Here is a 72,089-nt window from a genome sequence, read left to right on the forward strand (position 1 = left end):
TGATTAACATGAATAGTAACGAGCTGTACAACTCGCTTCTAAATCTTGCATATACTAAACCATCATCTGACACTTTTGTCTCCATGTGTACAACTGTTATATATGGTTATCCAAGGATGATAGGATATAAAGAGGGATCCTGAACAAAGAAGTGTTGTTTATCCTAGACATCCCCAATAGTCTTTACATTAGGACAAGCTGCATACAAGTCCTTAGGGGCATTGTTAGCAACCTACATTCTCCATCCATGCTCTACATCCACCAACCACATGTCATTCTCATATAAACTCTTGACCATAACATTGAAATTCGTGATATACATTCTTCAGAATCCATGTCTCTTCATGTCTTCTTGTGCTCTATAAATATATTTTTTTGTAGCCCTACTCATACTTTCAACCCTTTGGAAACATATTGTGCTACCTACTAAAATTCCAATACAACCTATAGAAAAAGTGTCTAAACCTACTATGTGAAGCGAGAGCCTTTTCCATTTTGCACCACCATGGTCTTACTTTAAAATGGTAGCTATGGAAAACCCATTGTTTCATGAGAATCCCTAAACTCTTTCACATTAGGAGGCAAGGGACATTCTCTTAGACTATCATAATTTATTGGATGATTAACACAAATATTAAGGAACTATACATCCTACTTGCCATTATGACTTCTAATTCTTACATATGTTGAACCATCATCTAATAACACTTTTGTCTCCATGTGTATAGTTGTAATGTATGGCTATCCACGGATGATAGAACATGAAGAGGAATCCTAAACAAAGAAGTGTTGTTCATCCTAGACATCCCCAATAGTAATATTTACATTAGGACAAGCTACATACAAGTCCTCAGTAGCATTGTTAGCAATCTGCATTCTCCATCCATACTCTACATCCATCGACCATCTATCATTCTCATGTAAACTCATGACCATAACATTGATTTTAGATCCATTATAAATTAGAGCAATGCAAGGTGCCTCAAGATCCCCAACCTTCACTATCATCTCAGTGGTTTCTCTAGCCCAATGATTTTGTGTATAGTGGCTTCTAGGTAGCCTCTTCTTCACTATAATGGATCTTACGTATACCCCTTAATGTTTGGTTGCAAATCACTACATTTTCAGCCTCAAACAATGCTTTTTTACCTTTAACCATTACATTTTCAGCATGCTCATCATCATCATGCATTGCTTGAATACCATGTAAACAAGACTCTTCTTCTCCCTAAAGCATAGCATGTGTTGGATCCCCAACAAAGTGTTGCTTTATCTTTATGATATCCATGATCTTTCCATGAAATTCTCTCTTGGAAATGCCAAGAATGTCTCGCAATGTAAATTACACTTTATTATTCAATATTCGTTCTTTCAGAACCTTCAAGTCAATGGCATTCTCAATATCAGATTACAATTTATAGCATCATTTTTTTCCCTTTTGTTTTGCATGTTCTTGCTTCTTTTCTTTCGCTACATGATCCATAGAATGCTCAAGTGAAGACCTAACAAGAGGTGAAGGCTAATCGGACTCAAACATGACACTATCCTTTGTTGGCCTCTTTGGCATAGATGGATTTCCATCATCTCAATATCAGATTGCAATTTATAGCCTCGTCTTTTTCCCTTTTGTTTAGCATGTTCTTGCTTCTTTTCTTTTGCTACATGATCCATAGAATGCTCAGGTGAAGGCCTAACAAGTGGTGAAGGCTAATCAGACTCAAACATGCCACTATTCTTTGTTGCCCTCTTTCTTTTTTGTTCCACAATAACCTTTGTGTTTTGAGACTTGGCAAGATATTCATAAACATAGAAAGAATCCACAAGTGCCAACCTACTTTTTTGCAAATATAATTAGCTACCTCATTCAATTCCTCTCTAGGAATCTTTTCTCTCTCTGTAGTATGCATAGCATGTGTCCAAAGTTCCATTCTCTTGCCAAGCATAGACGTACAACCAAGATCTTTTTCAAACCAAAGGTTGCAGGTTCAATCGCAACATATGCATTTTTCACAACCATGCCATTCCACCTTTCCAAAATTTGGATTGAGTTTTTTCATGTAGATGAATTTTTCTATCGTTAAATAAGATCATATTTTTATCCATAGCATCTTTATGTATCTTGCAATCTCTATGCATTCATGCTCCACCGTGCTATCACTCCAAATATATATACATACAAAGTCTTCTCAAATTTGAGCCCTTCCTCTTGTAGACTACCCTTTTTCTTCCAATTTTACAAGCTTTAAATGTAAGTCACACATGCCTTTTATCAATTCATCCATCACATCATCCTTCACTAGAGCTACCATAGAAACTAGCTACTTCCTTATTTGTTCAATTATGTTGCTTGAAGATGAAGGCATAACCCCAAGTTCCATCATGGCTCTTATTCTTTGTTGCTTAACAAGTATAGACATAGCATCTTTTACATCCTACCAATCCTTGATCGATGCTTTCATCATCTAAGAGCACTTCAAGGCTCAACTACAACGAACAATTTGCCAACTAAAGAAACAACTCAATCTTTTTCAATTAGAGATTGTTGCTATGTATTATCTAATTGATCATATATGTGTTCAAACTTGCAAAATAACTTTATGGTAGCCCTTTTTTGGGTTTTGCAATCCATTCCATGAAATTTCTAATGGCCAATCTTGCATCTTCAATGAAGTACTCTTCCTTCACTACATTCTTAAAATCATCCCATGCATGCCTTTTTGTATAGATTTTATATATACATGGTCTCAATTCATGAATTGCAAGCTGTATAAAATATTGGCTCATCTTGTTTGTAAATATCACAGAGAAATTTCATTTCTCTACGTACATCTTCAATTAATTCAATACATTCCTTCCATGAAACAACTTTACATGACTTTCAATAGCATGTTATGCTTTTATCACGATTGGTTCATGCTTAGCATAAGGCCATTGCTACTGCTACTGCAAATACATTGTAAAAGTCTAAAGCAATCATCAATTGCACATGCATTATCCCTCATATTGTAGAACTCTTCATTTGGCCTTTCCGGTCAAATTCACAAAATATGTTGTTGGGAATAAAGGGCCACTGTACCTTTTATATGTGCTTAGGTATGAACGCACCCTTAGCACTTGTACTTTACATATATCTATCTAAAAAACCTAAAAGAGGTACACAAGTAATTGAACCCACACATCACGCATCACACACACACTCTCTCTCTCTCTCTCTCTCTCTCTCTCTCTCTCTCTCTCTCTCTCTCTCTCTCTCTCTCTCTCTCTCTTTGTAGCCATTATTTGCATTGACAATTACATCTCCACTACACATACACCACTTCAAACTCGTATCAGAGTTGAAGGCCATCATGAGTTCCCTTCGAGGAGCCAATCCGAGTTGTGCCAATGGTAGGTCATCTCAGTTATATGGTTAGAAGCAATCACGCAGGCAGCAGCATGCAAGTCACAAGTCACAGGCTACAATTGGTTACAATAGGTCGCATGCCATGACAATCATTACAGGTTCACATGTCACACAGATGCTCATCAGCCCAAGCAATAGGTTTCGACGCAGTGGCAATTCCAATCAACACAGGTGTCATAGTGGCAGTCAAGTGAGGTCAAAGCTTGTCATGTGCAACTGTCGACAATCAACGTTTTTTAAATGTAAAATTTTATTATTTTTTTCAAAGGATTATCATTGGTAAATTTTGGCACATTGTCACATTCATGTAAGCATAGTTTGACAAATTTTGAGAGATTGGACTTACATTTACTCATGAAAATTGGGGCTTTGGGGTATGTCTAACATTCTACTTCAGTGAGTAAAATTTGTGGAATTTATACACATTCGTGTAATGTCCCCATTATTTAGGTTATTTTAATGTACGTATATGTGGTGTTACATGTCCACACATGAAAAAACTACATAATCTCAATAGGATTTACAATAAGTAGGACCGGTTTACTAGAATAGTCTAAAATCTCTAGTATCATGTTTAGATGACTTAATTCCCACTTTAGATGGATCCAAACATATACTATGACTTATTTTGAAGAAAATAAGTCGTCCAAGAAAAAATATGGAGAAATATGACGTGATTTACGAAAAGTGTCAAATTTGCCTCTCTTTTTTTTGGATTTTCACAATCCTGTTCTCAAGGGCTCATCAACCGATGTGTTCCAATTGTTTTGAGTACCTGGATGACTATATTTGGAGTTCATATGACGAAGTTATGATCCAAACAAGTTGCAGACATGCACAGGGCAAAAAAACAAAACAAAAATAGTGAAAAAAGCATAAGCTTTAAAGCTAAATGCCTTAAACTTTTATGAAAAAGCAAAGAAAAACACACGTGAGAGTAAGTGGAGAAAAACTATAAAAGGGAGGACAAGGAGGGGAGAAGGGCCTTTAAAAAAATCACAAGTGTGTGTAAGGCTTGAGGTTGATATTTTATCCCTCACCTTCTTCGATCTTGCCATTGAATTCTGGAGAGAAGGTTTGAGGACGTGCTTTAAGCCCCTCGCTTACATTGAAGTTCCAACATCGCGAGTCATTATGGAGATTGGATTGAGTTGAGCCTAAAGCTTCTCACATATTTTTGAAGATCGACAATAAATTTCCGTCCCTGTACGAGTGACTTCATGAACCCCCACAAAAATTCTGTGCAACATTTGGCTTCATACCAAGAGAGAGACAAGAGCAATCTTGACTAGGATGAGACATTGATCAAGAAGGAGGAGACTCTATTCCGCAAGACAAGGAGACATCATTCCATTCAACCCAAGGAGGGGATACACTGAAGGTCTCTCATCCTCTTCTACTCTAATCCGAGAAGAGAAGACACTGAAGAACCTTATCCTATTCTATAAATCCAGTTAGAAGTCATACATCTACTCTCGTCCCTATTCCATCTACTAGAGAGAGAAAGAGATCATACCTATTCTCTCGCTCTTGCTCTATACTAGAGAAAGAGCTACCCTTGCTTGCCAAGGTGAGAGAGAGAGATTATTGCTCTCCATGAAGCAAGAAGAACCATCCGCGAGGCCTACATCATTGAATCTTGCAAAAACCATCATCATCATCGTGAGTCTTACACCTTTGCTAGCCGATATTACTGTCATGTTCTTCTTCTTCTAGAATCATATTTATGTCATGGCCCCGAAGAAAAAGAGTTCAAAAGCGAAAATCGCAAATGACCCTACTAACGTGGAAGCAACACAGTTGGATTTACGAGCATGGGAGTCACTAACGAAGTCACGGCGTAGATAACAACCCTTTACTAATCGCGATACCACACGTTTTTCTTTTAAAAAAAACTATTCAAATTCAATAGGAATAAGATAAAAACATCTTATAGGCTAGAAACTGTTAGGGAAACTATGAAAACCTAAATCATGAGAAATTTTAATGAACCCCATAGAAAAGAAGACCAGTGAATTCAAGACGAATTTACTAAGAACAAAACCCTGAAGAAACTAGCCAAGGAAATAGTTTTAATCTAGAAGCTTTAATAAAAGATTTTAAAGACCGAAAATATCTCTAAGTTGAAGAAATAGACTTAAGGCCAAGAAACTTGGTTACAAGAATTGGGAAGTTAGAGACCCCAAAATCTAGATACCCTTAGTTAAATTCCAAGAGGAAGAGTTCATTATGTGAAACTCAAGTGTCGATTGCTACTAGATTAATCATTACTTGAAAGTTGTATGATTGATTGAAGTCATATCTGCTTGAAGACATCAATCTTGTTTATGATTTTCTAGATTAGATCCTAATTGAATTAAGTAATAGAATAGATAAAAATTGAGGAGCCCTATACCTCCCCCAAGGATAGGTGTTGAATCCCCATACCAAAAGGGGATGTTTTTACCACCGCAAAAGCATGGACCATCTCCGATGGCGAGAGGTCTCCTAACAAGGATTGTATCAAGTAGAAGGTGGTTAGAGTGCCAAGGGACTCTAGCTAGTAAATCCTTTTCACACCTAGGAACTACTTGGTCCCCTGTATTGCCCGAGCTCTACTTGGGACACCTATAAACGCTAGCTATAGGTGGATTTGATCTTGGTGACGTATAGATGCGCTGAATGAGGTAGCACGTGAAATTGTAATTTTTTTCCTGTATGGGTGGGAGAACACACATTATGGAACATAATCAATGAATTTATTTTATTTTGATTGTATGTCCGTGAGTAAATTACGTAAACGAACAACTGTGCATAAAGGGATTTTAATTAATGAAGTTGTTTTTATATGTTTCACGTAATGTGGTAGGTAATTAGATAACTGAGAACTTCCATACAGGGAAGCGAGTGGATGGATTTCTAACAAATCCAATCCTATGGTAGGGTGGTCTCGGTTAGCTGAGAGGTTTTCCCAAAAACAAACGCTAGAAAGAAACTCTAGGAAAGGCCAATTTTGCTGACTTACCTAGGGTTTGGTCTCAGAACCCGACTGTAAATTATCTCAAGGGAAAGGTCCCGGCTATGCCAGAGCACTGTAAGGGATTTTATAAATCCTTAGTTTGCTACTGGAAAAATGCATTGTAATCCATGAGCCGAGGGTAATGGCAGTCGCTCCTTCCAGACAAAAAGCCTCTCAAAGGACACCTCCAAATGTGAGCTAGTTGTTGACAGGTGATTGTTAGATCAATTAGGAACCTTCAGGTCGGTCCTCCGTGGGTAACTGTAGGACACTTCCCCTGCAGGATAGACCTAGGGTTAACTAGCCAGACAAAATTCGATCATTCTGGTTAGAGTACGGATGGCGACAGCTGGAAGGTAAACTCTGGGTGACTACTAAAATGTTACTCCTCACATAATTAAGGCAGGTACTGTTGAGATATCGAGCTCCACTCGTGATACGCCGGGGTGACCATTGTGTATTTATGTCACCGACTTGTCAGTTGCAGATGCGGTTGGTACACCGCCCCTGAATAATAGCTACATGATAGCTATCCTTATCTACTCTAGTTCGTGGCTCAGTTAGTATGCCACCTTAGTTAGTTGAGTTTGGTTTGAGACCCATATCTAGGGTTCTTCTATTTCTTTGTATGAGAGTTCTTTTGGCTTACACAACTAAGAAGAGGAAAACTGTTTTCAGCCTCCACCCTTGTGTGTATTCCCCCATTGTGCAAGCAAGAAAGCTACAAGTGAGACTCCTTCCTTCTCTCCCACAATCTTGACATGGTATCAGAGCCTTGTTCGTGGTAAGGAGCTCAAGAAAGCAAGCCAAGCTCGCGGTGTTCTGGTAAGAGGAGCAGTGTTGCTTTCATTTTCTGTTTTGGGAGCAGATCTCTGCAGGTAGCACAGCCGGAAAGTGCAGGAGTGCATTGTCTCAGGTTGAGACGCCCTTCGCGGTGAAGCAAGAGGGCAGTATATGCTGCGGAAAAGGGGCTTTAGCCCTAGGCGACCCTGTTTTTTTGATTTGAGGCCATTTCGGGGCCTGTTTTGAAGGCGGAAGTTTTCTGCACGCACTCAGGAAAAGGCCCTGTTTTATGCTGTGCGACCACTGTTCTACAGGTCGGTGAAAAGTTACCACAGAGATTGCATCGTATGCTTGTGTGCAGAGACATTGGGAGTTACAGAATCATCCCTGTTGCCTGTTGATGCAAAATCGTCACTAGGAAGTGACTGTGTGGTCAAATACCACTTTCGCCAGTTTTGCAGATTTGCCCTTATGAGGGTGAAGCTGTGTTTTTTGCAGTGACAGAATTTTTTGCAGTATTCTGTAATGGCATCTAATTCTCTCTCACAGATTGTCACTGAAAAGCTTGACAAGAACAACTTCCAAGCATGGAAGTTTAGAATGACGAATTTCCTTATGGGAAAAGGATATTGGGAATTTGTTGCAGGAAATGAAGAAGAACCAGTTCTTCCTGATGTTCCCAATCAACAGCAAATGCAGGCATTTAAAGCATGGCATGAGAGAGCTAGGAAAGTTATGTACTGGCTGTCTATCAGTATTTCAGACTCTATGATTGTGCATATTCAGGATGCAAGTACGCCAAAGGAGGCATGGGATACTTTGTCAAAAATGTATAGCACAAATACGCAAGCCAGGAAAATGCAGCTCAAGCAAGAGTTGCACAATGTGCAAAGAGAAAATATGAGCATCAACGACTACCATATGAAGGTGAAGAAGATTACAGATGCACTTGCTTCCATTGGGTCACCAGTGGAAGATGATGATTTAGTTTCTGTGACCTTGAATGGTCTAGGAAAGGATTATGCACAGTTTCGGACATCCATTTCAGTTCGTGAAAGATTTCCTGATTTTGAGGAGTTGATTGCTCTTCTAATTTCTGAGGAACAGAGAAATGGTGGTGCATCTTCTTCAGGAGGAACTTCAAAAGAAGATGTCTTCTACTCAAACGCTGGAAGAGGTAGAGGCAGAGGTAGAGGAGGCCGATTTGGAGGCCGTGGTAGAAATCAGAATATGCAGCAAACTCAAGAAAACCAGTCCTATGGAGGAGGACGTGGTAACTCTAGAGGCAGGGGGAGCCAAAGAGGTCGTGGTGGATGGCAAAGAGGTCAAAATGCAAACAGTAATGTTGAATGCTACTACTGTGGTAAAATGGGTCATATGGCTAAAGACTGCTATAAAAAGCAGAATGACATCATGAATGGAAAACTGCAACAAGGGAATTATGCATCTTCTAGTAGACAGGGTGATGACAGAAATGAGCATTTGTTTATGGTGCAGCACATGAACAATTCTGTGACAAGTGCAGAAGAAAGCAACGATGTATGGTATGTTGACTCAGGTGTATCAAACCACATGACAGGTCATGCAGAATGGATGGAGGATGCAAGGAAAATGGAAAAACCAGGATTTGTGGAGACTGGTAATGATACTGCACATCCTATTGTGCAGATTGAAAAAATTCCTTTGTCTATGCAGGATGGGAAAAAGAAATACCTGTCCGATGTATTTCATGTCCCGAATATCACCAAGAATCTGCTTTCTGTTGGTCAAATGGTTGAACAGGGCTTGCAGGTCAGATTTAATCATCATGGATGCTTTGTTGAGGATATGAAAAATAAAGGTCCCTTGATAGCAAAAGGAAAGAAGAAGGGCAGAATGTTTACGTTGGATGCAGACATGTCTGAATAGAGTGCAGCAATGTTTGCACATGGGACCGGTGTAGTTGCAGATATTGATATTTGGCATAAACGCATTGGTCATGTTAATGTACAGCGACTTAAATCAATGCAGGCCCAAAATATTGTTGCAGGATTTCCTAAATTCAAGGTTGCAGAAATGCATAAGGTATGTGAAGCCTGTCAGTTTGGAAAACAGGCAAGGAAACCATTTCCTAGACATGTTCAAGAGAGTAAGAAGCCATTGGAATTAATCCACTCTGATGTGTGGACTACTAAAGCTGCATCTCTTGGAGGCTGTCATTATTTTGTCACTTTCATTGATGACAATAGCAGAAAAGTTTGGGTGTATTTCATGAAAAAGAAAAGTGAAGTTTTTGGGCATTTCAAAACTCTTAAAGCTATGGTTGAAAAAGAAACAGGTCTGCAAATAAAATGCCTAAGGTCAGATGGAGGGGGAGAGTACATCTCAAATGAGTTTGCAAGGTTCCTACAGGAGCATGGCATAAAGCAGCAATATTCATGCAGTCATACCCCACAACAAAATGGAATTGCAGAAAGGAAAAATAGGCATATTGGAGAGGTATCTCGTGCCATGCTCAATGAAAAAGACTTGCCAGATTTTTACTGGGCTGAAGCAGTTGCTACAGTAGTCTACATAATGAACAGGACTCCCACTGCAGCAATACATGGAATGACTCCAGAGGAGAGGTATACTGGTAGGAAACCAGATATTTCTCATTTGAAGATTTTTGGTTGCATTGCCTATGTACATGTGCCAGATGAGTTGAGATCCAAGTTGGATCCAAAAGCTGAGAACTGCATCTTTATTGGTTACTCTCTGCAGCAAAAAGGGTATAGATGCTATAATCCTTCTACTCGTAAGTTTACAGTGAGCAGAGATGTTGTTTTTGATGAGATGAGTAGCTGGTATAAACCAGTAAATGTGATTGATGATGTAGATGCACAAAACGGTAATGCTGCACAGAATTCACAGCAGCAGTCACAAAATATTAATGGACCTGGAGCGTCCTCTAGCAGTGGTTCACATTCTTCGCCATGGACAGGCAGATTGAGATCAGGAGAATCTTCTCAAAGCAATGCAGATAGTGGTATGCAGGTATCACGAAAAGGAAAAGAGAAGGTTGATCAGCCCATGTTTGATGTGAATGCAGGTCACTCTTATGTGGATGGTGAATCCAGTGGCTCAGAACAGAGCATTGATGATGAGTTGGGTATTCCCTCTATTGTTACACCTGGAGTAAGGAAGACCAGGGATGTTTTGAGAGCACCTGGGAGTGAACCCACTTTGCGCAGGTCTACCAGAGTTAGGTATCCTGTGGATAGGCTGAAATATGATGGATTTACAGCCATTCACTATGCATATATGGTCAAGGTGATACAAGAACCAGAACCCACTTCTTTTGAGCAAGCCATGGGAAAAGAAAAATGGGAGAAAGCCATGGATGAAGAAATGGATGCCTTGGAAGCAAATGCTACATGGGAATTGGTACCTTTGCCTAAAGGTAAGAATGCAATTGGCTGTAAGTGGGTTTATAAGGTGAAGCACAATGCTGATGGTTCTGTGAACAGATACAAGGCAAGATTAGTAGTCAAGGGGTATGCACAAACATATGGCATTGACTATGAAGAAACATTCAGTCCGGTTGCAAGGATGGCAACCGTAAGAGCAGTCATTGCTATGGCTGCATCAAAGGGATGGTCTTTACATCAGATGGATGTAAAGAATGCCTTCTTGCATGGTGATTTGCAAGAAGAGGTCTATATGGAGCAGCCACCAGGTTATGTGCATGCTGTTCATCCTGAGTTTGTTTGCAGGTTGAAGAAAGCTTTGTATGGCTTGAAGCAAGCACCTAGAGCATGGTCTGACAAGATAGGACAGTATCTTGTCACTATTGGCTTTCAGATTTCCAAGGCAGATTTCTCACTTTATGTGAGAAAAACAGAAAAAGGTATTATGCTACTTGTCATTTATGTTGATGATTTGATTATGACAGGTGACAGTGATGAAGATATCCTTCATGTGAAAATGCTATTGAAGCAGAAGTTTGAGATGAAGGATTTGGGAGAGCTGCATTATTTCTTGGGCATTGAGGTGATTAGATCACCAAGTGGGATACAGCTCTTGCAGAGGCAGTATGGATTGGACATGCTGTCCAAATATGGGTTGACAGGCTGTAAGCCTATTTCAGTTCCTTTGGAGCAGAATGTGAAGCTGAGCACAGATGCAGGTGAGCTTTTGGAAGATCCTACTATGTATAGACGCATAGTAGGAATTTTGATTTATATGACTATTACCAGGCCAGATTTGAGCTATGCTGTTGGATTGGTAAGTCAGTTTATGCAGGCTCCAAGGAAACCGCATTTGGATGCGGCTAGACGCATACTCAGGTATGTGAAGTCCACATTGCAGTATGGACTATTTTATGAGACTGGGGTTCAGATACAGTTGCATGGATATACTGATGCTGATTGGGCTGGTAGTATTTCTGATAGACGATCTACCAGTGGATATGTGTTCTCTTTTGGGAGTACTGCAGTCACTTGGAGCAGCAAGAAACAGCCTACAGTTGCCTTGTCGAGCACAGAGGCCGAGTACAGGGGTGCAGCAATGGCTGCATGTGAGGTAGCTTGGTTGCATAAGCTACTTTATGATATGCATGAGCCTACAGATGGGCCAGTTGTCATTTATTGTGACAACATGAGTAGTATACACTTGGCAAATAACCCAGTCTATCATGCTAGAACAAAGCACATTGAGGTGCATTATCACTATGTGCGAGAGAGGGTTTTACTAGGTCTTATTGATCTAGTTTATGTCAGCACAGAGGATCAGGTAGCTGACATATTCACGAAGGCATTGGGCGCAGAGAAGCTGCGCAAGTTCAGAGACCTGCTTGGTGTGCAGGAATTGGGATTGAGCTCGAGGGGGAGTGTTGAGATATCGAGCTCCACTCGTGATACGCCAGGGTGACCGTTGTGTATTTATGTCACCGACTTGTCAGTTGCAGATGCGGTTGGTACACCGCCCCTGAATAATAGCTACATGATAGCTATCCTTATCTACTCTAGTTCGTGGCTCAGTTAGTATGCCACCTTAGTTAGTTGAGTTTGGTTTGAGACCCATATCTAGGGTTCTTCTATTTCTTTGTATGAGAGTTCTTTTGGCTTACACAACTAAGAAGAGGAAAACTGTTTTCAGCCTCCACCCTTGTGTGTATTCCCCCATTGTGCAAGCAAGAAAGCTACAAGTGAGACTCCTTCCTTCTCTCCCACAATCTTGACAGGTACGTTACAATTTGGGTCTCAAAAATTGGGGCTTTTCATGTATTTGTGGAAATTGCGGTGGGACAAGTACGATTTCCTAAAATCTTGACACATTGGACCCTAAACAATTTGGAGCTTTTGCAAAATTTGCAAAGTTTGTGTCGAACTTGATCTTGGTATGTACTTACAATGCAATTTCTATGCGAATTGAGCACATTGGACCTTGAACAAATTTGGGCCTTTTACAAAATTTGTAAAATTTTGGCAAAATTGGATTGTGGAATCTACTCGCCAATTATGTTTGATGTAATTTGAGCAATATCAAAGGATGGTGTTTCTTTGGCTTGTGCAACATTCGTTTTGAGCAATGTGTTTGATGGTATGTTGCTGTCAATGGAGGCACTTGTGGCCGAGAGCCGTGATCAAGGCCCATAAGTGGATTAAGATCACGATCCTCATCCTCCTCACAAGAAGAATAATCATAATGTGAATCGTGATCAAGACCAAGGCGCATTAGTACTTCATGATTAAGAATATCAACCTCCTTATCATGATCATCAAGGTCGTCGCTGTCAGAATCATCACCATGATCAATATGATCATCCCCACCATCATGATCATCAGGGTGGTCGTTATCATCATCGAGGCCTGCACGATAACCATCCTTGATATCCGCATCATAACCAAGCTGGAGATCCAAAGACAATATGGCAGCCTCATTGAACTCATGTTGAGCATTTGAATAATGATCTGCAGTAGGCAGAGTCAATATTGGGTCAAGCTGGTGCACTACTGGTAATGGATCTTGAGCATGATCGTAAAAGAGGGCTGCAGTGCCCATGGATGCATTGGGAGTAGAAATTGCAGCTACAATTTAGGGATCTCTCGTGCAATTGATGTATTAGCCCATAGCACAGCTACAATTGCTTGTGGTGTGCTGTAGCACATATTTTATGACTCTAAAAATTGATTTGTAGATTTGAAATTTTTGCAAATTTTTTTTTCATTATTGGTCAGTACTTGCTTTGTACATTGGTCACTTGTATGACAATCCCGCTCACATTTGTTGACTTTTGGATCACTTTTAGGCTATAAATCATGGTTGCGAACAGTGATACCCAGCAACCTTTTGCATGTTAAGAAGCTTGAGCATACACACAACTTTGCTATATGGAAAAAGCAATGCTATAATGTCTAGATAAAGAGGGAGTTTACTATCCCTTATTATCCGCCCCAAAATGGTGTTGTAGAGCTCATGAATAGGACTATTTAGGGGAACATCAGTACTATCATATCTCATGCTGCATTACCTCATGGATTTTGGGCAAAGGTTGTTATGACAACTGTACACTTGACAAATCAATCACCAAATAGGTGTTTGGGGGGGAGAGTCCCTGAAGAAACGTGGTCATGCAAGCCACCTTCGTATGCACACTTGAGAGTATTTGGCTACAAGGCTTTTGTGCATATATGCAAAGGAAAATGCAGCAAATTGGAGCCAAAGTCATGTAAATGCATTTTCCTAGGATACGGTGACAAGAGTGAAATGGGATATGGATTATGGGATCCTGAGAAGAGGAAAATTTTACGCAGCAATGATGTTATCTTTCAAGAAGATCACATGCATTAATAGCCTGAAAATTCTGAGGAAGTCAGAAGGGTTGTATTCTAAGAAGAGATACATGTAGGATAGCAAAGAGTACCCACAGTATAGTAGCAAATACTTGTTGCAAATGACCTATAAATGCAGGGAATGGTGTTGAAATTTATCAATAAGAAGTTGCCAGTGATATATCACAATTTCAGCAAGAAAATGTACCACTAAAACAGCTAAAACAAGCATGGCACCATGCTAAACCATTTGAACAGCAAGCTGTTAATGCGGATTTCCAGGCTAAACAGCAAGCAAATACTGATCATTGGGTCTGTAGGTTGACCAAAAATAGCAAACAACCAAATAGGTTTGTTCTTGATGCAAATTATCTTGTTGATTATGTTATGTTGACATATTGTGGTGAATCGTCATGCTTCAAGGAAGCAATGCATAAAGAGAACAACATGGCATAAAGCTATGATGTTGGAGATGGAATCTCTAAAGAAGAATAGTACTTGGGATTTGGTGCATTTTCCCAAGGGTCAAAAAGTCCTACCAGGCAAATGGGTTTACAAGATGACCGTCACTTGTGGTTCCTCGCCAAAGTACAAAGCAGACTTGTTGCAGAAAGGTATAAGGAAGAACATGTTGAGATATTTGCAATCACACCCACTGTGGCCTCTTTATATGAGGCAGTTCTGGGCTTAGGACATGCAGGCAGACTGAATCCCTTACGCACAAATTGGGAAACTACTACCTATCCAACAACTATAAAGCATTGTACTTGACTACCACTTTTTCATATGGAATGAATACAATATCATGATGCTTTGTACTTTCACTTAGTGTCTTTATCATTGTTAGTCCATTACACAAGATTGTCTTTATGAGTCCAAGCTTCCATCTTGGAACCTATTTCACTTGTGTAACAGTTGGTCTCTCCTTGTCCTCTATGTCAACATGATTCTTATCTTCATCTTCCATCCTCCATAGCTCCTACCATGCTCTAGATCCCACATATTTCACATGGTATCAGCGCTCAGCTAAGCATGGCCCAACTCTCATTTCACTCCTCTCAGCTCCTTTCCATCTCTGCTCAGCTCAGTTTGAGTACTAGACCCTATCTCCAACTTCATTTACATTACTACCTTCAATGAAGCTTCCATGGCAGCCATAGCCAGCAGCACCATGTCAGCTTGAAGCTTTCATATCTCTCTCCATAGGCCAAATCTCTCTAAACTTCCTTCTGGAGAAGTGTTTCTCTACTTCCAGATCTCCTCCCTGGCACCTCAATCATTGAGATTGGGCAACTATAGCTTTAGCATTGCCTCTTTTTAGAGTCGTTGCCATAACTGTGTCTATGGATAGCACCTACCTACCTCTGTTGGAGCAGCCATATCTCATCAACCAGGCCATATCTCTTCAAGCTTTCTCTTCAGAGTTGTTCTTCAGGTCAAGGCGCAACTTCTTGGCACAAAAATCAAGGAGATTGATGCACATCATGCCCGGCATTTTCATTTTCCCAAATCTAGGCACAGTTTTGACAGCAACCACTTTGAAGGCTTAGATCTCTCAACTCAAGCAAAAGGAGTACAAACTCTCTTAGGGGGAGTTAGACCCATTAGTGAGGGTCCTCCATCTCAAAGGGTTTGATCAGATTCGACCCGTGGACCTCGTAGGAGCTCATTTACTAATCGTTAGTCCCTGTTTTGACAGGACAGCCATAGCCACTTACCTTCGAGCTCATTTTTCCTTCATTTTCTCTCTCTTGCCACTTAAACCAAGACAAGGCCACTCTAATCTGAAGTTTTTCAGCAAGTATTTAGCCATCAAATCAAAAAGGAGAGGAAGCTATGAAGATTTTTTGAAGATCGTCAAGTCAAACTCAAGCAACAAACATCAAATTTCAAACTAGTATCTTTTGATACTTCACTGCCATTGCTTGTGTCTTTTGACACATACAAAGATCAACTCATTGATGGTTATTCTTAGTCATTTGAAGCTGATTTTCATCATGGGAATGACCAAAATCAAGTCTTTTATGAAGATGCTTCTCATGAAGAGTAACATTACTCTTATTGCTCAATTCAACTACATGGAAGACTTGTTTATTCCGCTTGCAAGGATGGATGGATTTATTTGTTTTGAAGAGCAATCGATGAATTTATTTGAAGATTTTGAAGACATTTCTGTTGCCTCAAAGATGATGATACCTTTGCTTGAGGGGGACATGGACATGAAGACTAATACAGGCAAAGTCCACCAAAAAAAAGAAGATCAAAAAGACCATGAAGAAGAGAAGAAAGACAAGAAGACCTGCAATGAATTGAAGATCTATGTAAAAAGAAATGCTGAAAACCGCAAGGACCTCACAGTACTTGACCCAATTTTTTACTGACTTTGTTTAGCCTTGTATTGCCTAGCCCAAAATGCTCTTGTCATAAGCTTGTAAACTCCTCATGTAGCCTTGTACTACAGCCTTTGTACACTTTGTGAGGCCCCTATTACAGCCTCTAGATGTCCACCATGTTTGTGGTACCCACACTTAGCCTTTTCTGCAGTAGCCTCTAGTGTTTTGCCATGTTTATGGTGTGCCCACACTTTGCAAGTGTTGCTCTCACTAAAGCCTCTATACACTTTGTACTTTCTAGTTGTGATTGAGGAGGGGTGTTGAGATATTTGCAATCACACCCACTGTGGCCTCTTAGAATGAGGCAGTTCTAGGCTTAGGACATGCAGGAAGATTGAATCCCATAGGCACCGAAAGGGAAACTACTACCTATCCAGCAACTAGAAAGCATTGTACTTGACTACCGCTTTTTCGTATGGAATGAATACAATATCATGATGCTTTGTACTTTCACTTAGTGTCTTTGTCATTGTCAATCCATTACACAAGATTATCTTTATGAGTCCAAGCTTCCATCTTGGAACCTAATTCACTTGTGTAACAGTTGGTTTCTCCTTGTCTATGTCAACATGATTCTTGTCTTCATCTTCCATCCTCCATAGCTCCTGCCATGCTCTAGATCCCACATATTTCACAGAACATGGGATTGATTTTGACGAGATCTTTTCTCCTGTAGTCAAGATGACTACTTCATGAACCATATTGGGCTTGGTTGCATGTAAGGATATGGAACTCTTACAGACGGATGTAAAGACTGCTTTCTTACATGGTGATTTGCATGAGGATAGATATATTCGATAGCCAGAAGGCTTTGTAGCCAAAGGGCAAGAAAAGATGGTATGTAAACTCAATAAAAGATTGTGTGGGGGGCTACAACAAGCACCACATGAATGGTATCATAATTTTGATACATTCGTGCAATCTCAAGGATTCAAAATGAGTCAAGTGTATCACTGCTTATATAGCAAGAACGAAGCATATGGCAGCCTTATTATGTTGGTTTTGTATGTGGATGACATGCTAATTGGTGGTAGGGATGCTCATGCTTTGGATACATTAAAGTCTATAGAACCTACACAGGAGTTTTGACATGAAGGATCTTGGTGAGGCAAATCACATTCTTAGCATGTGTATACTTAAGGACAAATCAACATGTCTTCTTTATCTGTCACAACAAGAGTATGTATCCAAGATTTTGCAGTGTTTCAATATGGAGGAGGGGAAAGCAAGTGGCATACCATTGCCTCCATCTATGAAACTCAGTGCAAAGGACAACCCTTCATCTAATGATGAAAAGGCTGAAATGGCCAAGATTTTGTATACTTCAACTATAGGTAGCTTGGTGTATGCTATGGTTGCTACACATATCCTGACATAGCATTTGCTGTGGGAGTGGTTAGCAGAAATGTGGTACATCCTAGTAGACAGCATTGGGAACCAATGAAAGGTATTATGAGAAATCTTAAGGGCACAAAGGATTTGTGCATCTACTTTGGAAAGTAGAAGGCATTTGTTGTTGGCTTTATGGATGCAAACTATGTTCGTTATGATGACTATAGGACGTCTACTTCAAGGTATGTATTCAGCTTCACAAAGGGAGCAATTTTTGTGATTTCATTCTATAAAAGTGTGTTCCATTGTCTACTACAAAGGCACAATATGCGGTTGCCACTAAGGCATCAAAGGAGGTTTTATGGCTTTCACCTCTAGTGGGAGAGCTTGGCATTATCAAGATCCATGTCCTCCATTGTGATAGTCAGAGTGCCATCATCCTAGCACGGAACCATGTCTTTCATGCAAAGATGCACATACAGGTGAAGTATCACTTTACCAGGGATATACTTGATAGCAAAAGCATTGATCTTGTCAAGATACATACAGTTGATAATCCTATAGATCTCACAAAGGGTCTTCCACCAGAGCGGTTTGCTCATTGCCAAGGGGAGTTGGATAGTATATGCATTTCAACTTTGTACATGCTTAGACTTAGCTAATTATTTTCTTCAACCTTAAGGTACACTACCTTTAGGTGGGAGGTTTTTGGGAATAAAGGGCCACTATGCCTTTTACATGTGCTCAGGTGTGAATGCACCCTTAGCACTTGTACTTTACATATATCTATCTAAGAAACCTAAAAGAGGTACACAACTAATTGTACCCATACATCATGCATCTCACACTCTCTACTCTAGTGCTACTCACACACACTCTCTCTCTCTACAGATATTACCATTGTTGACCATCGCATCTCCACTGTGCATACACCACTTTAGATGTTGGGCTATTTAGCATGTATGGCCGAAAGTCACTAGATCTCGAGTACAAAGAGCTCAAACTATAGAGAGAATAAATTTTGTAAAAGCAGAAGGTATGAGACAATTGAATTCCAATATATGTAAGAAACCCAATTGTATTATGACTATGACATAAGAGCTAAAGAGAAAACCATATACATCAATATATAGGCTATGGCTCAGTATAAACTCTATTATATTCAACCCATATGCATTAGATTTTTCCATACATGAGTTTGAGCATCAAAATCATGTATATGTGGCTAAAAAACAAGCAAGTACATTCATACAAACAATCAAGAACCTATGCAGCTCATACACACATGAAAAACTCTATTCTAGATTCCCAAAATACTCCTGCTTCAGCCCAAAGCTTCAATCTTGCAAGCTGTTACAGTATAGATCAAGATATCCCAAAATATCCCTCTATTCGAGACAACCAAGAGCAATCTTTAGACATAGAGTAGAGAGAAATCACAAAGAACACTCTATGAACAGCAGTGGCTTCCATCGAATCCCTGTTTAAATCAATCCACAACAATGAGGATCCACATGTAACATGCCACAACCACATAGCGGATTCTTCTCTTAGTTCTTGCCCTTGCTTTATGCCACACAACACCCAATAAAAATCTAGTAGACAAGTATGTTTTTTGCTTCATCTTGTCAAAGATTTGTACCCTGCCTAAGTGCACATGTTTCAGCCTGAGATTTGCCCCACAATTCTCAAGTGCTGCCCTACTCCTCATGCCTACTTTATTCTAGCCCCAAACTTTATCAAGTGTCCATCAAAAAGTCCAAATTAATGTCCTATTCAAACAATTAACCTATTTGTCATGTCTCATGTATGAATTTGATGTAATATGTATTCTAGCATGAAGGCAGGCAAGTCGAGTCCTATAAGCACACAATTCAGATACTATCACCATTAAATTTTCTTAGATTTTTCAATCATTGGACATGCATCCACATGACAACACAATAGCGAGTATCACTCTATACATTTACATAGTTTACCAAATTATGAAGCAACCAATTCTCCAACACCCACCATAATATATTATATGCCCTAGAATTTGGCATAAAACAAGCATGAAATCTTCAATAAAGACCTGTCAATTTTTTGATTATATAAGTCTTTGAAGCATAAGCAATTTCTCACCCACATGCACCACACCAGCTCTCCAATAAGGGACACAATCTAGTAACACCATTATTAATTTAATCCCAAGGACCTTGGGCTCACTATCCATACACATAACACCAAATCCCTTAATAAGAGCCACAATCTACTGACATTGGCACTCCTAAATTTGAATTATACCTACGACACGTGACAAAAACAAACTTGCCCTAAAAGTTGGAGACCCCATACAAAGTAAAGCTAGTGTAGAATTCATAAAATATTCTTCAATTTAGCTAATGAAAGAGATCATTCAAAATATATATTTAATGTTACTAAAAAATGAGAACATGTTGCCAAACTGACCTCATAAATTATCATTTTGTCATACCCAAGGAACAAGGTGATAAAATGACATTTACGAATGCAAAAGATGTGCAATGTTTTAGAGAAAGAACACCACCAAGAGAGCATAACAAGGACTTCCATGACTATCACATTATTTGATCTCTCTGGTTCTCTTCATTCGTATATGTGTTATTATCTAAGACAATGAGGCAAATGACTTGTGATATTACTATAACAACACATATATTATTTGAGTCTCCAATAGTAGAAGCATGTAGGTCAATAAAGTACAAATACATGTAAAAATTAGCAAATCCATTCTTTATATCAAAAATCACTAAATTTTATCGTGTGGCTTAGTGCATGTTGCAATCTTTTTTTTGTTCAATGAATATCAATACTTCAAATCTTCCAAGATCTACTATTGATAACAAATGTCAAGGCTTTGTTATTATAGTATCTATTCCCAACAACTCACCCCCTATAGGAAACATGGTGTATAGCAACCTACTACCACCAATTTCAAATGAATATGCATTCACACAAAGCATAGCTATAAATATATAGTAGAAAAATGTTGAAATTAATTCTAATCTACAATATTTTTGTATGACAAGAAATAGCCTTGTGTAGTAGATATAGGAAAGGAGAAAGGGGGTGCTTCCAAACCAACATAGAATGAAAAAACAAAGTTGCTTTACCATTCTTTAAGACACCTTAAAAGGCACATAGGACAAAGAGATAAACATCTAGATTTTAGTTTATATCAACTTCAAGGTGCCATTGGCACCAAAAGAAGATCCAACTAGTAAAGCTATAAAAGTTACTAAATATGTTATAACCCTAGGCTTTTCTCAACTCCCTTGAGATGTGGTGACTATAAAATTTAATAAATACATTATAATCAAAAAACAACTTAATGTTTAGGCTTTCTAAACTACTCTAAGATGTTGATCACCTATAGAAAGAGATGTGGAGAAAGATTTGAATAACTATCAACTCAATTATTGCCTTAGGACTAAAGCAACAAGAGTGGTATTATAAAAGAGAGCATGCTAAATATAGCTATGGTGGATATGCAAATATATGTTCAAGGTAGTGTTGGTGGGGGATGTAACGATAACCCCAAGCCCATCAACAAAGATGGTTGTTATAGCTAAACAATGTTTGAGATAGATCATTTAAAATGACTGTCTACATATTATGTAGGCCCATACTAGGGAGCAACGCCACAAGGGAATAAAGCAACTAGTCATTTAACTATCATGTATAACAAGTCATTGTGCCATTTCAACAATAGTCACTACAACAATTGTATAGAGGATATACCTATGATCTGAGCAAGAAGAATGAATTATATGATGAGTAATTACATGTACTTATGATGAGGACCTTGGTGTTGCTAATGGTGTGAGTTAATGGATGCCTTTTTCTTGCTTCTCATTCAATGATGTTGTTACTTCAACTCCTTTTGCTAAATAGCAATGTTAAACCAATGTTCTCGCCACCATGACTAATAAATGGCAAAGGTGAATTGACTGCTAGAATAGCTACTACATCCTCTATGGATCTTTCTCATAGAAGTACATGCTCCACTCAAGAGCACCAAAATGCACCCACATGTGGATCTTTCTCATAAAAGTACCTGCTCCATTCAAGAGCACCAAAATGCACCCACACTCCTATTACGGATCCCCATTATTTCCTTCCTTGCAAGAACACCGTCACTAAGTGTAGAGAACATCTTCCAACATGATCGGATCATTGATTACATATGACAATAACACGTTAAATGGATGGAGATAAACCATAAAGAAACATGTTTACGAGATCTTTATATCATGTTTCTCTTTGATTCTACCCAAGAAGAGGCAAGTGGCCTTCTACACACCATGATAGTTTCACCCTTCACATAAGAGGGAGGTCAATGAGAGTGTTTTTGAGTGTCAACAGCTCATCATGAACTTCAAGGGGCCATTTCTTTTCAATGAGAGATTGTTTTTATGAACATCAACATGTACTAGCCACAGCCCATTCCTTTTTCATAAACCTCATGGCCTTTGTCTCTTCTATGAAAGAGAAATGGTCCAAGTCAAATTTCTCCCTTTTCAAGAAAATCCAAGCCCCCCTTTCCACCCTTGATCAAAGTGGTCTTCTCCTTTGGCAAGCCAAAAAGATTCAAACATCATACACGAGGGTGAGAGGGGATGCATGTAGGGTCAACCTCTTTGTTGTCTCAATCCATGGCCATCTAGGCCACCACTTTGGAGACTTTAAGAACATTTTCATGGCAGATGCAAGCATGAATTTATTCATGATGACACCCATAGGCAAAATAAGCTCCTAAGCATAATCTGCAACCTTCAACTTGCGACAAGAAATTATCATCCCATTGCATTCACTAATCTGTAAGCTCTCGATGAAATTCCAAAACAAAAATTGTTAAAGCAACCTGCTTTTCTAAACCTGCACCACTTCAAATGTTCATTGCATCAAGCAAACTCATGTCATGTCAAACACATCACACCAAACTTTCATTGATGCACAATGTAAGGGTTCTATAATGCTCATACTACTTACATAAACCTACATTATACCATTCAACTGATAGTCCTTCCTTCACATCACACCAAACTTTCATTGATGCACAATGTAAGGGTTCTATAATGCTCATACTACTTACATAAACCTACATTATACCATTCAACTGATAGTCCTTCCTTCACATGAGTCTGAACTCAATGCTGTCAACAGCCCAACCACATAATACATATCAATTGCAAGACTAAGTAGACCAGGTTCTAGATCTATACATGTTGCCCTGTTCAGTCAAACCCATAGAAAGAATAAGAGCAAGTATGCAAGCATAGTGCAACTTTACATCGTTTGCATCTTGGTCGATATATTCATACAAAATGTATCATCAGTTTAAGCAAGTTCACAAAAACTAGGAAGGTAGACCCCTTAATCTGACAGCAACTCCATATAAACCACCATCTAAAACAGCATTCAACTAAACATAATGCATGTAAAGCATTCAGCACAACATAACTATATAAGCTGCAAGGCGTATCATAAAACCATAAACTTTAAGAGCTCGTGCTCCTCTGAATACTTTAGAGGAAAAAAGCTGGCATAGACACCTTGATTTTTTCAATAATCATGAAGTTCTCGAAGTACTGCTCTAAGAAAGATGATTAATCTTCTCCCCAGCATAGCATTGCTACATGGTGTCTCAGTTACGCTGAATTATACTTTAGTCAAGCCATACATACTTGTCAAGTTCCTGCATGGTCATCTAGATATGGAAATATCAGTTGAAATGAGTGTGCTTTGACCATAAGCTCCATCTCAGTTGAAATGAATGTGCTTTGACCATACTTAAGTTTATCGATACAGAGTTGTTAAGTTTTTGGGAAGTCCATCTATGAAATGGAATTCATTTGCAATCCCATTCACAATGTGTATGGCATTGCTAATCTTAGCTTAACTGACCTTGCTTTATTCATATTTGGCGTCTGCCACTACATAATGGTAAGCTACCACCAGAACAAATATAAATATTCCCAAAAAATTTGCAAAGAACCCAAGATCCTGATCATCAATCATCTGCAAAATGATGAACGAACCATTACTTTACCTCATAAAAGACAATCATATAAGACGACTTGTGAAAATTTTGGACCAAACTGGAATAACCAAACTTTTCAGCTATTTCACCAAATTGGAAAAATCGTGTCAACCTTTTAACAGCAGCCAACAAGATTTGATAACCCTTTGAACTACACAGCTAAAAGCGATTAGACAGAGTTCACATAAATGGAATTTGCAGAAAGAGTTTTGTCCCCACACCCTAAATGCAAAACCCTAACACAACAAGAAACTAACACAATACTCAAAACATAGGACTTGTTGGAAGTCATTTAATCATCTCTCATGTGTCCATATTAGGAGAGCTGAGCAACCACTCCTTTGTCACTTTAAAATTTTTTCATGGGGCAGTCCACGAATTGCATCTTCAGCAACAGCATGCAGCCATGCCATGTAAATGGATCTATGTCAAGTGTCAATAAAATTACCCTGTATAAATCTTTCATCTTAAAGGGCCTGTGACCTACATTAAAACTAACTATTAATTCCAATTGTCTATTAAAATTGCTTCATCCATTGAAAGTATCCAAGAGGTCACAACTGAAAAACAGCCATTATATCCTAACCATCCTTCAAGCTCCATAGAGAAAATCCTACATGTCACTTATTGGAGTTCCATCTTCTCTCCATTCATGGTCTTCAAGAGCATGGCTTTATTTGCTCCATTCCCCTTCCTTTGACCAAGGTTCTCCCCAACATTCTCCCTTTGTCTCACATGTTTCTTATAGGCTACCATCCCATTACCCAGTACCTTCTATAATGGTTCCCTCTGAGCCCCTATCCCCTTTCAAAGGGGATTACCAATATCAGTGATGCAGTTGTGGATTCCCTAGCCCTTCGTTCAGTTTTAGAGTGGGATTCCAATGCTTTTTGCGTAAAAACATGGGAGAACCTAGGAAAAAGAAAAAAGAGGCAAAAGAAGCACATAAGGCAAGTTGTGGACTGATTGTGGGACTTGTGGCACCGATCATGGCATCAGCTTGAGATCATGGCAGTTAGAGGAAGAAAATGACAGCTTTGCTAACAATCAGGCATTTGGGAGCAGCAATCACGTCTCCTATATGCATCACCAGCATCTTCTCTCTCTTCTACAATTTTGTTGTGAAGGCCTAGATGTATTGTCTCTTCTATACGCAAGAGATGGAATTGGACACCATTGTGCAAGGCTAAGTTGAAGTGTCTAGAACTAGCAACAGCCTAAAGCTATTTTTCAATCATGTGTCTTATGTGAAGATTGCCATGTACTTAGCCTCACAAGACGAGGTAGCCACCATAGGATGATTCTTACTTAGCCATGAAATACATGATCGGCCCAAAAAGAAGCAGTGTCCACTAGTAGATAGCCTAGTGTCTGCATCCCAACCCAATCTGAATCACTATAAGCCTATAAGTGCAAGTCTCCTCCCCTAGAAAATCATAATGCATGTGACTGAGTACCTCACAAATATCTAAAGATCTGCTTAATAACTTGCCAATGTATGGTCCGTGGACTATACATATATCTACTCACCTGAGATACCAGAAAATGGCAAGCACAGCTGAGAAAATGGCAAGTAAGGCTGAGAAAATGGCAAGCAAGGCTGAGAATATTACAAATAGGGCTATGAGAGGCTATGTGTGCACAATTATATGCAAGGCTGTGTATGAGACTACGTGCAGGCTGAAAACAGCAGCAACATCTCCTCTAAAACAATAACTTCTCTTCCTCGAGCTGGAACGTTGGCTGATTGTAGTAGGACCTTAGCAGAGTGGCACCAACTAACAGTGGCTGTTCAAAATCTACGTGTAGAAGCTACTCTGATACCAAATGTCGAAAATGGAGAAAGAGAGTGTGTGTGAACACAAGACAATGAGCAAGAGTAAGCAACAGTTCCACACTCAAAAGATGCAAGTGCTAGAATGATAGAATGAAAGTACAATACGTCTTAATTAAGTTAGACCTATCCCTAACTCAACTAGAGTTAATTTAACTCTAGAACAAACTCTAGAAGTGGTGACACAACTTATTAATGTAGTTGTGTTCACACTACAAACCAATGTCATATTTACTAAAAATGCAACATTTTCTCGTGCCCAATTTCAAATGGCAGCCATGCATGACATTTGTAATATTTTTGAAGGCCTTTTACCACTTTCTTTGGAGTCCATGCTTGCTATATTTGGCAAGACAGATCAGTTACAACAAGTTGTTGCTGCTCCATATGCTCCCACATAGCAGGGTATTGATGAGAGTTTGCCACGAACAGTGAAGGCAATGGTTGCTAAGCTAACACACGGTTTACAATTGATTAGCATTTTTAAATAGCCCAAAAACACGCTTGATTAATGAAAAATGCAAATTTGGTACACGGTTCAAGAGAGTTTCAATGGTCCCCCAAAGCCCTAATTTTTTGGGGCACCCTTCAACATCTATAAATAGACGGGCTGCCCACCATTCAGCCTTATCCTTTGTACAGGTTTCTTACTCTAGTGCAGATTTCGACCATCAGCCACCTACCAACTGCTCTCCAACCATCACCGACTGCAACCCATCACTATCCGACCCTAGGCGGCCTATTTTCAGCCATCACCTTGCTATTTGGAGGTCTCCATCTGTTGTGTCATCATAGCAGTACCTGCGTTAGTTTGTGTCCAGCAAGCAGTCTACATCAGCAAACACCTCTCCCGTTGTTACCTCAATTCCCTAACACGCTAGTGATCAGCATTTGGTGTTTCCTGCACTCAGACTGGTGGTTACTACACTTGGGATCCGTCTTTGATGGATGTCACTCTCCAACAATACATTGCTTTACCCTTGGGTATTCTGTACACTCTTACATTCATTTGCAACATTCATTCACTTGAGAGTTTCTTCTCTCTATATTTGTCTATGTTTGAGTTTTGAGTTTTTGCATTTTGCGTTTTGCGTTTAGGGTCTGAGTTTTGCTTGTCTCTATCTAAGTCTTTTGAGTGTGAAACTGTTGCCCACTCTTGCTCATTGTCTTGTATATTCTCTCTCTCTCTCTCTCTCTCTCTCTCTCTCTCTTTCCAACAGTGGCTTAGAGGAATTATTTGATAAAGAAGATGAATGACCTGCACAGGTATTCGTTGGGTTTTGACCAACGTGCTTGTTTTTCACTTGAGTCTCATCTTTTCCACGATGGTGGGTAGAAAAGGCTTGTTTGGTTGCCAAGGTAGCATTGCAATTGAGATGGCTTTGTTCTTCTTGCAATAAGAGAGAAACAAGCTCGTCAAAATTGTATGTAACTTGATTGCCCATAGTTACCAACCGCAAAGCAGTGGCAAAACCTTGAAATGACTCCAATAGGCCATTAAAAGTGACGGAAACAAGCTGATTATTTGAAACTAATTCATCAATATTGAATAATTACTCAATAAGATCTTTGATGCTTGTAAGATAAGCATTCATATTACCTCCTCCTTCCATGCAAACGTCTTCTGGTTGCTTACGTGCGTAAGCAACATGTACTTCATTGCGCACTTGATACAACGATGCAAGTTACTTCTATGCTTGCTTGCATAGTTGCATTCCCAGACTGGATCCATCTGACCTGTCCAAGTTGGTCGAAGACTGCGCACAAAAAAAAAGCCTTGCCAATTTGGGAAAAAAAGGGATAGATTGAAAATTTTCCTCTTCCTCTACCTCTACCTCTACTTCCCTTACCAACTTCTCTTCCTCTACCTCTCTTACCATCACCTATTCCTCGTTCTCTTCCTCTTCCTCTACCTCCACTGCCATCTCTTACCACTTCCTCTTGCTCTACCTCTCTCTTACCACCTTCCTCTTGAGTTTTCCCCTCTCTCTCTCTTACCAGTTACCACCCTATCGTTATCAATACTCATTAGATTAAAGTATTTACATTTGATCTTGACTCCCATCCTATTCACTATTGAAGCAACAAGGCCAAAGTTAGCGTTAAATAGATAATGCCTTGTAACACACTATTTCTTGGGTCTAAACTCTCATTGTAAAGCAAGCAATATTTACCATATTTATCCTTACTTTCGTATGTTTTTTTAATGACCATACAAAACACTATAATTTATCCAATATTTTTTTGTGTACATTTGGTATCATACTAAGTCCTGAGATTGGACGGATTGGACAAATCATACATAACTACCCTTAAACAGGTGCCTGCAATAAGGGTTGACTTTTGCACTTCCAATTGCACGACTAATATTCCCAATCAATGGTGCTGAATTTGCATTTCTAAATACTAGTACATGTGAGAGTGCGCAATGGAAGAGAAACACGAACACTGAGAAAAAAGGAGAAGAGAAAGGACAATAGAAAGAGAAGAGAAATCTGCATTGAATCTAAAATGAATGTTGAATACAATGGAGGACTGATCAGTCCCCACACATAGCCCAAAGCATCAATGAGGGCACTAGATCAAGTTGGAAAATGATGACAGCACTAGAAATAGTAATGCAAATGGAGTGTGTAGCCAGCAGCCCTCACAAATGCCGAAGAAAAATGTCTGAGTCAGACTATGCACGCAAAGGAAAGCATCAGTGAGGGTACCAAATCAGATTGGAAACAATGATAGCACCAAAGACGATGATGAAAACGAAGTGTGCAGCCAGCAGCTTTCATAAATGTCAAAGAAGAATGGCCAAGTCGGAGTGTGCACCTCTAAGAGGATGAAGAGAAAATGATCTACTCCAAAGTGGCCATTGGCTATATATACCCAAAAAGAGCCAAAATTGACCGACCAGCAGCCTAGGGTCTCTTAAATGCAGTCGGCCAAATAGAAACTAGCCGACCAATCCCCCTCTAAAGCAAAAAATGATGCTTCCCTATGCAAGATAGGCCTCCCTACTCCAATCGCGCACATAGTGACTACTGGCCACTACAAAGGCTGAGAACTAGCTGCATGCACAATGTGAACACACCTAAACCAATTGAAAAGAAATGCATGTTCTAGAAAGAGCTGCCTTCTTCGTCAAAACACATGATAGACATGTCAAAGCTCCTAATGACCCATCTGACTCAAACTGAGGCTCACAAGCAAGAGATGACAATGCATGACAAACATGACTGCTACCACCCCCTCTCAAATCCTGAATGTGGCTGAAAGCCAAAGAAAATACGAATCCAAGTGTGATAGGAAGAGTGCCAATGTTGATGAAGTCCATAGATGTAGACTATCAATGAAGAAGCTCCTCACGATCTTGGGGATCCCCCTCAAAAACACTAGGGACCAAGGAATCCACAGCCACATCACTAATATCGTCCCCCTCTAAAAGGAATGGGAGGTACGAGGCAACCATTGGAGGAGGAGATCAGATGAAACCTCTAGATACATGGCGCACAACCATGAAGTAGTGCAGCAATAGACAATTGCCTCAAAGGACCTTGCATAAGAGAAGGGAAATGTAGCCTATAAAGCCCTCTCTCCTACCAACTTGTTGCTAAAACAGCTCCTGAAGAAGAATCTTCAATAAGGATGCCCTGCTTTGTGAAGACAACTCGAGTACCAAGTCTAGTAAGGCCATAAACTAAGAGGAGTGGAAAGCCCATGTCTAGAAAATGTAGAACTTCCAAAACAGAGCTCGATGAACAAGCTGATAATAACGGCAAAGCGCCAACACCACTAATGGGCACCAAACAATTGTCACTAACAATGACAAGACCCTTAGATGGATGAAGTGTCAAAGTGCAGCGGTGCGGAAGTGTGACTGCAACTAAGAGAGAGAGTGAACACAGAGACGAGAGAGAGAGAGAGAAAGAGACAAAAGAACACAGATCTACAATATGAAGAATATTAAACAAGGAATGCATATATGTACACAAGCGCAATGCATATGTCTGCATATCTCCTCCTCAATGATGTCACCCTGCTATACACCTAGAAATTTGCTGCAATCTCCACAATCTCAGCCTGGAAATCTGCGATCTGAAGTACCTGAGTGTGTGCAGGTGGGCAGATATATATAAGCCCAAAATCTGGTACAGGTCAGCTGCAGCAACTGTGCAGAAAACTATCCGACTATGTAGACAGACTGTCTAACTGCTGACATGGCTTGTCTGACTGCTGACATGACATCTTGCCCAGACCACCACGTGCAAAACTGCCCTGCGCTGCCATGTGGCACTCCAGAAATAAATGTGATGACTGTACGGGCTGTACAAACTGCCATGTCGGACCTACAGCACACAAACTCTAACAAACTGCTCTCAAATGACTGTCTGACAGGAAAATGCATGAACACTGCTTAATCTAACACATGCTTGTCTAGGGGATGACCATATCTCTAACACCTCCTCTCAGATCCTGGACACGGCATGAGGCTGAGGGATCTAGAATGTTGTCAAAGTAAAGCTTCGCTAAGCGTCTGCTTGTGCGCCTATTCGCCCCGTCAATTGTCCGCTCCTGCCCCATTGACCATTGACAGTCCCAATTCCCACGCCAGCTCCTCTGCTTATTCGCTTTTGCCTTGTCAATAGTACTACACAAAATATAGAATTGCAGGGGACCAAATGAGATTAGCCCCAACTCCTTCAAGGTGGAAATTCGCTTAGAAGAATTGGTGCATCCTACACATGAGGATGATGAGGTGTGGGCCTTACTTGCAGCAGAGAGAACACAGCTTTGGCATCAAACAAGATCTAGGGCCAGGGGTGGTGATGCATCAATTCCAACAGAAGGTTCCAGTAGGATGGTAGCACTTACTGCTCGAGCTAGTGTCATAAATGACATAAAGGATGATTGGAGTGTGAGTGAGGAGGATGAGCATGGGGATGATGATGGTGGCGATGGTGATGATGATGAGTCTGAGTAGTGACTCATGAGTCATAACTCATGAGGGTTCATGATTTTGGATTAGACTCTAGAGTCTTACCTTTTTGGGATTTTCACTTAGTCAGTGTAGTATCCATGGACCATTATTGTTTGGACAGTTCTAGTTTCATTTATGAGTTATCTATGATGTATCATGATTCATTTTGGATTTTGACATTCTGTCATTTTGTAACTTGTTTTGAAATGAGAATCATGATATTGCCGCTTCACCCATTTTACATTGCTATTTACACATGGGCTATGTAAAATGTCTTCCAAATTTCTTTATGTGATATGTATGAATCAATGATCATGATGCTTAAGGTTTGATTATAGTATAGCTTATTCAAAGATTAATCTTTGACAATAGTCAACAATGGATTATGGATCATGGATGTGTAACGTGTTATTCTGAATTGACTATATTGTTTCATGTTTTATCACTTTTGCTCAATTCACTTGTTTTTGTTTAAGAGAAATTTCCATGGAGGTTTAAAACATCTTTCCCTAGTTTAAAACTATTAATAAACCCTTTATTAAAAAAATTTGTATTTCTTATTTTACCCCTTCTCGAAAGAAACTTACGAAACACGTTTCTAACGTTTCGTTTCTAAACATTTCACACGTTTTTGGCTGCTATGGTCAGAAGCATTAGGGCTAGGCAAATACAAGGCTAAAAAAGTCTATCAGAATAAGAATAGAAGGATTGATGAGGCTTGTCCTTCTCCTAGTAGTCTTCTTCTTCTTCCCTTTGCTCCATGGTCTTCTTCTTCTTTAATAGCAACTAGATAGGCCTTTTGAGACCTCTTTCTGACGTGGCAAAATTTCTCCATGTGCCCGATCCTTTTGCAAAAGTAACATACTAACTGATCTTTCTTGCCCTCATACCTATTACCAACATATAACATTTGTTCATTTTGGAGATGCTTGGTTTTGTGTTTTATCTTCTTTTCTTCCAACAAGGAGGCCTTAATGTTATCCAGTTTAGGATTAGGCATATTGATTAATGTAGTTGATACATTATTATAGTCAGGAAGTAGGCTTTTTTAACAACACACCAATACAAATATCTTCATCCATCTTGAGATTTATCCCTACAAGTTGGGTTAGGAGACTTTCCATGTAGTTCAAATGAGATACCAACGATGTATTAGGCTTCATATCAAGTCGAAAGAATTCAATCAGTAAACCATACTTTGAGAATTTGGATTGTGCGACAAACAAGGTATCTATCCCAAGTGTCATGGGATGTGTCACAAGCATCTACATGATGGATGTAGCTATCATCCAACTCCAATTTGATAATGGCCTGTGCTTTGTCATCATTCTTCTACCAAGTAGCTGCAAGAGTTGCATCTCGAGGCTTCTTTTCTTGTCCATTGGTAATGGCCCATAGGCCCTTCTTCATTAGGATGAGTTTGATACGGATTTGCCAAGTGTGAAACCCGACTCCGTTGAATCGAACTGTCGGTGAGTCCTTGCCCATGTTGAGGTTGCAAGATCAACAGCAAATCAGCTCCAAAAATTTCAGATTTTAGCAACAAAAGAGTTGAGCACAAGTGCCAAGAAGCACTAGGTGATTAGTATCAAGAGATACTAGGTGACTAGTATACCCTTTGAACTTGAAATCTTCAAAGATGTTTGAGATCTTCAAGGTATCAAGAGATACTAGGTGACTCGTATGCCCTTTGAACTTGAAATCTTCAAAGATGTTTGAGGTCTTCAAGGTCTTGCAAGTCCAAGTCTTCCCCTCCTTGATTTGATGTTGAAGTAGAACAAAAACTCACATTTGATCAGAGGCAAAGCTGATTGTTTCAGATGACACAAGTGACAAGAGTCACTAGATCAGTGTCAAGAGACACTATGCTTGACTATGCTTCAATCTTGTCAAAAAAAATCACCAAGATCTCCCTTCAATGATTTGTTGTGAGAATGTATACCAAATCCAATGATATTTGAGTGGTAACACTGTGGCTTGAGTGGCAAGAGAGAGAAAATGAAGAAGAGACAAAGCTTTTGAAGGATTGGCTATGGAGTCTTCATTAGGGTTTCTGTGTTGGCCTGGTTTTCTGCTCTATGTGCATTGTAGACTTTATCATTTCCCAAACTTTTTACATGGATAGAAAGCCTATCTCATGGGCTTTCAAAGCCCCATGGTGACGGCTCAAATCGCAGCACGTAGGAAGCGCAGAGACAGTACAAACAGGCTGCGTCTCTTCAAGGACTGCTAACACGAATTTCCATAATACCGGACTTCAAAGTGATCAATGTCAGACATTTTTGTCATAGAAAGTTGCACCCTAACTTCAAAAACATTTCCCTAGAAGGAAGTGTGAAGAAATATGGGCTGTAGGAGTAGATCAAGAAGCTCCAAGTGAGTTGGATACTGTCTGGCTATGGCAGACAAGAGGGCAAAGTAAAGATGGAGGTGTAAAATGAGTTCATGCACTCAAGCCAAGTTGGACCTGAGCTAAGATAAGTGAGAGGAGACCTGTAGGAGCAAAGAGACGTAAAGATGGAGGTGTAAAATGAGTTCATGCACTCAAGCCAAGTTGGACTTGAGCAAGAGACCTGTAGGACCTAAGCTAAGAGAAGTAAAGATGGAGGTGTAAAATGAATTCATGCACTCAAGCCAAGTTGGACCTGAGCTGAGAGTAGTGAGAGGAGACCTGTAGGAGCAGAGAGGTGAGCTAAAACATGCTAAGCCATGCTCAGCTGCGCTCTGATACCATGTAAAAAACACGGATCTAGAGCATGGCAGCTATGGTGGCTCATAGAGCAATACTAGACTCATGAGTACTTGGACATGACAGGAATCAAAACTTGACTGGAAGTACAAACACAAGTAAATCAAGTACACTAAGCTGAAGAACAAAAGGACAATGACATTGAATTCATCATATATGAAAGTGACATCCAAGTACAATGTTATATAGAATAGGGTAGGTGGCAGTCTTCCCCTCTATGCCTATGGGATTCAAGTAGCCTGCATATCCTCAGCCCATCTACTTCCTACAAAGAGGCAGCATGGATATGATTGCAAATCTCAACAATAGGATGGTCTTCTTTGAAGGAAACCTCTGTGTCCTCACTTAGGTGATGATACCATGTGAGGGTGCGCAACAGAAGAGGAACATGAACACAAAGAGAAAATGAGAAGAGAAAAGACAGCAAGAAGAGAAGGGAAATCTGCATTGAATCTGCAATGAATGTTGAATACAACCAAGGACTAATTAGTCCCTGCACACAGCCCAAAGCATCAATGAGGGCACTAGATCAAAGTGGAAAATAATGGCAGCACCAAAGACGATGATGGAGACAGAGACAATGAAAGAGATGGTGACTACAACCCTCACAAATGCTAAAGGCGAATGGGCCAAGTCGAAGTGTACACCCACAAGAGAAAGGAGAGAAAATGATGTGCCCCAATGTGGCCACTAGCTATATATAGCCAAAAAGAGCTAAAACTGGCCAACCAGCAGCCTAGGGCCTCTAAAATGCAATTGGCCAAATAAAAGCTGGCTGACCAAACCCCTCCAAAGCACAAAATATTGCCACCCTGTGGAAGATAGACCGGCCTACTCCAATTGTACACATGCTGACTAATGGACACTACGAAGGCTAAGAACTGACAGCATGTACAATGTGAACACAACTAAACTGACTAAGAAAGAAATGCATGCTCTAGAAAGAGCTGCCTCCTCTGACTAAACACATAACAAACATGTCAAAGCTCCTAATGTTCCCATCTGACTCACACTAAGGCTCACAAGCAAGAGTTGACAATGCATGACAAACATGACTACTAACAATACAAACATACTTTACAAATAGGACTGAATTCCAACTTAAAAGCTTGGTTGAGTACACAAATTCCCATATATAACACCAAGTGTATTAGTTTGCATACCCACAAACACATTCTCCTACAAGTCTAACTATACACCAAAACTAGGGCCTTAGTTGTTAGGAGTATGAAACCAGCCTTCCTCTTCGAATAGGGTGGTAAAACCTGATCGAGCACTTAATTGTAGCAATTAATAACTGAGCATAAACTGAAATGCATACATTACCTTAACAATCTTGGACAATAGACACCCAGTTGTGGTGTTGGGGCAAAAGGCCCTTGGGCCTGCCCGTGTACAATGACCGCCCATATTCTTTATTCATATATATATGAAAGTGCAATAAGGCTGTCATAATATTGTTGACAGCACCTACATTGTGTGTGCTCTTCTCTCCCGTGTCTCCTGCATCCCTTTCAACTGGTATTAGAGCAAGTCCTTCGCGAGCGCTTCCCGGCCTTCTCCAACATCTACACGAGGTATGAGAGCTTGCTTCTCACTCAGTTCTTAGCCATTCTTTGACATGAACAACAGGGTTTCATGAAGAGCCAGCCATAGCTTCCATCATTGAAGCTTGTTCTCTTCACCTCTTGCTTGGACTTGTCCTAGGCTTATGTAGGCCTATTGTAGGCCTTCATTGGGCTATTGCTTAGCCCCTACCCACCCTGATTTGGCCCCTCAAGTACAGCAGCATGCTCACGTTTTATTTGCGCTTGTTTGCAAAGATGGCTCAAAAATCACTCTTTTTGTCATATCTCGGGCATTCGGAACCCGATTCAGGCAAGGTAAGAGTCTAACTTGGGGTTTTGGCACGCTCCGGACGCGATGGTGATGTCGGATTCGCCAAATTCTGATGACAGAATATTTTGCAAGAGATTTCAGGTCTGCGACAGCATGTATTTGTATGCCTATAGCTTATGTGATGCTTCTACTGATGTCTATTGGTACCGGATCACTTGTGGATGTTATGCCTCTTATGTGAGATGCATTTGGAGCTGATTTAGCTCAGCCATTGACTATTTTGAACAGTCCCAAATCTATCCAAAACAGGGCAACCACCTGTTACTTCAATTTTATGCTTACAGGTCTTGGCATTTGATGCCCCATTATGTCCGGTTGGTGCCTATACATATGGGAATGTATGCCTATGGTTTGCCTATGGATTTGAGCTTGGATTGAGCATTGATTTGCTTAGTTTACCGAGGTTATATACTGCTGGAAACTTCAAGACTGAAGCTATTTAATGATTTTCCAGGATATGCCTATTGCGTACGAGGTGCTTCCGACTACTTGGGTTAATGTATTCACGCATTTGGATGATGCCACATGGTTCTTCTATGCTCTAAAATTGTTTTGAGCTGAGATTAGAGCTCGATTTTATGGTTCACTGTCACTTTCTTGCAGCAAGCATTTCACTATCATGACATGGTTTATGCCTAGGCTACCTAGTGCGGGTTATGATGTCTTGGTGAATGCTTTTGGTTGGTTGTGGATGGCAGTTGTTTGAGCCTCATCTCGATACTCATTTGAGTATCCCCTTGAGCAGTTGGACATTGACTCGGCTTTTTCTGTTACGACTTGGCTTTTTCCGTTACGACCTTGGATGCTATATGGGATTTGATGTTCCGATTATGGATCTTGGCTATTACTTGGATGCACTTACAGGTATTGAGTAGTGACTGCTCCCTTGTTTTGGCAATTGCCTATTGAGCTATGATTGCTCGTTTGCATTTGATATACGGGATATTTACTGATCAGTGGACTTGGATAGTGCTTGGGATTTACAGTTATGGCTGTCTTGCTTCTATGTTGTATAGCATCTATGCTATTTGGGCTGCTATTGCCCGTGTATGTCAGGGAGCAGTTGATCTTTATGGCCACCTATGTATGCACTTGGTCTGCTGCTATGTATTTTGCAAAGCCTCTTACCTGGATGCTTTTACACAGATATTTGGGCTTTTATTGGAGCTTGATTCTTGCAGGTTTATTTGCCACTTGCCGTTCTTGGTTGGACATGTATGTCAGTATGTGGTATGAGACATTGTAAAGTTATGTATACTCCTATGTTTCGGGGATGCTTATGCATTTATAGCTCCGAGATATGCTTATGCTTTTATGGCTGTGAGCTACAGTGGTTGGATATGTCATGCTTTTGTCTGCTAGGCTTGTCCGTGTGGGAGCTTTTGCATCTGTGGTTGATGCCTTTGTGTTCTCCCCTTCTGGTTTGGATGAGTCCCCTTTGCAGTATGCTATGACGACTTCCAGCACTTCTAGTCATGCAGACAGTCCTCTTGATGAGCTTGTTCTCTCTGATGAGAATTCCCCTGATTCTTTGAGCTCCTTGGATGTATTGGACAGCTCTACTCATGCTATTACAAAGCAGTTGTCCTATTCTATAGGTTTTACAGGTTCTATTTGCTTTCATTGTGGAAAGACAGGGCATGTGAAGCGTAAATGCTTCAAGTGGATTAGAGAGCAGAAAAGATTGCGCCGCACTAGACATAAGAACAGAGTCAGTGATACAGTAGGTGAGACCACTGTTGATAGTGGTATGGTGCATGTAGTTACCCATGATGATGCAGCTAAGCCTAGACTCCTGGTATCGCCTTACCCTGTAGATTACTTGCTCAGTGATACGGCCTATACCTTTGATTGGCTTTTAGACAGTATGGCATCTGGTTAATCGGACGTCGTGTTTCTCTTTGGATGTTATTACTCTGCATGAGGCATGGAGTGGCATGAGACCCTCCTATGATCACTTGAGAATGTTTGACTGCCAGGCATCTATCAGTATGCCTCATGAGCCTATGTCACGCAGATGCATACTCCTTGGTTATGGAGATGGTGACTTTACGGCTTACAAGTTTTGGGATTTAGATGCCCAGCAGGTTCTACGCAGCCGTCATGCTGTCTTTTATGAGACGCAGACACCTCTCAGGCCTCTTGATGCGCGTTCAGTGCGCTTTATGACTAATTCTACAGCCATATGTCAGCCGCATACTGTCTTGAGACCCCGTTTGACTTGTGTCCGGGATGCTGGCCCTCTTTCGATGATTGACCTTGGAGAGTCTATATGCTCTCCACTATCTTTTATGCGTTGCACTGATGCTATGCACCACTCTGATGCTTTACAACCGTGCACTTATGAGTTGTGTTGCTTGCTTCATGGGAAGCAATCATGGATTGCTCTATTGTCTAGAGCTATGGGATCGCTTATCTCCTGGATGTCATGGACTCAGGGATGCTTGACTCTTCTTGTGAGGATGTTCCCGCCACTTATTGCACAGCTCGCTTTCCAATTGGGCGTTGGGTGAGATATCATGATTCCTCACCCTGTCTCTTTTCTTTTGTTTTGTTTTTTCACTGTCTAGCCCATTGGCCTTTTAGTGGGAGGTTGTTGGGGTAAAAAGCCCTTGGGCCTACCCGTGTACAATGACCACCCATATTCTTTATTCATATATATATGAAAGTGCAATAAGGCTGTCATAACATTGTTGACAGCACCTACATTGTGTGTGCTCTTCTCTCCCGCGTCTCCTGAATCCCTTTTATGTGGCTCCAAAATCGGCAGCCCTTTCGGTATGTCTTTATCTCTTCGATACAAGTAAGTATTCTGGTTATTTTGGTTGTTTAATGATTGGGAAAGAAGGGGAGATCATTTCAGTTATTTGCTTTTGATTCTTGTTGCATTTAGCATTGGATAGGATTACGAAATCAAATTGGAAAAGCATAGGGTTTACTACTGTAAAACAGGGTAAAACAGACACAGATCAAGGTAAATGGAGAAAAGGGGTGGTTGGAACGATTAATGCCAGCAAGGGGGTGATTGGGAATAAGAAAACCCTGCTCAGGAAGGGGTGTAAGGGTCAGGAGACCATAGAAGAGCTCATTTTTCACCCTAGTAGTGAGAGAGAGAGAGAGAGAGAGTTTGAGAGAGCTTTCAGCATTGATTCGATTCAACCTAGCCATCGGGAGTTCTTTGCACGATTCAGGTATATCAGAACCTTCCTGCTATTTATTTATTGTGATCTGAAACTCGACGTGCCTAGTAATTGCGCGGATCATTGGATTCAATGAGATCATCCTCGATGCAGCTGTTGTCACGCACGACTTGGCCCATCCGAGTGGCTTGGTTTTGGGCCGAGTCCCAAAATCGGACCGTTCGGCCCTCGGACCACTAGGATAACTCGGACCGCTTGAGTCGGACACATACTGCTCGGCCCATTCGAGTCAACGCCTCGGACCACTCAGCCCTCGAATCACTCTTGTCACTCAGCCCTCGAACCATTCGGCCCTCGGACACATCTATTCGGTCGTCCAAGTTGCAAGTTCGGCTGGCGCCCTTATTCAACCATTCGGCCCGTCCGAGTCTACCACTCCACCCCTACAATTTGGACGAGTTGGGCCGAGTCTGACTTTTGTAAATTTTGTGGAAGTTTACACCAGACCCAGCTAGATCTCAACGGCGCTAACCTTTGTGAGCCATCCGGACTCCCATGACTCGATTCTAGCGCAAGGAATAGGCAAATTCACAAGACGCGGCTGCTTAGCAACTAGAGTAGGTTGTCGAGAGAGTCAGCGTCTTAATGGCAGCTAGTGGAGACACGGACACCAAACGAACCTAAACCGAGTAAGACAGTGTGGCAAAAAACCCTAAAACCTATCAAGATGGCCAGAAATTGATCAAATAAGCCTATCATGCCTAAGACAAGACAAGAGTGCGCAAGCCACTTAGACGCTTACTCTTTGCACTCACCTTGACTTCCATCACTTGAAGTACATCTAAGAACAGTCGAAAGCCTGATTGAGCACAAGTGCAGGGAAAAGAACACACTCGTTGAGTGGAGGTAACTTGAGGATTGTATGCAATAATTAAGGAACTCACTCAGATAAAGGAACGGGAAGGAACCCACCAATAAGAGGAGATCCCCAGACATAGACAGGCAATTGGAGCCCAACATAGGACTAAGCAAATAGCAACAGAAACGTGGCTCTACTCGACCTCCTTAACCTTATCGATAGCATAGTGGATCAAGAGAACACAACCATGTCGGAGGAAAGCTCAAACCGCAGGAAGAACAAGGAATTCGACTTAGGAGCTTTTCATCCAGCAGTTGGTGAGTAGCTATGACTCTCACGCTCGGTATAAGCACCGCAGTAGAGCGGCAAAAGTCATCATAGCTGACCTAGAGGAGAAAAAAAAACTAGCCCACAAAGCATTGCAAGGCATAATGGAATACAACCAAGACTAGCAGGCTAGGAGACTGAGGCAGAATGCAGAGATGCGAGAGATACAGCAAGTGTTGAACCTAGCAGGCAGAAATCGAACTGACCATGAGAAAGTGCTAGAAGGAGACTTGACGCTAAGTGAGCTTCTCATGAAGCGATTGCTAGACAACATAGCAGCAGAGCAAAGCGCTGCAGCATTGGCCACATCACTACTAGCAGGGTTCGCAAAGCAGCTCGATAAGTACCAATCCCAGGACGATCCGTACAGCTTTATAGAGCAGTTTGAGTAGGTCTGTGAGGCCAAGGGTCTCACCGACTTGACTCAACGCTCTCAAGCGTTCGGGCTTTGCTTAGGAGACAAGGGTCGGGACTTGGTACACAAGCCTGGACGCTACAGAGCGAGAACTTCAATGGGTTAAAAAACCTCTTCATTAAGAGATTTTCCAAGCCTGGATACTCGGACAACCTGCTAGTACGACTTATGAACGTCAAGTAGAAGAAAAAAGAGGACATTTGCGACTATGTGACCCATGTAAGGAGTCTCTTCAAGAGAATCCCGATGGGACCGAAAGAGCAATATCAACAGTATTTATCAATGGGATACAAAATGAGGAGCTTTATAAATCCTTGGCAGACAACTCGAGCTTGCAACGAGACGCACTAGCAAGGATGTTTGAAGAGGCCATTCGAGTCGACGACCAATTGAAGGAGAGGAGCTCTAGGAACTCGAACCAAGACGAGACCAACTCAAGAAGTTCAGAGAGAGCTTTAGCATCCAGTGAGTGATCAGGCGCAAGTACCCAGGATAAGGGAAAGGTTGCAAACACCAACCAAGAATTGGCTGACATGAAAATGAAAATAGCCAAGATGCAGAAAATACTAAGACAACCAACGCGACCACATGTCCAATTCATGTACTGTGGCGAGAACCACTTGCCGGCTGAGTATCAAGACCCCAGGTCATGACCTTGTGCTAATTGCAGTAGGTTTGGTCACGATAGTGCACATTGTAGATTGCCTAGAAGACTTCCGTACTCACAACCGTACAGTCAACCGTACCTAGCAAGCAGGCTACAACAATTCTTCGAAAGGGAAGTGCCATTGGCCCTTCCCACACTAAATGATGCTAAGCCAACCATTCCTAGAATGGATATAAATCCTACTAGAATACCCAGACCACCTAGTCCCTATGTGACACTTCCACCAAGAGACGCTCCAATCCACTACCTGGAAGAGCCAAATGAGAAAGAGCCTTACATATACCCTTACGTCTCGCATAACGATGAGGGCAACGCGGTCCTTATGGACTATCGACCAGTATCGGTGATAGCGTTAGGTAGGGGACGAGGTAGAGGCCTAGGAGGACAGACCCAGGATCCAATCATGTGTTGGACCTGCAGCCACCCGAGACATATCTCATCACGCTGTCCCGAAAGGGAGCAACAAAATAGAGATAAGGCTGACCTGAGGTGTCCTAAGTACGAAATCACTCATCTCTTTGTTGATTGTCCAAAGAAAAAACCACCCTCAAACTCAGCTAACATACCATCTGTCCCATTGGGGTTGTTCGGTGTAAAGAATTTGGATGGGGAAGCAACAACAGGTTTTGGTATTGTTTTACAATGGACAACAGCAAAATTTGGGCTTTTTGGGCAACAAAATAGCCCAATCTCTCCTCTCAAATCTCTCTCTCTCTCTCTCTCTCTCTCTCTCTCTCTCTCTCTCTCTCTCACACACACACACATAAATCCTCAGACATTCTCAACAAATCAAAGGTAAACACCAATGCTTTTGAAATTTGCTGTCAAAACTCTCGTTTACATGCATCCAAGTGTTCTTGATTTAATTCGTGCCCAAATTATAGCAAAAAAAGGAGGTAAATTGGATATTGTTGCTGCTAGTCATTTGACAGCCTAATGTGTTGAAATTTGTGGAGAGATCAACCTAAATCTCAATGTAGTACAAATTGTAGCAATACAAGTTAAAAAAATACCATAAGGGACACCAATTGTTAGGCCAATAATTGATTGTCCAAGATTTAAGTGGTAAAGTAATTATTTCAAATTACTTAATTTTATGCTTACTATAAATTGTGTAAAACCAAGTTATCTACCATCCTGTTCGAGAAGGAAGGCTTGCTTCGCCTTGCCTCTCTGAGGTGACCCTTTTGATCTCCCAATGTAAAATAACCATGGCGTCTATAGTCTTGGTAGATTCATGGGCAGCCAACATGCACCAATTGACCAATGCCTTAGTTGCTTTGGGGTGGAAAATCGCACAATACACACACAATCCCTTTTAGGTTCTAGTTTTGGGACTGAGAGGGGATGTTAGCTAAAAAAAATGCGTTACACAATAAATCTTCATTAGCTCATCAAATAGCCCCAAAACACAAATGTACTCAATGTGTTTCAATGTCCTATAAGCAAATTCTTCTATTTTTAGTTGATTCTTCAGCTATAAATAGAGTGTGCTAGGTCACTTGCATCCCATGTCATCCCAATCCATCCCCAATTCATCCAGTCATTATGTGGCTCCCAACTCCTGTTGTTGCCCACTCATTCCTCATCATCTTCAGTTACTACCATAATCATCCAAAGACTGCCCACACCTTTATTTGGTTCCAGCTGCTGTCACTTTCACTCTAGCCCTCTATTCAAAAGTTGCAACCCCTGTTGGAATATTCCCAACTGCTACCTTAATCATTACATACAACCTGATAGACTGTTGTATTTTCATCCCTACAAGCTGCCTTGCGATTGTTCATCATCTAGAGCACTTGTCAGCATTGGCCTAATATGCATCTGCATCTACACCAAGTCATTTTTGTATTTTCAGCACTTGTCTTTATTAGCCTATGCTCCAACTCGTGGTTACTACACTAGGGATCTGCCTCCGATGAACAACACGACCCCTCCTTCAGCCCGGTCCCATGAGAGCCATTGGCTGTTGGACCGCTCTTCCCTTGAGAATTCTGTACATTTTTATTCATTATTCAAGGTATCTTCTAGAAAATCTCCACAATAGCAACCTCAATGCAGTCAATTAGCAGCAAGAGTGACGTCATCTTTGTCCTCTTCGGCCGTTCTCTGTAGGGGCTCTATAAGGGAAGAATAAACTCTCTATTATGTTCTCTGCCTCTGCTTCTACGTCTATCTCTGCTTCTGTTTCTATCTTTGTCTACAGTCTCTGTCTTTGCTACAGCCATGTAATAGAAGAACAATACATCCATGCTTCTCTCTCGTTGTCAAAGGTGACTTCAAAAGTCATTTTGAATTTAGGCAGGAGATATTCACCCATTGACAAAGGCTTTTCTTCTTTCGGGAGTTGGCTTACAATGCCCACTGTTACGCCTCTGTTTTCTTAGGAAAGATCTGTTTGACAGCTTTTTCATCTCCTGATATGCTAAGAAGGTAAACCACAATTGTTAGGTGCCTATTTTGAATGTGAGAATTCTGAAAGAGCAAGTAACCAACTGAAATGTAGCAGCAAGCGGCTATCAACAGCGGGCAGATGATGTCAGAAAGTTGGGATGATGATATCAACAGCAACAAATCACCAAGGAGCAAGAGATGACAATGAGGGTGCAGGGCTGGCACCGATGATGGCTTGGCAGCAAGGCAACACACAGATGGTGATTGAATGTAGAACTTCAACAGGACTGAATGATGTCTTATTCACCGTCCATGTCCATCTGTGTTTGGTATAAGACCCACGTAAGTCCTTTCGGAGCTTTAGACAAAAGAAACCCAGTCTTTCCCCCCAAAAATCTGGCAAATCCAACCCCTACATGAAGTACACCGGCAGACATTGGCAACAATGCGTGCAATAATATAGACAAATCTAAGTACAGCAGACAGATTGAATCGTACGAGGAGAAGCGTATACAGATAGAACTTGCGGCTAGCCAGGTCTCCTCCGCCATCTTGTCGGATCTTGATGCAGATCGAGAAACCATTAACAGGCACATTCATTGACATTGACAAATATGATAGACTGAGGACGGGGGCATTGTGTCATACCTTGCAGTCAGCCAAGAGAGAAGAGAGTTTGGTCCCTGATACCAAATTCAAACGACCGCAATCCAACCCTCTACATCCTTTTTCTTACTCCTGGCATTTTTTTAAATTTGCGTTGGCTTTGCCATACCCGAGTTTACACGCGAATAGGTAATTTTGTACTAATAAAGAAGACCTTTGGTTACATGGGACCTATGCCCTTACAAAAGACAATATCATGGCCACATCTTGGGCACCCAATATCCTGAACTTGCCAACTATTTCCCAAATACAACAAGCTTTGGAGCTAATCTCTATCCAACATGTCGAGGTTCTAATGCCGTGAAAGATTGCTTGATTTCTAGCATGTCATAAGAGGTCTACCACCACGAGCCTGATCGACTACGCTACACGATATCGATGCTTATTTGCATGATCAAAGAGGCCCAATACCTAGGTTTGAAGGTTTTTCTCCCTCTCATCCACCCTAGGAAGGTTGCTGAAGACTAATGACCATACACCTTCAGTTGTGCAACCATCCTCAAACACATGTTGGAGAGTTTCCTCCCTTCCACATACACAGAGGCCATTGGCTATTCCCATTTTCTTTACCTTGGATCAATTGGAACAAAGCTCCTGTCATCACTTTCCAAAGAAAGATTCTATCTTTCAATGGAAGCCTTAAAGCCCAAGTGTTGCCAAAGCATTCTTCAACCTTGCCCATTGGTTAACTACAAGTCCTAGACCTCAGTTATGAGCTTTGAGGTCAAGCCTGTCTTTCACCGTCACACATATTTTGCTTCACATGTTGCCAAAAGATTCCCCCCAAACTGCCCAAGGTATTGAACTGCTAACACTAACGTAACATACTAGACATCCAACCAACTGGGTTGCCACTGCAAGTGTAATATGTATCATGTATTTGGCATTTTCCTTAATACCAACACAACCTTTTTCAAATAATCCTTAGTAGATTTTTTGACCTATAATAATGTGAAGAAGCTAATTTCCACAGCAAACTAAATATACTAAAAATACAAGAAATGCACATAATGCTAAGAAAGCCATAGCTAAGGTAGTTGGGTTGCCATGAATCATGTTACCAATTGATACAATGGCTGAGAATCATTTATGAGAGGTTGCAGCATAATATTCTCCTCATGTTATGGAGGGGCATGGTATACACCCCAATGCCATGGTGGCCAAAGAGTATGCACCCTCAATGGATGGTGGGAGGTAGAAACCTCAAATAAGAAATGTTTAGAATTAGCAAAAGATGCTAGGCAAGTTACAACTTAGCTTTTTATATCTAACCCTAGACATAAGACTAAATATTGGCTAGGTATTATTTTGCTTTATTACAAGCTATGCCGGCATAAAAGAGCTTTGTCTACAAAGCTAAAATCGGGACAAGATACAAGGAAGATTACAAGGATAGCTTGAAACATATGGATCCATGTTGAAATGAAACTCCAAGCATATGTCGATAAAGGAGAAGTATGTATGCTAAAGAAACTATTGTAGGGTATCCAAAGCATGCTATAGTATAATTGTGGCCATAACTTGAAGTAGAAGTGTCCAATTTTCATGTGCAAGCTACAAAAATGTAGAGGGCAATATATATTATCAAGCCATGCCATCAAAATCCAATTTTGATAAAGATAAAGTAATTATTTTATTTGAATAAATGTTATATAAAAGTTGTTTACTACTCAATGAGTGAAATATCTTCTTGAATAAGCCATGGAAAGTGTTTCAAATATGAAGCATACTGCCAAGAAGACTCTTCCATAGGCAAATCCTTCCACTTAGTGAGGTACTCCACAAGAATTCGGTTCTTTAGAACCTTCTCCCACTTGCCAACAATCTTTTCAAGTTTGTAAATGATCAAACTATCTTCATCAAGGAGAGGTAGTTCTTCAATAACTTGAATTTTAGGGCTAACATGATTCTTTAGTTGAAATACATGAAAGACATTGTGGATACAAATAGTTGAAGGCAAATCAAGTTAATAGGTAAGATTCCTGACTCGCTTGATTATTTTGTATGGACCATAAAATCAATTGGCAAGTTTATTATGCCCTCCTTTAAGAGAAGCATAATGGAAATTTGAAATCTTCAAGAAAACCCATTCATCTTTGTCAAATTCCACATTCTTTCATTTCTCATCCGCATAGGATTTCATTGTATCTTGAGCTTTTCTAATATTGTCTTTGCATTACTTCATAAGAGCCTCCATCTTCTCTAACTCTTCATGAGAATGAGGATTCACATTATCATAAAACAACACAGAAGACACTTAAACTTTGTATCCATACAATGCTTCGAAAGGAGACATGCCAATACTCATGTAATGAGTATTATTATAGCAAAACTCTGCAAGGTAAAGCCAATGATCTCATGCATTTTGTATATAATGGCAAAAGTGTCGCAAATAGACCTCTCGCCATTTTTTGACCCTTTCAGTTTGTCCATCCGTTTATGGATAATAAGCCATGCTAGGAGTCAAAATAGTTTCCATAGAAGAGAACAAACTCTTCCAAAATTTACTCATAAATTTAGTGTCATGATCGAACACAATCTTCATTGGCATCCCATGAAGTTTGAAGACACTTTCCATAAATTGATCAACAACTTGCTTTGTTATAAATTGAACATTTGCTAGGATGGAATGGGCTGATTTAGTCAACTAATTTATAACCACATAAATGCTATTCCACCCATGCTTTGTTGTAGGCAATCCTATAATAAAATCCATGCTAATGTCAGTCCACTTTCCTTGAGAAATAGGTAGCGGCTTAAGCAATCCTCCGCATAGAAGTGTGGAATTCTTGTTTTGCTAACATAGAAGACATCTCATGACATAATATTTAACATCGCTCCAAAGTTATTTCCAATAAAAGCACTTATGGATATTATCAAATGTCTTGAACAAACCATGATGGCCCGTTAAAGGTGAAGAGTACATCTCTTACAAAATATAGTCTTTGAAAGATGAATGAGGAGTCAAATAGACCCGTCCATGATACCAAAAAAGACCATTGTGCCACTTATAATTTGGATACTCTTCTCCTTTACCTTGTTGAAATTCCATCATCATTTTGGATTCTTGCTCAAGCAAGTACTCTTCTTGAATGTCATGGATCCAATCTTTAAGAATGGTGGAAATGGAACAACCCACATTCTTGACAAGGCATCCATTACCACATTATCTTTTCTAGCCATATATGACATCTCAAAGTCATATTCTTGAAGAGAGGCCAACCATCTTCGTTGCTTGGGAGACAAATTTGGCTACAAAAGAAAGTATTTCAACACACGATGATCGCTTTTGACTTTGAAATGGCTATCATAGATATAGAGATGCCACTTTTTTATAGCATGCAATATTGCTAGCATCTCTTACTCGTAAACATGTAGTTGGCACTCCTTGTCATCAAAATTTCATCTCTCATAAGCTATGACTCCATGATCTTGATATAAAACAACCCCTACTCTTCCACAAGCATCCACACATATGATAAACTCCTTAGAGAAATCTAGACATACAATGATATGTGCTGAAATTAAAAGAGATTTCAACTCATTGAAGCTTTTGTTGGCTATGGAGTCCCAAAAGAAAGCTTTTTTTTTTAGCCTATCCATCACAATGGAGTTGCCCATGAGCATAATTCCTGATGAGCCTCCTATAAAAAGAAGATAATCCAAGGAATCCTCTCAAAAATGTCGAATTCATAGGGGTAGGCAATTCTTTGATGTTGAGATATTGAGCTCCACTCGTGATATGCCAGGGTGACCGTTGTGCATTTATGTCACCGACTTGTTAGCTGCAGATGAGGTTGGTACACCGCCCATGAATAATAGCTAGATGACAGCTATCCTTATCTACTCTAGTTCGTGGCTCAGTTAGTATGCCACCTTAGTTAGTTGAGTTTGGTTTGAGACCCATATATAGGGTTCTTCTATTTCTTTGTACTAGAGTTCTTTTTGGCTTACACAAACTAAGAATAGGAAAATTGTTTTCAGCCTCCACCTTTGTGTGTATTCCCCCATTGTGCAAGCAAGAAAGCTACAAGTGAGACTCCTTCCTTCTCTCCCACAATCTTGACATGGTATCAGAGCCTTGTTCGTGGTAAGGAGCTCAAGAAAGCAAACCAAGTTCGCGGTGTCCTGGTAAGTGGACTAGTGTTGCTTTCATTTTTCTGTTTTGGGAGCAAGTCTCTACAGGTAGCACAGCCGAGAAGTGCAAGAGTGCATTGTCTCAGATTGAGACGTCCTTTGCGGTGTAGCAAGAGGGCAGTATATGCTGCGGGAGAGGGATTTAGCCCTGGGTTGCCCTGGTTTTTTTTATTCGAGGCCATTTCGGGGCCTGTTTTGGAGGCGGAAGGTTTCCACACGCACTCAGGAAAAGGCCCAGTTTTTTGCTGTGCGACCACTGTTCTACAGGTCGGTGAAAAGTTACTATAGAAATTGCATCGTATGCATGTGCGCAGAGACATTGGGGGTTACAGAATCATCCTTGTTTCCTATTGATGCAAAATCGTCACTAGGAAGTGACTGTGTGGTCAAATACCACTTTCGTCAGTTTTGCAGATTTGCGCTTGTGAGGCTGAAGCTGTGTTTTTTGCAGTGACAGAATTTTTTGCAGTGTTCTGTAATGGCGTCTAATTCTCTTTTATAGATTGTCACTGAAAAGCTTAACAAGAACAACTTCCAAGCATGGAAGTTTAGAATGACGAATTTTCTTATGGGAAAAGGATATTGGGAATTCGTTGCAGGAAACAAAGAAGAACCAGTTCTTCTTGATGTTCCCAATCAACAACAAATGTAGGCATTTAAAGGATGGCATGAGAGAGCCAGAAAAGTTATGTACTAGCTGTCTATCAGTATTTCAGACTCTATGATTGTGCATATTCAGGATGCAAGTACGCCAAAGGAGGCATGGGATACTTTGTCAAAAATGAATAGCACAAATACGCAAGCCAGGAAAATGCAACTCAAGCAAGAGTTGCACAATGTGCAAAGAGAAAGTATGAGCATCAATGACTACCACATGAAGGCGAAGAAGATTGCAGATGCACTTGCTTCCATTGGGTCGCCAGTGGAAGATGATAATTTAGTTTCTGTGACCTTGAATGGTCTAGGAAAGGATTATGCACAGTTTCGAACATCCATTTCCGTCCGTGAAAGATTTCCTGATTTTGAGGAGTTGATTGCTCTTCTAATTTCTAAGGAGCAGAGAAATGGTGGTGCATCTTCTTTAGGAGGAACGTCAAAAGAAGGTGTCTTCTACTCAAATGCTGGAAGAGGTAGAGGCAGAGGTAGAGGAGGCCGATCTGGAGGCTGTGGTAGAAATCAGAATATGCAGCAAACTCAAGACAACCAGTCCTATGGAGGAGGACGTGGTAACTCTAGAGACAGGGGGAGCCAAAGAGGTCGTGGTGGATGGCAAAGAGGCCAAAATGCAAACAGCAATGTTGAATGCTACTACTGTGGTAGAATGGGTCATATGGCTAAAGACTGCTATAAAAAGCAGAATGACATCATGAATGAAAAATTGCAACAAGGGAATTATGCATCCTCTAGTAGATAGGGTGATGACAGAAGTGAGCATTTGTTTATGGTGCAGCACATGACCAATTTTGTGACAAGTGCAGAAGACAGGTCATGCAGAATGGATGAGGATGCAAGGAAAATGGAAAAACCAGGATTTGTGGAGACTGGTGATGATACTGCACATCCTATTGTGCAGATTGGAAAATTTCATTTGTCTATGCAGGATGGGAGAAAGAAATACATGTCGGATGCATTTCATGTCCCGAATATCACCAAGAACCTGGTTTCTGTTGGTCAAATGGTTGAGCAGGGCTTGCAGGTCAGATTTAATTCTCATGGATGCTTTGTTGAGGATATGAAAAATAAAGGTCGCTTGATAGCAAAAGGAAAGAAGAAGGGCAGAATGTTTACGTTGGATGCAGACATGCCTGAATTGAGTGCAGCAATGTTTGCACATGGACCAGTGTAGTTGCAGATATTGATATCTGGCATAAACGTATTGGTCATGTTAATGTACAGCGACTTAAATCAATGTAAGCCCAAAATATTGTTGCAAGATTGCCTAAATTCAAGATTGCAGAAATGCATAATTTATGTGAAGCCTGTCAATTTGGAAAACATGCAAGGAAACCATTTCCTAGACATGTTCAAGAGAGTAAGAAGCCATTGGAATTAATCCACTCTGATGTGTGGACTACTAAAGCTGCATCTATTGGAGGCTGTCATTATTTTGTCACTTTTATTGATGACTATAGTAGAAAAATTTGGGTGTATTTTATGAAAAAGAAAAGTGAAGTTTTTGGGCATTTTAAAACTCTTAAAGCTATGGTTGAAAAAGAAACAGGCTTGCAAATAAAATGCCTAAGGTCAAATGGAGGAAGAGAGTATCTCTCAAATGAGTTTGCAAGGTTCTTGTAGGAGCATAGCATAAAGCAGCAATATTCATGCAGTCATACCCCAAAACAAAATGGAATTGCAGAAAGAAAAAACAGGCATATTGGAGAGGTATCTCGTGCCATGCTCAATGAAAAAGACCTGCCAGATTTTTACTAGGATGAGGCAGTTGCTACAGCAGTCTATATAATGAACATGACTCCCACTGCAGCAATACATGGCATGACTCCAGAGGAGAGGTATACTGGTAGGAAACCAGATATTTCTCATTTGAAAATTTTTGGTTGCATTGGCTATGTTCATGTGCCAGATGAGTTGAGATCCAAGTTGGATCCAAAAGCTGAGAAGTGCATCTTTATTGGTTATTCTCTGCAACAAAAAGGGTATAGATGCTATAACCCTTCTATTCGTAAGTTTACAGTGAGCAGAGATGTTGTTTTTGATGAGATGAGTAGCTCGTATAAACCAGTAAATGTGATTGATAATGTAGATGCACAAAATGGTAATGCTGCACAGAATTCACAGCAGCAGACAGTCACAAGATATTAGTGGACCTAGAGCGTCCTCTAGCAGTGGTTCACATTCTTCGCCATGGACAGGCAGATTGAGATCAGGAGAATCTTCTCAAAGCAATGCAGATAGTGGTATGCAGGTATTATGAAAAGGAAAAGAGAAGGTCGATCAGCCCATGTTTGATGTGAATGCAGGTCACTCTTATGTGGATAGTGAATCCAGTGGCTCAGAACAGAGCATTGATGATGAGTTGGGTATTCCTTCTATTGTTACACCTGGAGTAAGGAAGACCAGGGATGTTTTGAGAGCACCTGGGAGTGAATCTACTTTGCGCAGGTCTACCAGAGCTAGGTATCCTGTGGATAGACTGAAATATGATGGATTTACAACCATTCACTATGCACGACCATGATAGTAGCCCTCATGAAATGCCCCATCAAATTGTAGAGGATGAGATTTTGGACAACATGGTACACTATCTATTTTCGCAACCGGTTCAAGGAGAAGGTCACTCTACAAAGCCAGATGATCCACTATACGTAGCGTCATCTACTCCGTTGTATGAAGGTTGTATGTACTCCATTCCTAGTGCGTCCCTCGAGATACTTAACTTGCAAACAATTTATGGATGGAGTAATGTTAGTTTAAATGCATTATTGAAGTAGGTATCAATTCAGTTTGGCTTATGAATCATAATATTAATTGTTCTATTTTGAAATCAAACACAAATATATCAATTTGTGTCTGATTTCTACACAAAAATAAACAATTGTCAAATACATCCTGACAGATACGTGAGATCGAAGGAAATTGATCCAAACACATTGCAAGATGCTCGAGTATTATCTGTTGAGGTGGTTTGTTTGGTGGAGGAAATTTTTCCTCGATCCATTTTGACTACTCAATTACATTTACTCGTACATTTGATTGATGAGATCGCACTTTGTGGGGCAGTTCATGCAAGGTGGATGTTTTTTCTTGAGTGCTTCATGAAAACCTTGAAAGATTTTGTGAGGCAAAAAGCACGGCCTAAGGGAAGCATGGCTGAGGGTTGGTTAGTGCAATCATCCCTTGTTTATATCTCTGAATATCTTGTTGAAGTGGACCCCTCTCAACCACGACTATGGAAAGATGATGAAGACTTGAGGATGACCTCTATAATACCTCAAGGAAAAGGAATGAGTAAAGTGCTAACAAAAGAAGAACTTCGTAAGTTAAATAGTTTTTCTGTGCTCAATAGTGATGTAATGAGCAAATGGGTGACACTATATAATGAACCAAGGGCAAGAAGAAAAAGCAAAAGACAAGCATTTCGCACCAAATATGGACGTAATGTCTCATTTCCAGATCATCTAAATGCGCTCCCACGTCATATTGATATAGATTGGTTACATGAGGAAATGGAGAGAATGGAAAAAGAGGAGGAAATTAATATATCTCAAGAAGAGTGGGAATACGCACGAGGTTGCTTATCAAAGGTGAGACATACTATCAATTAATTTGTTTCTATAAGTTATATTTTATATAAAAAATTGACATGTTTGATCTTAATCTTTTACTACTAGTGCATATTATTCAATGCTATTTGGTGTGAGGGTAAACATCTTCAAACTCAACGTATAGATGAAAAGAGAAATACCCAAGATTGTGGTGTCCTTGCTCACTTCGAGGATGCCAATGGTACCATGGAAAGTTATTGTGGCTTGATCCAAGATATTCTGAAGCTTGACTTCAGATGATTCTTTATATATGTACTGGATGTGAAGTGGTTTAAAGAAGTGGTAACAAATGGTGAGCATTGCACAATCAGACGTCATCCAAGTGGTTTTGTACATTGACTCTACAAAATTTCACCAAAACAAGAATGACACATTAGTACTACCTCAACAATGCGAGCAAGTATATATGAAAAAGCTAATTTTTTTATATGTATACATGTGATACATATACACAATATAATAAGTATTTAAGTTTCTTGCTTTTGTTTTTCAAATACAGGTTGTGTATCATCCAATGGTAAACAATAACCGATAGTGGTATGTCATCCCTATATCTAATCGTTCAAAACCAATATATGGTAATATTACCGACATAGAGATAGCAGATGACAATCCAACAATTAATGATGATGTACATGATGACACCATAATGGATGATATGCATGATATAGTACAAGATAAACCTCGCGAGGATGTTCAAGGAAACGCAGAAGAGGACAATAATGTGATTGATGATATTGATGAAGTTATTGAGCAATATAGCAACACATCTGATAGTGGGATAGACTTATTTGTTTCGTTACCTCTTGGTAACATAGACCTAGAAGTAGATAGTTTAGCAAGGGCTGATCTCATTGAAGATGAGATGGATCATTCACTGTAACATACTTAATTTGCTTAATGATTCAATGTGTATTCTTAATTCTATGGAAAATATCATGCGCACACGTGCATACTCAAGAATCAATAGTCAAGTTTAAAGCTAAATTGAATTTTCCATAATAAAAAGGAAGTATTTTTTATCATCTTCAAGTAGAGAAATTACGATATACATGTAATTCTTGCTATTAATTGTATAATAAGGTTTCTGTCGCTTGCCACTAATTACTTATATCAGGTTTGTCAACTGAAGGAACTGCCATTCATTAAAGAGCAATGCAAAAATAATTATTAACTCTTGTTTTTTTATTATATTAAGTCCAATTTTAGGTGGTTAAATAATTACGCGTCTGAAGACGCGTCTATATTTGTGTCTATTTACGCGGATATATTGACGCAAAATTCGCATCTATTTACACGCTCTTTTACATGCACATATAGACGCAATGATAGACACGCCTGACTTTGCGTGTCTAACATGCGCGTCTATGCCTCGTTTCTGTTGTAGTGTTGCCAGAGGGTCATGAACTTAGGGAAGGTTTTCTTGGACAACCTCCCACACGTATGAATGCTGCAAGCCGGTACGAACTGAAAATGGTCCACGCGGAGTCACATCCAAATGAAATGTGGTGGTTCTCAGTTTTCTACGAGTTGCCATATTGGACCCACTTACAGATCAACCACTTGTTGGATCCCATGCATATTTTCAAGAATGTGGGCAACTTGCTATGGGACCACATCACAGGAAAGAGAGACACTATAAGGGCACGAATGGATTTGAAGGAGGTAGGCAAGATGGAGGCGCTTTGGCCGCAGTCGAGTGCTGATGGTAGCATGCAGCTGCCTCGCGCTCCTTGGGTTTTGTCCACTAAAGAAGAGCACATTGTGAAGCAAGTAGTCAAGTCTATCCGCACTTCGACGAGTATGATGCGTTCTCTTAGGTCTGCATTTTCTAAAGACGACCAATTATCAGGGCTAAAATCCCATGACTAGCATAAGATATGTCAGGTTTGTACTACGAATGGATTGTAATTGGCGTGCACATTTTGCTATTTGGAGTGTAGCCATTGTTCATAATGCTTTCTCATTTGTGGCAATTTGTACTACTGATCGCGATCGCAGGATGCCTTACTCCAGAAATATGTGGGACCTGGCCATACGCGATAAATGTTCCTCTTGGAGCACTTCATGAAAACCCTGAAAGGCTTTGTGCGATAACGAGCTTGGCCAGAAGGTAGCATGGCTGAAGGTTGGTTGGTGTCTGAGGCGCTAGTGCATATTTCACAATGGCTACCAACGGTGGATCCAGACAACAAAATGCTATTGAAGAACGATGATAGACTGACCGGAGATTTGATGGTGGAAATGGGGTAGAAAAAAAAATGGATGCTACAATGGAGGAGAAGGTGAATCGCTTTTGTATGTTACACCATGCCTCTATGGAGATGTGGCTCGCCAAGTACCAAATCACTAGGCAAGATCAAGAGGAAGCGCGATCTAAATTTCAACGTAGTACACGCCATCAACCGATTCGATATCCCGAGGGCATGGAGAAGATGCTGCGGTTCATGTCAATGCGATGGTTGCATGGAGCTTTCACCGCAGTGTCTCGCGAAGGGGCGGAGGTCTCAATGGAGGAGTGGGAATTCTCAAAGGGATGTAGTCCAAAGGTGATGACATGTTTAGGATTTGTCGTATCTATATTTTATATGTGACAACTAATTTGAGTGTTTCAATGTACAGTACAAAATATATAGTGCAGCGTGGTCGCGCAGATGGCATTTTCGCATGGAGCATATTGACAAAATGTGCTCCACAATGGACTGTGATATCATGGCAAGGTTCGAGCAGGAGAGTCGACGACGAGCAACGGATCCAAACACAGTTATAGATGAGATGGAGTATTTTGGAAACTTGTAAAGTATTGTTACGGTGGATTACCATAGCTTCTCCATGATACTATTCGATGTGCAATGGTTCAAAGTGGTACTTGAAGGAGCTAGAGCAATAGTTCGATGAGGTACATCTAGATTTCTCGAAATAGATTCCGAAAAAAAATGGACGGATTTGCGCGACACCTTTGTGTTACCAGCCCATTGTGAACAGGTGCATGAACTCATTTGTTTGTTGATTGTATTACGACATGGTACATGTCACAATAGTTTAATATCTCTTGTACATGTTTGTGAACATGTAATCTTCTATCCAAACCCCCGACAACCTCGATGGTGGTATGTTATACCTTCAGCTCCCCAAAGTGCGAGAGTATATGATCAAAGCGATGTTCCGAGCATAGATGAGGACAATATGCAAATGGGGTCGATATTGCAAGGGGTAGAGGCCACCGAAAGCTTGGAGCATGTAGAGGAGCCAGCATCGGCTAACAATAATGGAAATACAAGAGTCCAAGAATTATTTGAGAACGAGGTGGACTCATCCTTTTGTGGTGACATGTCTATCAACCTTCCAGTGTATGCAGAGTTGTGTCAGAAGATTGACATGGGACCATAGGATGATAGATTGAGTATATTTCGATTCAAAAAGTTGAGTTATGTATGTTTTTCTTTGAAAAAACATATGACTCTTCCGATGCATTGGATATTTTAGAGTTTTATTAATAAAACTCATCTACATTAAAGGATTTCATATTTTACAATATAAATTTTCATGCTTAGTTTTTAGCAAGGAAAAAGTTTACTTTTTTTGCCATCCCCTAGTTATGTGTTGCCATAAGAGAGGGAACCTTTCATACGAGACCTTCCTACCTAGATGTTTGCCATGTGCTTGTAGGCAGAAAAAAATGGCTCAAAATTGAGCCCCAATAGTTGTGCTTGAGGGAGTGCAAACTGCTCAATCGTGCTCATCATCTGGGCATACACAAAAGTTTTTATAAATTTTTGGATGTATTTTGCAAATAAAATGCAAGCCCAAGGTAGTAACCAATTAGTCCTTCTCAAATAGTATTCTATTGTTGTAATAAGAAAGAAAATTTATACTTTTTATACAACCGTTGTTGAAGGGCAATTATGTCATGCCACAAATCCACAGAGAATAAGAGTGAAGCAATTCTTGATGGTTTCAAGATTAGTAAAATCACAAATGTAATAAAAGGCAATAGAATCATGTACTAATAATCTATAAAATAGTGGTTCAAAACATCTTTATGATTAGTTTATATTTTTAAAAAAGGTATTCTTTGTGCTCATTATGTTGAGCTATTTTAGATCTTCTTTTATATCTAGAATCAATGTGAGCAATAGAAAACTCGTAATTAACTTAAGATGATCAACGTCATCACACGGATACTAATAGCAAATCATCGCTACTGATTAATTGTCTCTTATTTGTATATCAACAATTTGAAACATTGTTATGCTAGGCTATTTAAAAGGTTTGTGCATATACAAAGCAAAGTTTTGAACATGCAGAACAACATACATACTAGATGGCCTAGCTGGCTTTGCCGGCTAGACTCACTAACTATGCATTGTGCGGTTTGCAACCTTACAAAGCTCACGAGGCTTTGCCTTGATTGCTTTGGGATTTCGAGAGCAAAAATAAGTGCTTGTGCGATACTCACAAGGCTTCGCCTCCTTTGTTTTGTGATTTTGAGAGAAAAGGGAATTGGTTGTGCACTTCCCTTTGCTCACAAAATAAGGCAGGTTTCACTCACAATGAATAATGCACTTCATGCATTATGTCAAATTCCACCAATCTGGAGAGGTTGTTTGTTTGATTTTTTCACATATAAGCCTGTAAATAACCATGTGCTTTATCATTGATAACATATGTGCATCTACATGTAATAGGTCATTCACATATGTGTTTTTCAATGTATGTGAAGACTCTTTGTGTGTGGGTATGTGTGCATGCACATGTGTGTGCACATTATTGTAGTACTTCTACCCCTTTTGCCAATTCATGTCAATATAATTGGTATCTATTTATCCTACATGTACAATAAGATCAAAATGTTCTTCACAAATTCCATGTATAAAGCTACAACCTAAAGGAGCACACACTAATGAACAGTTTTTATGTGAGCAAAATGACATATAATTTTTTGGGTAGCATTGATGCTTGTCTTTGTTAGCAGAACATTAATGGGAGTGCACTTTAAAGTACATGGGCATCGCACTTTGGCCAATAAAGATACTAGTTATTCATTATGGTTGACATTAGCAAAAGAAAGCTTAGAACAAAAAATAAAGTGCAAGCCGCTAATTATCTGCTCCTCATGCAAAAGCACAAAGCATTCAAGTTATAATGTGAAGTGCCATCCAAATCTCAAGGAGGTAGAAATTCGTAAAATATGAATACATGGGCTACTGAAGCTAGGAGAATGGAAGCCAAAACTATCACTAGGCTATCATCTTCATTGGAGGAGATGTAGCATAGACTATGGACATAAACTAAGAAAACTGCTAGTTTAAGGAGGCTTTCGATGAATACGGATAGATAGACAACACAACAACATACGGCAACTATGAGGGTCATGTGAGAGGTCAATATGAAGTTGGCTAAGGTAGAGAGAGAGAGAGAGAGAGAGAGAGAGAGAGAGAGAGAGAGAGAGAGAGAGAGAGAGAGAGAGAGAGAGAGAGATGGTTGGTTTGGCTTAGAGAATATTAAAATTTAAGAAAAAGAAATAAATGGTTGAGAACATTATATGGCTGCCATGTAGGATTGGTATATAGATTTGGTGGATCCATCAATTATAATATATTATAGTTAGTATAGATATAGAAGTATAGATAGTATAAATATAGATATTTCCTTATGTTCTTGCCATTTTCTTGACCTTGGTATTCAATTTTGGTGTTCATATCCTCTCATCCATGGCATTCAATCTCTACCATGCCCCTATGCATGCTTCTATTTCCTCTCCAAAAGCTTGGTGCCTATGCATGCGTTTTAAGTGGAAAAGTTTTTTGAGAAAGTAACTTTTGTGTAGAGTATCAGAGTGCTATTTCTAAAGATAACTATACATATGGTAATCATCACACTCACAGACACACACACACACACACACACACACACACACACACACACACACACACACACACACACACACACACACACACACACACACACACACACACACACACACACACATGCACGCACGCACACACGTGCGCGCATGTGCATGCACGCGCGCACACACTCGCACACTTGCACACTCGCACACACGCACACGCACACGCACATGCATACGCAAACACACACGCACACTCGCACACACGCACACTCGCACACATGCACACGCACATGCACATGCAAACACACACGCACACGCACACACGCATGCACACACGCGCACGCGCACGCGCGCACGCACGCACACACACACACACACACACACACACACACAAATGAACTGACACAATATTGTAAAGAGTCAAGACCCTTAGCATGAAATGGGACTTGGAACCAAAATCAATTTCTTCATCAAAACATTGATTGGAGATACAAGGTGGGTAAAGGTGAGGTTTTATCGAATGGCTCAATAGAAGGAACCTACAATGGTCTTGCAGGGCCATCATGCTATGGTGGTCAATGTGAAATTATCTAGTGGTGAAGAGTCACATCTAGTCCCTTGAACATGTATCACCTTGGCGGTGAGATTGTGTTTGATCCCATGGTTCTTAATGTTGATGGTGAAACTTTTCATGAATAATTGGAGCCCCGGGAGGAACACCAAGGAAAAGGGAATTCTCTTGCAAGAAAATCTATCTTGTAACATCAACAAGCTTGTTTATCATGTTTCATATGATCTCAATGAAGAAAAGAACACCAGGCACAACAAATCTTCATGCAGCATCATGTAGACCTCCCACGGATTTTATAGGATCAACCATATTCTTCAATATCTTCACAAAATCCATCAATAGAACAAAGAAAGCAAAGGAATACACCATCTTGGAATGGAAATACATCACATAGTATTCATCTTCAATATCTTCATAGTCTTCTCTCTCAATCTCTCATATACAATCACTCTGTTTCAGTAGAATTGACTATCTCTGACTCTCTCTCTCTCTCTCCATCAATAATATATCATATCCTCACTACAATCTCTCAAAATCACTCTCAATAATCCTTCTTAGATCGTGGATACCCCTCCCAAGAGGTATGTCTGATATAAAGAGTCACCAGAGCCACTACAATGTCCTTTCATAGCTCACTACTGTCACTTCACTCTAGTCTTCTCTTGAGTCTTCAGCAGCTACTTCTTCCAACTCTTTTGCACTTGTATTCACCTCTTTCCAAGGCTAGAAAACTTTCCCAAGCTACATTCTCATCCATCATAACACATACAGAAGCATACAGAACAGTCACAGAACAGTACCAGAACAGCTACAGTACAGAACAGAACAGAACAGAAACAGAAACAGAGGCTCTACAGAAGACCTACAGAAGGTTACAGAAGGTTATCAAAACCACATAACTCACGTTCAAACCATTCCAAACTCTCACAAACCATTCAATAAGCTTTCACAAGATCTCAATCTTCATCAATCAATACTCCATCCCTCCTTACAGAAGACAATCAGAACAAAACAGACCAAAACAGAACAAAACAGAAGGTATACAGAACCAATCAGAACCTATCAAAACATCATAGAACCACCAACAAACATCATGAACTTCCAAAACACAATCATTATCATCCAAAACACTCTCAAACCACTTCCAAACTAATCAATCATCTCATAAAATCAACCATTCAGCTCTCAAAAACAACAAAAATCAGCCAAAAAACAAGTCATTTCAACACTCAACATATCCCCACACTTAATAAGGAAGCGTCCTCGCGACCCAGGAAAAAGGGAATACAAGTTCAGGGAAAAGCTCAACTTTGATCTTCAATATCTCCTTAAAAAGAATCCATCCACCACAACCCCAACTTATAACCTGTTTTTAATATAAAAATACAACGAAAGGAAAACCCTTTATACATTAACACCTCTTAGTAAACTAAAAATCACAACAAATTTGTAAAGGATATAAAAGTTTGCTTCTTCTTCATCTGCATTTGCGTCAACTCTCCAACCACGAACCCAGCACCACAATTCTCCAAAACGTAGCTCGTACACGAAATCCAATAGGAAACCACCACGTTCGTTTGACATAAATGAACTCACAACACAAACACTAATACACAACACAACCATCTGAATGACTCCTTCAAAAAGAAAGATTTTCATTAGAAAGCTTCCACCATACATTGGAAAGGTATCAATGAAGATGATCCCTCTTAAAAGATTGATGTTGTCGGAAACGATCCATAGACAAGGATTCATCTACAAAGTTTTTGGGAGGATTTTGGAAAAATTGGAGACAGCACATCCTTTCCAACAGGACCAGGTATCTGCTAGGCAAACAAAGGGCATGAAAATACAATATCTCCAGCTGCTGGGAATCAATACTCATATTGACATTCATGCACAACTTTGGAATAGGCTTGGAATCATTATGAGAGTGCCTATGCATATACGCCAGGTACCAAGCAAAGTGAGCAGTTAATCTCACTCTGCAGAGTGTGAATACTGCTGGGCAAAATGAACATAGTTCTGATAAGCTTGACTGGAAGCTGTCCATTCTCCTGGAATTACTGGCCAATTGATCTGAGGTCCTGTAAGGCAATCATCCGAACTCCATCCCCGTCTTCTGGAAATCTGATTATCAAACCCGTCACAGTCACTAACCAACTGAGGTGGTTGAGATATAGAAGTATTAGAAGAGGGTAGTGGAATAAGGAAGAGTGGATGAAGGGAGGGATAGGAAAAATCATAAAAGGAAGAAAAGGTTAAAGAAGGAGTGGCAGAAATTTGTAGGGAATCACTAAGGAAGGGTGTTAACTAATAAATAGGAAATATGGAGGGCACATTAATGGAGGGAGAAGAACAGGGTGGAGAAGGGAAAAATACCCTATCCTCAATAAAGGAGCAGTATGTAAAAATGGGAATTTGAGGGAAAGATGAAGGTTGGAAAAGAAGGGGTAAAATAGTTGTGGAATTAGATTGACAAAGGGAAAAATATATAGCATATCGGTGAGCCATTTGTTGGTAATAGAGGAGGGTAGGAACATAAGGTCCTAAGAGAGATCGTCTATGATAGGCATCAAAGAAGGTAGCATCAAATGGATTATGTTTTGAAAGATAGGCTAAGAGATCCATCCTCAGTTGATTAGTACTCTGGGCAAAGGTAGGAGCTGTGTTTTGTCTTTGATTTAGGACCACAGAATCAATCATGGAATGCCACGAATTATCATGACAATCAGCTACTTTGGAGGAATAACTCTGGAACATGTCAGCTATGCGCAACTCCAAATGATTGACATACAAAACAGCCTGTAAGACCACATCCCCCACATACCATGCCATATCCACCTCATCTGGAATTAACAAGTCTCCTCGTAGATACATGTATGACATCAACATGGTATCTGGCGTGACAGAATCTTCAAACACCATTCTTACTACCTCTGTCAACAACTTAGCAGACCAAGCCCCACTCTAGCCATCCTTTGGAAGAGGTAAATCCATCGTGGAAAGCTTCATATAGAAAACCAACTTCAGTAAGTGGTAGTGGACAAAGAAAGAATGGTCTGGTGAGACATATTCTTGAAACTGCTCAAAGGTAGACCATAATAAGTCCATTCGGGACTGCAATCTTTCCACTTTATCTTGGAATAGAGGGCACAAAGTAGCCTGTCTCTGAAGAGCAGCCAAGTCCCGCTGTGAAAGAGAAGGAATCAAGGGAACATTAGGGCTTGGAGGAACAGAGCGGGACTTCGCCAGTTGATCTTGCAACTGCTGGATTTGGGAGGCTTGGTTGGCCACTGTGTCAGTAGCAATCTGTAAAGCTGAAAGTTTATCATCTAAGATAGCTTGGAATTCATGTGCTTCTCTGGACATCCTCTCCTTCTCCTCTAAAAGGCTAGTAACCTGTGATTGAGCCTCTAGTAACTGGATCTTCAAAGAAGAGATCTCATCGCTTTGGGTGGCAACCAGTTGGGTTTGCTGTTCCATTTGCTTAAATAAATCTGCTAGGTATCCTTAGCAGAAGCTAACTCAGATGTTGCCTTATGCAACTGGTCCTTAGACTACATGAGCTCTTCATAAAAAGACGCGTACAGCTGTTGAACACAGGCTGTCACGGACAACTCAATGGAGCTCTGAATATCTTTACAGAGAAAAGGAATTGCATCTCCTGAAACTAGACTGTTCAGGGAGGGAACCGATATGTCCAATGATCCTTCGCGATGTGCTCTGAACAGGTTATTACAAGTGAGATACCCAGGGAGTTCACTGCCAAAAGTAGCAGGAATGGGCACTGAAGGAAGTACGGAAGGAGCTTTATCCGCTACCCTCTTCAAGCGTTTGCGCTGTATGACCAGGGGAGGCGGAGAATCATCATCCTCTATGTCAATAGGTTCTGACTCATCTCAAGGTGGAGGAGGAGGTACGGGATCTGATGGAGGAGGTGGAGGCACAGTCTTCGGTAAACCTGAATAGGTCAAGAAGGCATACAAATATGATCCATATGTGACATTGGTAACATTACCCCTGGTGACTTTAACGAAATGCTGATCCATTTTAGTGAGGAGGTAAGTGCTCCAATCAATAGCAACTCCTTTTAACACCATCCTGGAAGCTGTAAAAAGCTCTTTGGACAAATACTGGGATGGCGTTTTGGCAGGCATAAACCTGTCCTGGAGAAACTGACAGATCATCTTCCATACGGGATCAGTGATCATAGAAAAGGAAACTCCTGAAGAGTTTATCACCTTCTTAACATCGAGGATTTCCCTTGTCTGCTTTTGCAACAGCTTCAGAATCTCGTCATTAGAGAAGAGCTGATGAGTGGTCACAAAAGGTTCACCTTTGGAGAGTAGAGACAGAGCCTTCCCTAAGCCGCGAGGTGTCAAAGTCATAGAAATTCCCTGGACTAGTCCTGTCTTCTTGCTGTAAGAGGCCAGAAACTCATCACATAACGACGGATCCTCTGGAAGCAATGGAAAGGAAGTAGCCACAAAAGCAGCGAGTCCCGCCTTCGTGAGAGGCTCAAAAGTAAGTAGGGAAGAGTAATCCCTACTAACTAATGGGACGTGCTGGATAGGGGGAGGAGCATGAGAAGGCACCATTCAGATGGTTACACACACACCACAAACACAGACAATCAAGGAGAATGCCTGCAAAGCAACAGACAAAAAACCAAGGATAAGAGAATAACCAAACAAGAAAACGTGACTCGACCAACTAACCCCAAGCAAACCACATCCTAGAAAAAATTCGACATGACCTTGAGACATATGCGACCGAAAGCTTCATGCGATGCATCAGACAAACACCCTGAACCCCGTATCAGGCAAGAAAAGAAAAAAAATTGCAGACCGTACCCTTAACCGTAACAAAGACAGTAAACCAAAACAATACCACATCCGACACATATCAAGACTACATCGTTGATAAACCAGGACTGGACCAGGAAAACAACTCTAATGACTGCGCATACCTATCCCACGAAACGGTTCATTAAAAAGGGGAATTAAGTGCAGTGAGGGGGGAATTAATTTAATGAAGGGTTCATTTTAATAAATTATTAAGAATGGGTGAATTTTTATTAGGTGATAAACCTTAGCAAGAAAACGGCGGTTCCTTATTATAAATTAAATTACCAATTATTAGGTGAAGCGGTGCATTAATTCGAATCCCGGACTTCGATACCCGACGGGGTCTCTAAATGCAAGTTCATTGATTACAAATTAAGGTGATGTGGAGCGCTTTTTTGCCAGCGTGTGCTCATGTGACGGCTGGTTCATTTTAAATAAAAATTAAAGTGCCTCTGTAGCGCACGTAGCGCGTGCTAAGTGAACGGCTGGTTTATTTTAATTAAAAAGGATGTGTGTGTTGAGCGCGAATGCGCGTGGAACTGTGGGTGAAGAAATAGTTCATTTTAAGAATTAATATGTGATTAAGGGGGAAATGAAAATAAATAAAGCTCATAAAATAAATACCTGGAAGGGGTGTGTATGTAATGCAGAAATGCGCACGGAATAGTCCCCCAAAAGAAGTGAATCCAGTAAAGGAAAAGTAAAGACCACTGACGAAACAACAAAGACAACACCTTAGTGGATGTGTTGATTTGGGTTTTGTTGGTTTTTTTTTTGTTTTTAAATTGTTGAAAGTTGTGATTAGTTATGGTTAGTTTGTGTGTGTGAGGTTATTAGGTGTTGTGGATGTGTTTTGTTGTGTTTTTGTTTGTGTAGTTGGTGTTTTAAAAAAAAAATAAGAATAAAAATAATAATAGAAAAATCAATATATACAACACATGAATATGGAGGAAATATCCACAATGGAGTGTATGAAAAAAAAATAGAGAGTGTTAAGGTTAATTTCCATTTGTTGGTTTGTTGGTTTGTTGGTTTGTTTGTGTTTTTTTTTTTTGAACAATAGGAGTACCATGTATGATAATATTTTAAAGAAAACGCAATTAAAAATTAATATCGAAAGATCCGTGCATCGGAACGAGGTGCAAAAAAAAGAAAAACTGTGCAGAAAGACGTGCTCGACAATCCTATCTCATCAAAACATGATTCCCATGGAGATAAAATGCGTTTACATGAGAAAAACCCAAAAAAAAACTCAAAAATGGGATCGAAAATTAATATCGGACGAACCGTTCGCCGGAATAACATGCAGTAAGAAGGAAAAATGTCCGTAGGAAGGAGTGGCACATGGTTGGCACATGAAACCGCAGTTCCGGTGGAAGTAGAAGGGGTTCACATGCGAAAAACTCCAAAAATACACCCAAAAACTGAGTTAAAAATTAATACGTAAAAATCTGAAAGTCGAAAAAGGGTGGAGGAAAAAGGAAAAAGGTGGGGAAAGTCACGAGGGACACGGCTGTCAAATCAAATTGGAATTCCGATGCAAACAGGGCAGGTTCACATGGAAAAATGTCAAAAATACGCACGAAAAAGGTGTAAAAAACCGAAAAATTAATAATGGACAAACCATGTATCGGAATGACGCGGAGGAAAAAGGAAAAATGTCCGGGGAAAAGTGGATGGCAGGGCCATGATAGCAGATCACGGTTTCGAAGCAAGAAAAGCGCGTTCACATGGAAAACCGGTTAATTTGCGCAAAATACTTCAAAAATTAATAACTCAAAAACCGTGCACCGGAACAGGGGTAGGTAAAAAGGAAAAATAGTCAATTCAAAGGAGGAACAGGGCTATAAGGTTGGATTTGGACTTCGGTGAACGTAGGGTGCATTCACATGGCAAGACCTCAAAATTAGGGAATGAAGGAAAACTGTAAGGGAACAGCCCCAAGGGTGGGTGAAAAAGGAACGGTTGGGTGGGAAGGGACCCCATCAGGGTAAAAGCAAGGCATGGCAAACATGTATGAACAGGTTAAGGCATATGCAAAAGGGTATGCAATGTAGACGCGCAGGGACGCGTCCCCACACTTAAGACCTTAACGAATAGGGTTAACCGAGCAACAGGGACCTAGGACCATGCCACAGACCATCCACTAACGTCCCCACACTTAAAACATGAACATCACTGAGAAACCAAAGTGGGAGGGGTAGAAAAACTTGGCCCATTTCGTCAAGAAGCAGGGTTGAGTGTCGATGGCACGTCCAGTGTGGTTGTCGGCGCTGGAGGGACCAAGGCATCTTCTCGGCACCCGTTCGTCATGGCAGGGACCACGCGGCAGCACCCAGGGAGGTAGCTGATTGAAGGAATCGCAGGAAATCCGTCGATGAAGAGGGATACTACACTCAACTCGCAGTCACTCAATTGGAATGAAAGAACAGTCACTCGCCCCATGACTAATATCACTCGAGGAATAATGATGGAAACCCATATCTCATGCCCGATTGAGGAATCAACAAGGGGGGAATGGTGCAGAAAGAGTATGCCAGGGTGCACAGTTGATGGTGCATTAGTGCATCCAACCCGTCTGGCATAAGTGCAAGGAGGAAGGCAAGGGAGCCTTACAGTGCAGTGTACAGAACAGGGTGGCGTGTCTTGTGATGACGGCAAAGACCCATCCCGTGGGTGCATAGGAAAACGAGAACATACCTGACTCCAAGTGTCGTAACGTCCCTCAATCTCACCTCTCGGTAAGTAATTGAAGAAACTCCAGTCACACTCATCCCACCCTCTGTCTCACGCTCTGTTGATAGAGACAGGAGGGCAGCCTTTTCCTGAAACCCATTGATGTAACCCTCACAGTCACTTGTGTTAAGGTTGTATGCCTTGTGCGCATTTGATGGTGCAACGGTGCATCCCGCCCTGTGCCGGCATATGGTGCGAGAAGGAAGGCAAGGGAGCCTTATGGTGCAGTGCACAGAACAAATTGTGCGTTGTGCATTGAGAGGCCCATCCCGTGCGTGCAACACTTCATTCACACTTCTCACCTCTCATTTGATTTGAAGGGAAAAGACTGGTCACTCGCCCCACCCTCTGTCTCACTCTCTGTTGATAATTATAGAGGGCAACCATACTCACTTCCCCATCCGGTTAGGATGAAAGCTCACATCACTTGATTGTTTGTCGATGAAGATCGTGTCATCAGTTGCTGAAGAGGCATACCCAGGGAGGTAGCCACCAAATCGAACGTTGTATTGGACAGGAACATGTCGTCTGCTAGAGGACAGGTAGTCACTTTGCAGAAAGACCCAGGACACAGCGTACCAAGGGAGGTAGCATCGGAATTGGATCTGAGGGATATCAATCAATGAATCCACTTTCTAGACTGCTAGGTGTTGCCACCTTTTCCACAGCCAGCTTCTCGCCCAAGGGTGTTTACCACCTTTTCTTGGAACGAGGCCTGCTATGACAAGGAATTGCTTTCTTTTCTCTCATAACAGATTTGTTTTTATTTTTTCTTTTTTTTTCTTGTTTTCCCCTATTCCCGAGGGTGTTTCCACCTTTTCTCGAAGAATAGGTTGGCATGACAGGGACCTAAGTCCTTTTCTCCCATGACCGATATGTATATTTTTCTTCTCTTTCGTTTTTCGAATTGAGCAAGGGAATAGTAGAAAGACCATTTGTCAAGACCAACCTCGCCACTGTCGCTGGTGGAAAATAGAGGATAAGAGATCAAGGCTGGAAGGGGGGTTTGAGGGGACAGAGGGTTGCATCCACTTCATCAAGAGTGACTGAAGAATGGCTATCAGGAGTAGCATCATAAGAAGTACAGTGCCGTGCCAACGAGGGAAAGGATCAAGTGACCGTAATTGTCAAGATCCCCAAGGAGGGAAGTACTTCTTCAGGCAATATCCATTAATCAGAAAGGGATCATCAGAGGCATCAATGGTCTGCACTTGGACAGAGCCATTAGGGTTGACGGCAAGTACCTTTAGGGGCCCATCCACCGCTGCTGGAGCTTGCCAGGAAACTTGCCAAATCGTGAATCATAGGCTAGGACCAAATCACCTTCTTTGAACTCCTTGTGCTTGATGAAGTTGTCATGGTAAGCCTTGCATCGAGCTTGCGTGGCTTCCATGCACTGTAGAGCCATCCTACGAATTTCGTCCAAACATTCCAAGTGCAGGAGACGGCATTGAAGTGAATCATCGTTCCCCAAACGCTCTTTGATAGCCACTCTCAAAGAGGGTAATTCCAGTTCAACAGAAAAAACAGCTTCAGTACCATATACCAGCTGGAAAGGTGTCTGTCCTGTTGCTGCTTTATGGGAGGTTCTGTACGCCCAGAGGGCCTCTGTAAGTCGATCGTCCCAATCACGATGATGTGCGGCAATTGTTCTTGTCAGAATTGAGCAAAGGATGAGATTCGTGACTTCGACTTGGCCGTTGGCTCTGGGGTAATAAGGAGTGGACTTGCGATGGCGGATCTTATACAACTCTGTCAACTCGTCCATGACTTTATTAAGGAAATGAGTGCCTCTGTCACTTACCAGCTCTAAAGGACTGCCAAAACGGGTGATGATATTCTCGTACATGAACAGGGCCACGCTGTTACCATCGTCCCGCTTTAGGGCTTTAGCTTCACACCACTTTGTAACATAATCCGTACATACGAGGATGTATCGGTTTTGTTTCCTTCTGGTGGGAGGATCGATTGGACCTACGAAGTCGATGCCCCACTTCTCAAATGGCTTTAAAGGAAGGATAGGTTGCAGTGGCATGGCACTTGTCTTGGTGGGTTTTCCCATTCTTTGACAAGCATCACATCTTTTACAGTAATCATAGGCATCCTTGTGGATGGTAGGCCACCAATATCCTGCTAGTAGAGCCTTCCTGGTTGTAGCTTCTCCTGCAAAGTGACCTCCACATGGCTCGTCATGGCAAGCCTTCAGAACAATCCTAATCTCATTTCCTGCAACACATCTTCGGAGCACTTCATCTTTGCCTTTCTTGTACAGTGCACCGCCTAACAGGGTGTAAGGGGCTGATTCTAGCATAAGCTTCTTCCTCTCCCGACTAGAAATACCAGGAGGATACTATTGGGTTGCCAGCAGATTGGCAATGTCTGCATACCAGGGAGTGACAGTTTCTACCAAGAATAGGGAAGCATCATGGAGGTCTGGATCATCCTGCTCCTCGTCTGCAGTTTGTGGGATACGCGACAGATGATCAGCCAAAACATGGGAACGACCAGGCTTAGTAATCACCTCAAAGTCGAACTCCTGAAATAAAAGGAGCCATCTCATCATTCGTCCTTTCACATCCACTTTGTTCATCAAGAAGGACAGGGCCTCATGATCCACATAAAATTTAAAGTGGGTAGATAGGAGGTAATGGCGGAACTTCTCTAGGGCAAACACCATTGCCAAGCACTCCAGCTCTGTCACTGTATAGTTCTGTTCCCTATCAGTGACTTTTCAGCTTGCGTAATAGATCGGTTGATCCAACTTCGAGGAGCCCTTTTGGCATAGGACTGCGCCCAAGCCTTCAATAGATGCATCAGTGTGTACGTGGAACTCTTTCGTCCAATCAGGAGGTTGCAGAATGGGTGCCTCTATCAGACACTGCTTCAGAGTGTGGAAGGCTTTGTCACATTCTGCCATCCAAGTAAACTCTGCACCTTTCCTCAGAAGCTTGTGCAAGGAGGTTGCCTTTGTTGCAAAATGGGCTATGAACCTTCTGTAGTAACCCACATGGCCTAAGAATCCCCTCAACTGTTTGAGGTTGGTGGGTGCTGTCAGAGCTGCGATCTTTTCAATCTTTGCAGGGTCTGTTGATATCCCTTGTGCAGAGACAATGTGGCCCAACAGAACTCCAGAAGAGACCCCAAAGATGCATTTGTCGGGGTTGAGGGAAATCCCATACTCCCGGCATCGGTCAAAGCATTGTTCCAAGTGTTCCCAGTGTTCACGGATCAAACTATAGACACAGAAGTCATCCAAATATACTTCAATGAAGTCGTGCAGATGATTTTGAAATGCGGCCATCATGACTCGTTGGAAAGTAGCAGGGGCATTGCAGAGCCCAAACGGCATCACTCGGTAAGTGTAGGTCCCCCATTCTGTGGTGAAGGTTGTTTTGGATTGGTCTTCTTCTGCTATCTGCACTTGGTTATATCCGCTGAATCCATCCAAAAGGGAATAAAGCTCATGTCCTGCCACTGTGTCCAACAGTTGGTCTGTGAAAGGGATAGGAAAGTGATCCTTCTTTGTCTTGGAATTAAGCTTTCGAAAATCCACACATATTCGCAATTTGCCATTCTTCTTGGGTACAACCACGATGGGTGAAACCCATGCACTATTTGCCACTAGATAGATGAACTCGGCTTCCAGAAGCTTCAGCAGCTCCGCTTTCACCAATGTGGAATAATTCGGGTTCATTCGCCTCTGTCGTTGCCGTATTGGCTTGGCATCAGGCTCCAAGTCAATATGATGTTGACATATTGTGGGATCAATCCCCTTTAGGTCTTTGTAGGACCATGCAAACACGTCCAACTTTTCTTTCAACAAGTTGTACAAGGTTGACAACTCCTGTTCTGGGAGACTGCTACCCACCTTCAAGTGGCATTCAGTACCTTCTGCATCCACAAAGGTTAACTGCCTTTCACCTTCTACTTCACGGATGAAGGTCCCACGGACTACTTCTGGATACATATCTGACTCCTTCAAGGGAGTGGTATCCTCTTCTGATGTCCCACTAGAACCAACTTCTTCTTTTGGTGGAGACTTAGGTTGCTCCTTGAGATGTTGAAATGGGATTAGAGCTATTTCGGGTTTGGTTTCAAAACTAATTACCTCTTGGCTTGAAGACTCCTCTTCTAAAGATGACACATCCAAGAACGTCACATAACAGGGACCCTCTGATGCCTGTTGGGTTAGTTGGATTGGTGCTTGTTGGCACGGTGCATCATCATCATCTTTTTTTGGCAAGGTTGGGTTAGGACGGCAGGAGCCACTGCTAAAAGACGGCTTGTTCTTCTTAACCCACGTCTTATAAGAATTTTGTATATAAGAAAATCCATTTACCAGACCAAATGGTACCATCACCATTCTGTCCCGTAGCATGAGCTCGTCTGTTTCTGATGCTTCTGGAACTTCTTCTTCAAATGTATCCTCTTCAGGTGGGATAGACTCTTCCGTTTCACTTTCATAATCTTCTTCGTCCATATCATATCCATCCTCTTCTGTCTCTGTCTCTGTCTCTGCTTCTGCTTCTGCTTCTGCTTCTGCTTCTGTCTCTGCTTCTGTTTCTGTCTCTACTTCTGTAGGAGCTCTGTAACAGAAGAATAGATTCTCTGTTTCCTCTTCTGCCTCTGTCTCTGTTATGGCCATGTAACAGGGAGAGCAGTACATCCATGCTTCTATCTCACTGTCAGAAGTGATTTCAGAAGTCATTCCTGGTTCAGGCAGGAAGTATTCACCCATTGATAATGGCTTTGCATCTTTTGGAAGTCGGCCTACAGTATCCACTGTTAAGGAACGTGCCACTGTTTTCTTGGGAAGGATCTGTTTGACAGCATCTTCGTCTGTTGATGTTCCATCTGTAGCCTCATTAGGGGAGTCAGAAGATAATTCCAAGGAGGTGGATCCATGTCCTTTTTGAGAACCATATAGCTTCAGCACCACTTTGTTGGGCCCTCTACCCAAGGTCAGTTCCTTTGAACCAATCCGTCCTTGCTCGGGCTTCAAAAAGCCATGGTCTGCCCAGTAACAGAGGATAGGATGTACCATAAGAGTTTGGCTTCACCACCAGATAGGTTAGCCAATAATCTTTTCCAGCCACTGTAGTCTTCACATATGGGAGAATGCCCAAAGGCTTGATTCTACTCTGATCCGCCAGTCTGATGAGCCATTGGGTTGGTTGCACACCTTGTAAGCCTAGATCCTTCATTGTAACATCCGTCATAATGTTCACTGATGAACCTCCATCAATCAGTGCATTTGCAATAAAGCAGCCTTCAATCCACACGCCAGTCTCTGGAGTACCCGGATCTAGGAAAGCATTAGCCACATCCACTTCTTTTACAGGCTCTGGAGCCTTGTTGGACTTTGTTGCTGTTGAGCGAGCAATCCTTAAACCACGTCTTCTTGTCAGTATACTTTTGAACCTTTTCCGGCAACTGGGAGACAACATCAATAATTGTCGGAATGTAAGGTTTGGTTTAAAGGTATCTAGATCTCTGACCAGATCGTATTCCTTAATAGGATCCACTGGCTTCTCTAACCGATTAGGGAATGGGGCAACACCCATTTTCATTTTCCCTCTTTCTTCCAACAGAGGAATTACAGGAACTTCTTCTGCCACTTGTGGCACTTCCTCCTCTTCTGTATCCTGGACCTCTAGTCCTGTCTCTGTAACTGTCTCTGTAACTCTCTGTGGCACTGTAGTGCTCTGTACGGCACTGTTAGGCTCTGTTCTGTTCTGTTCTTCTGGTGGAAGATTGAACTTCACTGTTCTGGCAGGAGGGTTATTTTCTTTCTGGATAGGTGGTTCCTTCTGCTTTGCACGCGTGATGGCAGCAACTTCCAATTCCACCAAATTAGAGGTAGGCTCTTGGGCCTTGGCCGGACTATCAGTAGCACTGTTTTTCACTGGGGCTGGGCTTGGACAGTCTTTTGCAGTGTGGCCTTCTCCTTTGCATCGACTGCATAAGGG

The 72,089-nt window shown here is 40.9% G+C and overlaps 1 protein-coding gene across 2 annotated transcripts; it reads right to left on the reverse strand.

The window, feature by feature from the left end:
* Positions 1-23,208: 23,208 nt before the first annotated feature.
* On the reverse strand, positions 23,209-43,959 carry LOC148026981 (uncharacterized). Of its 2 annotated transcripts, none has more exons than XR_015692785.1 (2): positions 43,672-43,959; positions 23,209-23,745 (listed from the first exon to the last, which is right to left on the reverse strand). XR_015692785.1 is itself a non-coding variant. In XM_087690551.1 (2 exons), the coding sequence occupies exons 1-2, from the start codon at positions 43,627-43,629 to the stop codon at positions 23,638-23,640; spliced, it is 216 nt and encodes a 71-aa protein (XP_087546677.1). In that variant the 5' UTR covers positions 43,630-43,665; the 3' UTR covers positions 23,209-23,637. The 2 variants fall into 2 exon arrangements, 1 of the variants encoding a protein (XP_087546677.1); XM_087690551.1 differs by lacking the exon at positions 43,672-43,959 and adding an exon at positions 43,522-43,665.
* Positions 43,960-72,089: the final 28,130 nt, after the last annotated feature.

The sequence above is a fragment of the Lygodium microphyllum genome, chromosome 13 (genome assembly GCF_053477565.2).
Source record: "Lygodium microphyllum isolate KBCC chromosome 13, Lygodium_microphyllum_v1.1.10, whole genome shotgun sequence".
NCBI classification, from domain to species: Eukaryota; Viridiplantae; Streptophyta; class Polypodiopsida; order Schizaeales; family Lygodiaceae; genus Lygodium; species Lygodium microphyllum.

Excerpts from the sequence above, each read along its gene's own strand:
- LOC148026981 (XM_087690551.1), bottom strand. The coding sequence starts at position 43,629 with ATGTCAATGAATGTGCCTGTTAATGGTTTCTCGATCTGCATCAAGATC. Across the intron at positions 23,746-43,521 it reads ATCTGTATACGCTTCTCCTC|ATGATTGATGATCAGGATCT; the intron begins GTACGATTCAAT and ends ATCATTTTGCAG.